The sequence below is a fragment of the Coregonus clupeaformis genome, chromosome 1 (assembly GCF_020615455.1).
Source record: "Coregonus clupeaformis isolate EN_2021a chromosome 1, ASM2061545v1, whole genome shotgun sequence".
Taxonomy (NCBI): domain Eukaryota; kingdom Metazoa; phylum Chordata; class Actinopteri; order Salmoniformes; family Salmonidae; genus Coregonus; species Coregonus clupeaformis.
In genome coordinates this window covers 74,918,178-74,987,683 of record NC_059192.1, presented here as the reverse complement: position 1 = coordinate 74,987,683, position 69,506 = coordinate 74,918,178, and the positions used below count along the sequence as shown (strand labels likewise).

The following is a 69,506-nucleotide window of genomic DNA, read 5'->3' as shown; positions in this document are numbered from 1 at the left end:
TCCCTCACTGTATGTGTGTATATACTGTATATATGTGTATATGTATGTATGTATGTATGTATGTATGTATGTATGTATGTATGTATGTATGTATGTATGTATGTATGTATGTATGTATGTGGTCCTCTGTAGCTCAATTGGTAGAGCATGGCGCTTGTAACGCCGGGGTAGTGGGTTCGATCCCTGGGACCACCCATACGTAAAAATGTATGCACACATGACTGTAAGTCGCTTTGGATAAAAGCATCTGCGAAATGGCATATTATTATTATTATTATATTATGTGTGTGTGTGTATATATATATATATATAGTGTGTGTGTGTGTGTGTGTGTGTGTGTGTGTGTGTGTGTATATACAGTGAGGGAAAAAAGTATTTGATCCCTTGCTGATTTTGAACGTTTGCCCACTGACAAAGAAATGATCAGTCTATCATTTTAATGGTAGGTTTATTTGAACAGTGAGAGACAGAATAACAACAAAACAATTCAGAAAAACGCATGTCAAAAATGTTATAAATTGATTTGCATTTTAATGAGGGAAATAAGTATTTGACCCCCTCTCAATCAGAAGGATTTCTGGCTCCCAGGTGTCTTTTATACAGGTAACGAGCTGAGATTAGGAGCACACTCTTAAAGGGAGTACTCCTAATCTCAGTTTGTTACCTGTATAAAAGACACCTGTCCACAGAAGCAATCAATCAATCAGATTCCAAACGCTCCACCATGGCCAAGACCAAAGAGCTCTCCAAGGATGTCAGGGACAAGATTGTAGACCTACACAAGGCTGGAATGGGCTACAAGACCATCGCCAAGCAGCTTGGTGAGAAGGTGACAACAGTTGGTGCGATTATTCGCAAATGGAAGAAACACAAAAGATCTGTCAATCTCCCTCGGCCTGGGGCTCCATGCAAGATCTCACCTCGTGGAGTTGCAATGATCATGAGAACGGTGAGGAATCAGCCCAGAACTACACGGGAGGATCTTGTCAATGATCTCAAGGCAGCTGGGACCATAGTCACCAAGAAAACAATTGGTAACACAATACGCCGTGAAGGACTGAAATCCTGCAGCGCCCGCAAGGTCCACCTGCTCAAGAAAGCACATACAGGGCCGTCTAAAGTTTGCCAATGAACATCTGAATGATTCAGAGGAGAACTTCACCCCATCAAAGGGACGATGGACGGGGCCATGTACCGTCAAATCTTGGGTGAGAACCTCCTTCCCTCAGCCAGGGCATTGAAAATGGGTTGTGGATGGGTATTCCAGCATGACAATGACCCAAAACACGCGGCCAAGGCAACAAAGGAGTGGCTCAAGAAGCAGCACATTAAGGTCCTGGAGTGGCCTAGCCAGTCTCCAGACCTTAATCCCATAGAAAATCTGTGGAGGGAGCAGAAGGTTCGAGTTGCCAAATGTCAGCCTCGAAACCTTAATGACTTGGAGAAGATCTGTAAAGAGGAGTGAGACAAAATCCCTCCTGAGATGTGTGTAAACCTGGTGGCCAACTACAAGAAACGTCTGACCTCTGTGATTGCCAACAAGGGTTTTGCCACCAAGTACTAAGTCATGTTTTGCAGAGGGGCCAAATACTTATTTCCCTCATTAAAATGCAAATCAATTTCTAACTTTTTCGACATGCATTTTTCTGGATTTTTTTGTTGTTATTCTGTCTCTCACTGTTCAAATAAACCTACCATTACAATTATAAACTGAGCATGTCTTTGTCAGTGGGCAAACGTACAAAATCAGCAGGGGATCAAATACTTTTTTCCCTCACTGTATATATGTGTGTGTGTATATATATATCTGTGTGTATATATATTGTGAAGTGGAAATGTCAAGGAGCAACAATGCATAGTGCCAACAGTAAGGTTTGGTGGAGGAGGAATAATGGTCTGGGGCTGTTTTTTATGGTTCGGGCTAGGCCCCTTAGTTCCAGTGAAGGGAATACTTAACGCTACAGCATACAATGACATTCTAGACTATTCTGTGCTTCTAACTTTGTGGCAACAGTTTGGGGAAAGCCCTTTCCTGTTTCAGCAGGACAATGCCCCCGTGCACAAAGCGAGGTCCATACATAAATGGTTTGTCGAGATCGGTGTGGAAGAACTTCACTGGCCTGCACAGAGCCCTGACGTCAACCCCATCGAACACCTTTGGGATGAATTGGAACGTTGACTGCGAGCCAGGCCTAATCGCCCCACATCAGTGCCCGACCTCACTAATGCTTTTGTGGCTTAATGGAAGCAAATCCTTGCAGCCAATGTTCCAGCATCTAGTGGAAAGCCTTCCCAGAAGAGTGGAGGCTGTTTTAGCAGCAAATGGGGGACCAAATCCATATTAATGCCCAAGATTTTGGAATGAGACGAGCAGGGGTCCACATACTTTTGGTCATGTAGTGTATGTCACTATAGAAAGCATTTTGAGTAGACAACCTTGTCAATGCCCTCCCATTTATCTTTGAGATAGTGATAAAGTGACCTTGATCAATAAACTTCTAACCTCTATTCGCCTTAGCCTATCCAATTTAGCAATTGAAGGTCCTTTGTTGAACTGATATGAACAGCCTCTGTCAGAATGAGGTCAAAGTGCTTATGGTTTATGGTCAGGCAATATCACCAGTGATTATACATTTCAAGACACTGTCATAAGTCATTCACTAGTATCCCAGACACTCAGTCAGACTCTTGAGGTCCAGTCAGACCAGACAGACACGATGGGAGTAGAGAATGTGGAGCTGGATGTGGGAGACTCGACTCTGATGAGTAGCACCAAGAAGCCTCCCAAGGTTCGGCCTCCCAACATGTTTGAGCGCATCATCCAGCCCTGCCTGGCAGAGGTGGTGGGCACCATGTTCTTCGTCTTCATCGGGTGTGTGTCGGTCATCGAGAACGTTGAGTCTGCAGGCAGGGTACAGCCGGCCCTAGTCCATGGCCTGGCAGTTGCCGTCATGGTGGCATGCATGGATCAGATCAGGTAGGACTCACCTGTACTGACCTGGTTGATCTTACCTCAAATGCCTTTTTCTTGCAACTTGAATCTCTGGTTGCAGCAAGCTAATGGTATGCTGTCTAGATCATTTTGGGTTCTCTCAAAATATAAATTGGAATATATTTTGGATAAAATATATGTATGAACATTGTTTTGTTATAGACAGAAATAATTTAATAACTAAATCATTGTCCAGGCATTTATTTTCATGCAACTTAATCCTTCTCTTCATGCAGTGGATCCCATTTCAATCCTCCCTTCACCATTGCCATCTACCTGTGTGGCGGCATGCAACTGTTCATGGTCATCCCATATCTTATCAGCCAGTTAATAGGAGGGGTGCTGGGAGCTGCCATGTCAAAGGTCAGTTGAGTTATTAATGTTCACCTGCGGTAACCTCTAATGAGCAGTTACAGTGGTACAAATGGAGAACAGATTATAATTCTATAGTGGAAAGGATAATCTCTTCCACCAGCCGGCTCTCTTTGAGCCAGGGTACAAGGTTAGGAAAAGGCATGCTTATAAAGTTAAGAAAATCAATCAATTAATCAATCAATTATTTGTATAGGCCCAGCACTTTTTATGAATAGATTTGTCACTAATGTGAAGTGATGTCCTGCTGTGCTTAGCACCTGCAATATGTAGTTCAGCAGTTGACTTAAGTATACTGTTCCTCAGATGATGACATCAAAGGAGAACTATGCCAATGCCACCGGTGCGGCGTTTACCATCCTCCAATCAGAGGACCAGCTGGTGGGGGCCATCTTTGGAGAGATCGCCATGACATGCCTGGTTTCCATGGTAGTGTTGCTAGGGGCGGTGAACGCAAAGAGCAAAAGTCCCATGGTGCCTTTCCTGGTAGGCTCTACTGTCATCATCAACATTCTGGCAGGGTGAGCTAAGAGAATATATTAATTGAATTTTACAATATTGAAGAATATAATATTACATTTTTAAGTCTGACCTATGAAATCTAGACTATTCCAATACCAACATGCTCAGAATTCACCAATAGTCAGTTTCATTTACATTGTCAAGTTTGTATCATGTGCCTGATAATGTCCCCTTTACCAAACAGCATCTCTGTGTACTCTGGGGTTGGGGATCACTGTTATCCTAGATATTTGTGTGTGTGCTACACTAAACCTGTCTGTGTGTTGGTGCAGAGGGGATGTGTCTGGGACCTGTCTGAACCCAGCCAGGGCTCTGGGGCCAGCAGTGATGGCCAACTACTGGACCTACCATTGGGTTTACTGGGCTGGTCCTATCGCAGGAGGTCTACTGGCAGCAGGACTAGTGAGGTGAGAGCGAGGCCATCACATAAAATATGTTAAACCTGTGATATGTTTTTATTTATTTATTCAAATTCCATTTTGAAGGATACAAGTTCAAATGTATTACAAACATCTATAGATCCTTCTACAGTGTGGTTAATATACTGTATACTGAAGACCGAATTTTGCAGTAGCAAGTTGACTTTGTAAAGGTAAATGAGGAGACGTTAAAGGTTTAATGCAGAGCTTTCTGGATACAGGTAGTCATGTAAAAATGCAAAGGGTAATGGCACCAGGGGCTAAAAGGCCAAGGCCAATAGCATGGTGGATAAAGAGCATGGCGAAAAGGCCAAGGCCAATAGCATGGTGGCTAAAGAGTATGGCTAAAAGGCCAAGGCCAATAGCATGGTGGCTAAAGAGCATGGCTAAAAGGCAAATGGCCAAAAAGGGCAATTATGCTTTTGGGTCTCAGTTGGTAGAGCATGGCGCTTGCAACGCCAGGGTTGTGGGTTTGATTCCCACGGGGGGCCAGTATGAAAAATGTATGCACTCACTAACTGTAAGTCGCTCTGGATAAGAGCGTCTGCTAAATGACTAAAATGTAAATGTAAAATGTATATAGTCATTCTGAATTATGTAAACATCATTACAGACGTTGGTAGATATGAAACTGATAGAACAATTACAAAAGTTAGACTTCTGCTACTTTGTCATGTTGTCCGGAACAGAGTGGCCTTCAGCATTTTAGCAAGTTCAAGGTTTAATTGTCAGTTCCTGAGGCCACAGCCACCAAGTCATAATTATGGCTAAACCCCACCTATTTCTACAGTTTATCTTCTTAAAATCAGAATTTAACCTTAACCACACAGCTAATCTTATGCCTTTTTTGTTTTCTAACTATACAGCCAATTTTGACTGAGCTGTGGTAACTAGTGACAACTTCTGGGTCAAAGGGATTTATGGAAAACGCTTTTATATATTAGACCGTTTGAAGTGACATGTAATCGATTAGGCAGGCTAATTATATTAGGCAGGCAGGCTAATTACATCGAACAAAAATATATACACAACATGTAAAGTGTTGGTGTCTTGTTTCATGAGCTGAAATACAAGATCCCAGAAATGTTCCAGACCACAAAAAGCTTATTTCTCTCACGTTCTGTGCACAAATTTGTTTACATCACTGTTAGTGAGCATGTATCCTTCGCCAAAATAATCCATCAACCTGACAGGTGTGGCATATCAAGAAGCTGATTAAACAGCACGATCATTACACAGTTGCACCTTCTGCTGGGGACAATAAAAGGCCACTCTAAAATGTGTAGTTTTGTCAGACAACACAATGCCACAGATGTCCCAAGTTTTGAGGGAGCGTGCAATTAGCATGCTGACTGCAGGAATGTCCACCAGAGCTGTTGCCAGAGTATTGAATGTTAATTTCTCTACTATAAGCCGCCTGCAATGTCATTTTAGAGAATTTTGCAGTACTTCCAACCGGCCTCACAACCGCAGACCACGTGTAACAACGCCAGCGCAGGACCTCCACATACGGCTTCTTCACCTGCGGGATCGTCTGAGACCAGCCACCCGGACAGCTGATAGAACTGTGGGTTTGCACAACCAAATAATTTCTGCACAAACTGTCAGAAACCGTCTCAGGGAAGCTCATCTGCGTGCTCATTGTCCTCCCCAGGGTGTTGACCTGACTGCAGTTCGGTGTTGTAACCAAGTTCAGTGGGCAAATGCTCACCTTCCATTGCCACTGGTACGCTGGAGAAGGGTGCTCTTCACAGATGAATCCCGGTTTTAACTGTACCGGGCAGATGGCAGAAAGCGTGTATGGCGTCATGTGGGCGAGCGGTTTGCTGATGTCAATGTTCAAAGTTCTGAGTGCCCCATGGTGGCGTTGGGGTTATGGTATGGGCAGGCATAAGATATGGATAATGAACACAATTGCAATTTATCTATGTCAATTTGAATGCCAATGCAACGCCGCCATCACCTCATGTTTCAAATCAAATGTATTTATAAAGCCCTTTTTACAAGAGAGAGAGAGAGAGAGAGAGAGAGAGAGAGAGAGAGAGAGAGAGAGAGAGAGAGAGAGAGAGAGAGAGAGAGAGAGAGAGAGAGAGAGAGAGAGAGAGAGAGAGAGAGAGAGAGAGAGAGAGAGAGAGAGAGAGAGAGAGAGAGAGAGAGAGAGAGAGAGAGAGAGAGAGAGAGAGAGAGAGAGAGAGAGAGAGAGTGAACATACCTCGGCCTAAACATCAGCGCCACAGGTAGCTTCCACAAAGCTGTGAACGATCTGAGAGACAAGGCAAGAAGGGCCTTCTATGCCATCAAAAGGAACATAAAATTTGACATACCAATTAGGATCTGGCTAGAATACTTGAATCAGTTATAGAACCCATTGCCCTTTATGGTTGTTAGGTCTGGGGTCCGCTCACCAACCAATAATTCACACAATGGGACAAACACCAAATTGAGACTCTGCATGCAGCATTCTGCAAAAATATCCTCTGTGTACAACGTAAAACACCAAATAATGCATGCAGAGCAGAATTAGGCCGATACCCGCTAATGATCAAAATCCAGAAAAGAGCCGTTAAATTCTACAACTACTTAAAGTGAAGCGATTCCCAAACCTTCCAGAACAAAGCCATCACCTACAGAAAGATGAACCTGGAGAAGAGTCCCCTAAGCAAGCTGGTCCTGGGGCTCTGTTCAAACAAACAGATCCCAGAGCCCCAGGATAGCAACACAATTAGACCCAACCAAATCATGAGAAAACAAAAAGATAATTACTTGACACATTGGAAAGAATTAACAACATAACAGCGCAAACTAGACTGAGGGATATCAACAGACCACCAACTTACTACCATGAGACAAGGCTGAGTATAGCCCACAAAGATCTCCTCCACTGCACAAGCCCGAGGGGGCGCAAAACCGGACAGGAAGATCACGTCAGTGATTCAACCCACTCAAGTGACACACCCTTCCCAGGGACGGCATGGAAGAGCACTAGTAAGCCAGTGACTCAGCCCCCGTAATAGGGTCAGAGACAGATAATCCCAGGGGAGAGAGGGGGAGCCGGCCAGGCAGAGACAGCAAGGGCGGTTCGTCACTCCAGTGCCTTGCCGTTCACCTTCGCACCCCTGGGCCAGACTACACTCAATCATAGGACCTACTGAAGAGATGAGTCTTCAGTAAAGACTTAAAGGTCGAGACCGAGTCTGCGTCCCTCACATAGGCAGACCATTCCATAAAAATTGAACTCTATAGGAGAAAGCCCTGCCTCCAGCTCTTTGCTTAGAAATTCTAGGGACAATAAGGAGGCCTGTGTCTTGTGACCGTAGCGTACCTGTAGGTATGCAATCCATGTAATGCGTTTCAGCATGATAATGCACGGCCCCATGTTGCAAGGATCTGTACACAATTCCTGGAAGCTGAACATGTCCAAGTTCTTCCATGGCCTGCATACTCACCAGACATGTCACCCATTGAGCATGTTTGGGACGCTCTGGATCAACGTGTACGACAGCGTGTTTCAGTTCCCACCAATATCCAGCAACTTCGCACAGCCATTGAAGAGGAGTGGGACAACATTCCACAGCCCACAATCAACAGCCTGATCAACTCTATGCTAAGGAGATGTGTCGCGAAACGGTGGTCACACCAGATACTGACTGGTTTTCCGATCCACACCCCTACCAATTTTCTTAAGGTATCTGTGACCAACAGATGCATATCTGTATTCCCAGTCATGTGAAATCCATAGATTCTGGCCTAATTTATTTATTTCAATTGTTATTGATTGATTTCCTTATATGAACTGTAACTCAGTAAACTATTTGAAATTGTTGCATGTTGCGTTTATATTTTTGTACATTAGGCAGGTATATTAGGCAGGCTTATCATATTAAGCAAAAATATGTGAGGATGTGGTCGTCCTCGATCTTGGTTGTAGTCTTGGCATCCTGGTTTGCCCCCACAATACCTTATGCTGCTAGTGTGATATCTCCTGGTTTGCCCACACAACACCTTATGCTGCTAGTGTGATATCTCCTGGTTGGCCCCCACAACACCTTATGCTGCTAGTGTGATATCTCCTGGTTGGCCCCCACAACACCTTATACTGCTAGTGTAATATCTCCTGGTTGGCCCCCACAACACCTTATGCTGCTAGTGTGATATCTCCTGGTTGGCCCCCACAACACCTTATACTGCTAGTGTAATATCTCCTGGTTGGCCCCCACAACACCTTATGCTGCTAGTGTGATATCTCCTGGTTGGCCCCCACAACACCTTATACTGCTAGTGTAATATCTCCTGGTTGGCCCCCACAACACCTTATGCTGCTAGTGTGATATCTCCTGGTTGGCCCCCACAACACCTTATACTGCTAGTGTGATATCTCCTGGTTGGCCCCCACAACACCTTATACTGCTAGTGTGATATCTTTATCCGTGTTGTTAATTTATGTTGTGACTAAAAGACCCCTTTCCTTTTCCAGACTTGTGCTTGGAGATGAGAAGACACGAATCATCATGAAGTGACATCCTGTCCATGTCCACCTCACTGTGAAAAACATTTAACCAACTGGGTCATTCCATCAATTCGATGCCTTTTGAGGAGTATAATTTTGTATTACTTTTTTTGAATAAATTGAACAGTGGTGGAAAAAGTACCCAATTGTCATACTTGAGTAAAAGTATGGATACCTTTTAATAGAAAGTTACTCAAGTAAAAGTGAAAGTCACCCAGTAAAATACTACTTGAGTAAGTCTAAAAGTATTTAGTTCTAAATATACTTAAGTATCAAAGGTAAATGTAATTGCTAAAATATACCTAAGTATCAAAAGTAAAAGTATAAATCATTTCAAATTCCTTATATTAAGCAAACCAGATGGCACCATTTTATTGTTTCGAAAATTTACGGATAGTCAGAGGCACACTCCAACACTCAGACATCATTTACAAACAATGCATTTTTGTTTAGTGAGTCCGCCAGATCAGAGGCAGTAGGGATGACCACGTGTTCTCTTGAATTGGACCATTTTCCTGTCCTGCTATGCATTCAAAATGTAACAAGAAAATATATGGAGTAAAAAGTACATTGTTCTCTTTAGGAATGTAGTGAAGTAAAAGTTGTCAAAAAATAAACGTAAAGTACAGATACCCAAAATATAAAATATAAATATAAATAACTACTAGATGTTTAGTTAATTTTATTCCGATCTCTTTTGCATTATTGTAGCCATTTCTGTAGCCTGTCAACTATGTGTCTGTCTATCCCTGTCAACTATGTGTCTGTCTATCCCTGTTCTCTCCACTCTGCACAGGCCATACAAACGCTTCACACCGAATGGCTGCTGCCACTCTAATCTGGTGGTCCCTGCGCGCACGACCCACGTGGAGTTCCAGGTCTCCGGCAGCCTCTGGAACTGCCGTTCTGTGGCCAACAAGGCAGAGTTAATCTCAGCCTATGCTACCCTCCAGTCCCTCCACTTCTTGGCGCTGACGGAAACATGGATTACCACAGAAAACACTGCTACTCCTACTGCTCTTTCCTCGTCTGATCATGTGTTCTCGCATACCCCGAGAGCATCTGGTCAGCGCGGCGGTGGCACAGGAATCCTCATCTCTCCCAAGTGGACATTCTCTCTTTTCCCCCTGACCCATCTGTCTATCTCCTCATTTGAATTCCATGCTGTCACAGTCACTAGCCCATTCAAGCTTAACATCCTTATCATTTATCGCCCTCCAGGTTCCCTTGGAGAGTTCATCAATGAGCTTGACGCCTTGATAAGTTCCTTTCCTGAGGATGGCTCACCCCTCACAGTTCTGGGTGACTTTAACCTCCCTATGTCTACCTTTGACTCATTTCTCTCTGCCTCCTTTCCACTCCTTTCCTCTTTTGACCTCACCCTCTCACCTTCCCCCCCTACTCACAAGGCAGGCAATACGCTTGACCTCATCTTTACTAGATGCTGTTCTTCTACTAATCTCACTGGAACTCCCCTCCAAGTCTCCGACCACTACTTTGTATCCTTTTCTCTCTCGCTCTCCTCCAACACTACTCACTCTGCTCCCACTCAAACACTTGAAGCCCTACCTCTTTATGGAATACCTGGAATAGTCTAACAATAATCCTTCTACACTCCCCCTCCCCCAGTGGTGGTTGTCCCACTGGCTATCCTAAGTTGAATGCACCAATTTGTAAGTCGCTCTGGATAAGAGCGTCTGCTAACTGACTTAAATGTAAATGTGAAAAAGTAGTACTTGAAAGTATTTTTACTTAAGTACTTTACACCACTGCAATTGAATGCAAGCTTCACAAAAAAAAGTACATTTCTAAAACATTTCTAGCCTGTCTATCTATGGGTAACAGGGTTGACGTGTTATGCTCGACCCATTCAGTTTTCCACCACAAAACACCAGAATATTGCCAAAAAGAATAGAACCAGCTTTTACACTATGATTTGACTATTACATATTTAAAAAGGAATAGTATCCCCATATTAAAATGAGAGTTCAGTTCACGTAACAGGGTTGACCTTAAAATGAAGGGCAGATGTAAATGAATCACTAATCACATGAAATAAATAATAACCTTCAGAAATGACTTTGTCAAAGCAACAAAATAACTAGGGCTTTACTATTATGGTGAAACTTGGAGACATTTTTGGATTGTGTTGAAATCTTCCTAGAAGTGACACGGGGTTGACAGAGGGACATGTTAAAATGCAGAATTTTAGCAAGCCTTTATTCATATTAAAAGTTTATTACATTCTCCATGTGGTCTATATTAAAGGGCACTTCATTTAATATAACAGGAATTTTAAATTATACATAAAATATCAAAGGGATGCAAAAGACACTCATTTCGTGGAATGATCCAACTACTAGTTCTTGTCATATTATAAACCTTTTTATAACAAACAGCATATGAATTTAGACTCAGAATGGCATTTCATTTTTTTTTTTGTATAGACAATGTATATATATTTTTTCATCACACAAATACAAATACATTGAGAGATTTTTTTCCTGATAAATTATATGCTATTTCATGGTCATGATTTACATTTACATTTTAGTCATTTAGCAGACGCTCTTATCCAGAGCGACTTACAGTTAGTGAATACATGTTTTTTTTTTATACTGGCCCCCCGTGGGAATCGAACCCGCAACCCTGGCGTTGCAAACGCCATGCTCTATCAACTGAGCTACATCCCTGCCGGCCATTCCCTCCCCTACCCTGGACGACGCTGGGCCAATTGTGCGCCGCCCATGAGTCTCCTGGTCGCGGCCGGCTGCGACAGAGCCTGGATTCGAACCAGGATCTCTAGTGACACAGTTAGCACTGCGATGCATTGCCTTAGACCACTGCGCCACTCAGGAGTGCAATTTTATGATATTATTTTATGTTACCATTAAGGAAACACAAGAATCGTTCCCCTATCTTTTTGGCGTCTCTATTTATTTTTCTCCTGCCTCTTTGCTAACATGATTTCATACAATGTTTTTAGCAACGTATTCATCCACTCCGTGAACACTGGCTCATTAAAGCTTTTCCAATGTTTCAGGACCAGCCTTAACACTGACACAATACCTCAACATCATATTTTAAATTCTGTCTGGTTAATCCCTCTTATTTCAGACATGTCTCTCGACCGACACAGTCTTGCTGATCTAGGTACACTACATCGAATCCAAGGTTGTGAAGACAAATCTACAACAGTGTTGCCTTTTGGCATAATGGCACCACCTAGTGTTGACACACAGCTTTTTATTAGCATATTCTGCATCGCCATTACATCATTATATTTTAACATTTAAGTCATTTAGCAGACGCTCTTATCCAGAGCGACTTACAATATCACACACTTAAGACTTTTCCCCCATTTCTTTAAATGAGTATAAACCCCTTCTCTTACCCATTTTCCCCAAATTATTGACTGCTTCCCCACACAAATACCAAGATTATACCATACAGAAGCATTTATTTGCCTATGTGGAGACCCTTTGGTCCTTTTATGTATTGACAGCCACACTGCCCTAGAAAGGAATAGAATTGGATTGATACCCTGAATATCTGTTTTATTGGCTCTTTTTGGGGATAAATACGTAACGTCCAAAAGGAGCCTTTACAATGTAACTCATCTCTCCTCAGCCTCCTCTCTCCTCCAGTGCTCTATATCTCTCCTCAGCCTCCTCTCTCCTCCAGTGCTCTATATCTCTCCTCAGCCTCCTCTCTCCTCCAGTGCTCTATATCTCTCCACAGCCTCCTCTCTCCTCCAGTGCTCTATATCTCTCCTCAGCCTCCTCTCTCCTCCAGTGCTATATATCTCTCCTCAGCCTCCTCTCTCCTCCAGTGCTCTATATCTCTCCTCAGCCTCCTCTCTCCTCCAGTGCTCTATATCTCTCCACAGCCTCCTCTCTCCTCCAGTGCTCTATATCTCTCCTCAGCCTCCTCTCTCCTCCAGTGCTCTATATCTCTCCTCAGCCTTCTCTCTCCTCCAGTGCTCTATATCTCTCCTCAGCCTCCTCTCTCCTCCAGTGCTCTATATCTCTCCTCAGCCTCCTCTCTCCTCCAGTCCTCTATATCTCTCCTCAGCCTCCTCTCTCCTCCAGTCCTCTATATCTCCCCTCAGCCTCCTCTCTCCTCCAGGGCTCTATCTCTTCTCAGCCTCCTCTCTCTTCCAGTGCTCCATATCTCTCCTCAGCCTCCTCTCTCCTTCAGTGCTCTATATCTCTCCTCAGCCTCCTCTCTCCTCCAGTGCTCTATATCTCTCCTCAGCCTCCTCTCTCCTCCAGTGCTCTATATCTCTCCTCAGCCTCCTCTCTCCTCCAGTGCTCTATATCTCTCCTCAGCCTCCTCTCTCCTCCAGTGCTCTATATCTCTCCTCAGCCTCCTCTCTCCTCCAGTGCTCTATATCTCTCCGCAGCCTCCTCTCTCCTCCAGGGCTCTATCTCTCCTCAGCCTCCTCTCTCTTCCAGTGCTCCATATCTCTCCTCAGCCTCCTCTCTCCTCCAGTGCTCTATATCTCTCCGCAGCCTCCTCTCTCCTCCAGGGCTCTATATCTCTCCTCAGCCTCCTCTCTCTTCCAGTGCTCCATATCTCTCATCAGCCTCCTCTCTCCTCCAGTGCTCTATATCTCTCCTCAGCCTCCTCTCTCCTCCAGTGCTCTATATCTTTCCTCAGCCTCCTCTCTCCTCCAGAGCTCTCCATCTCTCCTCAGCCTCCTCTCTCCTCCAGTGCTCTATATCTCTCCTCAGCCTCCTCTCTCCTCCAGTGCTCTATATCTCTCCTCAGCGTCCTCTCTCCTCCAGTGCTCTATATCTCTCCTCAGCCTCCTCTCTCCTCCAGTGCTCTATATCTCTCCTCAGCCTCCTCTCTCCTCCAGTGCTCTATATCTCTCCTCAGCCTCCTCTCTCCTCCAGTGCTCTATATCTCTCCTCAGCCTCCTCTCTCCTCCAGTGCTCTATATCTCTCCTCAGCGTCCTCTCTCTCTCTCTCTCTCTCCTCCAGTGCTTAGCCATTCTGGACAGCTCTAAAGCAACATTGTACAGTTCCACATCTGGGAATCCTAACCCTCCTCTTTCTTTAGGGGTATGCATTTTCTCCATACTGTTGCATGGTCTTTTCCCTTCCCATATAAAGTATTTAATAATACCATTATAATGCTTAAAAATGTATGATGGAATGCAAATCGGTAGCATCATTGAAATATAAATGAACTGAGGAACAACCATAATTTCTATTTAATACGTTTTTCCCCATAAACTAAGATTTAACAACTTCCACTTGTCCATGTTTTATTTTTGTGAGGACTGGAAGCATATTGTTATCCACTATCTTATCGAACTCTGACGTCAATAGAATCCCCAATACACGTCCCCCCCACATTCTGAAATTGCATTTTTGTTCCCCCCCAGTTATATCAATGGAATGTGATACAAAACGAGGCAACGGTGTGTTTAGGACCATACAGACGCCCCCGAGCAGTCGGGCAGGCTGTTTGGAGTGTTTATCTGACTGGATTAATATATATATATACAGTGGGGAGAACAAGTATTTGATACACTGCTGATTTTGCAGGTTTTCCTACTTACAAAGCATGTAGAGGTCTGTAATTTTTATCATAGGTACACTTCAACTGGGAGAGACGGAATCTAAAACAAAAATCCAGAAAATCACATTGTATAATTTTTAAGTAATTAATTTGCATTTTATTGCATGACATAAGTATTTGATCACCTACCAACCAGTAAGAATTCCGGCTCTCACAGACCTGTTAGTTTTTCTTTAAGAAGCCCTCCTGTTCTCCACTCATTACCTGTATTAACGGCACCTGTTTGAACTCGTTAACTGTATAAAAGACACCTGTCCACACACTCAATCAAACAGACTCCAACCTCTCCACAATGGCCAAGACCAGAGAGCTGTGTAAGGACATCAGGGATGAAATTGTAGACCTGCACAAGGCTGGGATGGGCTACAGGACAATAGGCAAGCAGCTTGGTGAGAAGGCAACAACTGTTGGCACAATTATTAGAAAATTGAAGAAGTTCAAGATGACGGTCAATCACCCTCGGTCTGGGGCTCCATGCAAGATCTCAACTCGTGGGGCATCAATGATCATGAGGAAGGTGATGGATCAGCCCAGAACTACACGGCAGGACCTGGTCAATGACCTGAAGAGAGCTGGGACCACAGTCTCAAAGAAAACCATTAGTAACACACTACGCCGTCATGGATTAAAATCCTGCAGCGCACGCAAGGTCCCCCTGCTCAAGCCAGCGCATGTCCAGGCCCGTCTGAAGTTTGCCAATGACCATCTGGATGATCCAGAGGAGGAATGGGAGAAGGTCATGTGGTCTGATGAGACAAAAATAGAGCTTTTTGGTCTAAACTCCACTCGCCGTGTTTGGAGGAAGAAGAAGGATTAGTACAACCCCAAGAACACCATCCCATCCGTGAAGCATGGAGGTGGAAACATCATTATTTGGGGATGCTTTTCTGCAAAGGGGACAGGACGACTGCACCGTATTGAGGGGAGGATGGATGGGGCCATGTATCGCGAGATCTTGGCCAACAACCTCCTTCCCTCAGTAAGAGCATTGAAGATGGGTCGTGGCTGGGTCTTCTCTGGCAAATGCCAAATGTCCTGCACGGTGTTGGGCTGTAAGCACAACCCCCACCTGTGGATGTCAGGCCCTCATACCACCCTCATGGAGTCTGTTTCTGACCGTTTGAGCAGACACATGCACATTTGTGGCCTGCTGGAGGTCATTTTGCAGGGCTCTGTCAGTGCTCCTCCTGCTCCTCCTTGCACAAAGGCGGAGGTAGCAGTCCTGCTGCTGGGTTGTTGCCCTCCTACGGCCTCCTCCACGTCTCCTGATGTACTGGCCTGTCTCCTGGTAGCGCCTCCATGCTCTGGACACTACGCTGACAGACACAGCAAACCTTCTTGCCACAGCTCGCATTGATGTGCCATCCTGGATGAGCTGCACTACCTGAGCCACTTGTGTGGGTTGTAGACTCCGTCTCATGCTACCACTAGAGTGAAAGCACCGCCAGCATTCAAAAGTGACCAAAACATCAGCCAGGAAGCATAGGAACTGAGAAGTGGTCTGTGGTCACTGCAAAACCAGTCCTTTATTGGGGGTGTCTTGCTAATTGCCTATAATTTCCACCTGTTGTCTATATCATTTGCACAACAGCATGTGACATTTATTGTCAATCAGTGTTGCTTCCTAAGTGGACAGTTTGATTTCACAGAAGTGTGATTGACTTGGAGTTACATTGTGTTGTTTAAGTGTTCCCTTTATTTTTTGGAGCAGTGTATATATATATATATATATATATACAGGACCAGTCAAAAGGGTTTTTCTTTATTTTTACTATTTTCTACATTGTAGACTAATAGTGAAGACATGAAAAACTATGAAATAACACATCTTCATGAGGTAGTCACCTGGAATGCATTTCAATTAACAGGTGTGCCTTGTTAAAAGTTAATTTGTGGAGTTTATTTCCTTCTTAATGCGTTTGAGCCAATCAGTTGTGTTGTGACAAGGTAGGGGTGGTATACAGAAGATAGCACTATTTGGTAAAAGACCAAGTCCATGTTATGGTAAGAACAGCTCAAATAAGCAAAGAGAAATGACAGTCCATCATTACTTTAAGACATGAAGGTCAGTCAATCTGAAAAATTTGAAGAACTTTGAAAGTTTCTTCAAGTGCAGTCGCAAACTGAGAGAGATATAGACTGCATTGTTGGTTAAGGGCTTTTAAGTAAGCATTTCACTGTAATGTCTACACCTGTTGTATTCGGCGCATGTGGCAAATAAAATCTGATTTGATTTGATTTGAAACACCATCAAGCGCTTTGATGAAACTGGCTCTCATGAGGACCGCCACAGGAAAGGAAGACCCAGAGTTACCTCTGCTGCAGAGGATAAGTTCATTAGAGTTACCAGCCTCAGAAATTGCAGCCCAAATAAATGCTTCACAGAGTTCAAGTAACAGACACATCTCAACATCAACTGTTCAGAGGGGACTGCGTGAATCAGGCCTTCATGGTCGAATTGCTGCAAAGAAACCACTAGTAAAGGACACCAATAAGAAGAAGAGACTTGCTTGGGCCAAGAAACACGAGCAATGGACATTAGATGGGTGGAAATCTGTCCTTTGGTCTGGAGTCCAAATTGAAGATTTTTGGTTCCAACCGCCGTGTCTTCGTGAGATGCAGGTGAAGCTGGTTGAGAGAATGCCTAGAGTGTGCAAAGCTGTAATCAAGGTAAATGGTGGCTATTTGAAGAATCTAAAAAATATATTTTATAGGTGGGTCTGTTCTATAAATACAGTATCTACTCTCTTTGTTTTAAGATAGGATAAGCATTTCCTTCTTTTCACAGGATTATGTGATCCGTGAATATTCAAAGAGATAATGTTCAGAACCTTATTAGACATCACTAAAAACTGTAAAATGAGGATCGCTCCATACATTCACTGTGATGTGACACAAGAAAGAAATAGGATGTAAAAACCAAAACAATTGAACAAACCATATTATTAGCTTTCTGCATCATTTTTGGACAAAAAGTTTCTGATTTATGCAATGTTACGAAGATGGAAAAATACTGTCCTTGAAATATTCTTGATATGTTCGTCAAAAGAGAGATCAGGGTCCAGAGTAACGCAGAGGTCCTTCACTGTTTTTTTTTTAGACGACTGCACAACCATCAAGATTAATTGTCAGATCCAACAGAAAATCTCTTTGTTTCTTGGGACCTAGAACTAGCATCTCTAAAAGTAAAAAATGTGCCGCCATCCACTTCCTTTATGTCTGAAACACATGCTTCCAGGGTAGGCAATTTTGGGGCTTCACCATGTTTCATCGAAATGTAGAGCTGTGTGTCGTCCGCCTAGCAATGAAAGTTAACATTGTGTTTCCAAATGACATCACCAAGAGGTAAAATATATAGTGAAAACAATGCTGGTCCTAAAACGGAACCTTGAGGAACACCGAAACGTACAATTGATTTGTCAGAGGACAAACCATCCACAGAGACAAATTGATATCTTTCCGACAGATAAGATCTAAACCAGGCAAGAACTTGTCCGTGTAGACCAATCTCTCCAAAATAATGTGGTGATTGATGGTGTCAAAAGAGCACTAAGGTCTAGGAGCACGAGGACAGATGCAGAGCCTTGGACTGACGCCATTAAAAGGTAATTTACCACCTTCACGAGTGCGGTCTCAGTGCTATGATGGGGTCTAAAACCAGACTGAAGCGTTTTGTATACATTTTCTGTCTTCAGGAAGGCAGTGAGTTGCTGCACAACAGCTTTTTCTAAAAATGTTGAGAGGAATGGGAGATTCGATATACATTTTTTGTTTAAAATAATATGCACTGTTGGTTAAGGGCTGTAAGTAAGCATTTCACTGTAATGTCTGCACCTGTTGTATTCGGCGCATGTGACCAATAAAATTTGATTTGATTTTGATTTGATTTGATATAGGCTGATAGTTTTTTACATTTTCTGGGTCATGGTTTGGCTTTTTCAAGAGAGGCTTTATTACTGCCACTTTTAGTGAGTTTGGTACACATCCAGTGGATAGGGAGCCATTTATTATGTTCAACATAGGAGGGCCAAGCACAGGAAATAGTTATTTCAGTAGTTTAGTTGGAATAGGGTCCAGTATGCAGCTTGAAGATTTAGAGGCCATGACTATTTTCATGAATGTGTCAAGAGATATAGGATTAAGAAACTTGAGTGTCTCCATTGATCCTAGGTCCTGGCAGTTTTGTGCAGACTCAGGACAGCTGAGCTTTGGAGAAATACACAGATTCAAAGAGAAGTCCGTAGTTTGCTTTCTAATGATCATGATCTTTTCGTTGAAGAAGTTCATTAATTAATCACTGCTGAAGTGAAAGGCATCCTCTCTTGGGGAATGTTGCTTTTTAGTTAGCTTTGCGACAGTATCAAATAGACATTTTGGATTGTTCTTATTCTCCTCTATTAGGTTGGAAAAATAGGATGATCGAGCAGCAGTGAGGGCTCTTCGATATTGCTCTGTACTTTCTTTCCAAGCTAGTAGGAAGACTTCCAGTTTGGTGGAGTGCCATTTCCATTCCAATTTTCTGGAGGCTTACTTCAGGGCTCTGGTATTTTCTGTATACCAGGGAGCTAATTTCTTGTGACAAATGTGTTTTGTTTTTAGGGGTGCGACTGCATCTAGGGTATTACGCAAGGTTAAATTTAGATCCTCAGTTAGGTCATTAACTGATTTTTGTACTCCGACGTCCTTGAGTAGGTGGAGGGAGTCTGGAAGGGCATCTAGGAATCTTTGGGTTGTCCAAGAATTTATAGCACAGCTTTTGATGGTCCTTGGTTGGGGTCTGAGCAGATTATTTGTTGCGATTGCAAACGTAATAAGATGGTGGTCCGATAGTCCAGGGATATGAGGAAATCATTTAGATCCACAATATTTATTCCACGGGACAAAACTAGATCCAAGGTATGACTGTGGCAATGAGTAGGTCCGGAGACATGTTGGACAAAACCCACTGAGTCGATGATGGCTCCGAAAACCTTTTGGAATGGGTCTGTAGACTTTTCAATGTGAATAATAAAGTCACCAAAAATTAGAATATTATCTGCCATGACTACAAGGCCCGATAGGAATTCAGGGAACTCAGTGAGGAACTCTGTATACGGCCCAGGAGGCCTGTAAACAGTAGCTATAAAAAGTGATTGAGTAGGCTGCATAGATTTCATGACTAGAAGCTCAAAAGATGAAAACGCAGTCATTTTTGGGGGGGTAAATGTTAGCAACACCTCCGCCTTTGCGGGATGCACGGGGGATATGGTCACTAGTGTAACCAGGAGGAGAGGCCTCATTTAACACAATAAATTAATCAGGCTTAAGCCATGTTTCAGTCAGGCCAATCACATCCAGATTATGATCAGTGATTAGTTCATTGACCATAACTGCCTTGTTAGTGAGGGATCTAACATTAAGTAGCCCTATTTTGAGAAGTGCGATATCACAATCTCTTTCAATAATGACAGGAATGGAGGTCTTTATTCCAGTGAGATTTCTAAGGCAAACACCACCATGTTTAGTTTTGCTCAACCTAAATCGAGGCACAGACACGTTCTCAATGGGGATAGCTGAGCTGACTAAACTGACTGTGCTAGTGGCAGAATCCACTAAACTGGCAGGCTGGCTAAAAGCCAGCCTCTACACTCCATTTCTCAATAAATCACTTTTAGACATTGTCAATTAAAATACAATTTTAAAAAGCTAGCGACTTACTCAATTTATTGATAAATTACAACATTTCTATAGCATTTCCAAAAACAAACAGACAAAAAATTACCTCAACTATTGTTGTCAGTGGGGGGCGCTCAACCCCACCCGCTCGAGTCGCCGGCCGGGCAAAGCCCCTGCCTCTGGCCCAAAGGGATTTGCCTAGGACAGGAAAGACCAGGCCCGGCTGGACGCCCAGCCTGTAGCCTACAGCGGACATGGGAGTATTTCTTAGACCCCTCCCTCAGAATGGCATTTCTGTTTAATTTGAAAGACTATGAATCTGGTTTGTATAGAAGCACCATGTAAGTCGTCTGTAACTTTCCACATCAGCAGATGCCAGCAGATAGCAGTTGTCATACTTAACTCTTATAGAACTCTTATTGTAGCCTACTCTCTGGTTTCTATTTCTGGATGTATTGGTCTCCGGCAACAACACAAAAGCAGCGCTGATATCTTTATGCAGTTCAGAACCATATGGCGCTGATATCTTTATGCAGTTCAGAACCATATGGCGCTGATATCTTTATGCAGTTCAGATCCATATGGCGCTGATATCTTTATGCAGTTCAGAACCATATGGCGCTGATATCTTTATGCAGTTCGGAACCTAATAGCGCTGATATCGTTATGCAGTTCAGAACCATATGGCGCTGATATCGTTATGCAGTTCAGAACCATATGGCGCTGATATCTTTATGCAGTTCAGAACTATATGGCGCTGATATCTTTATGCAATTCGGAACCAATGGCGCTGATATCTTTATGCAGTTCAGAACCATATGGCGCAGATATCTATATGATGTTCAGAACCATATGCTGCTGATATCTTTATGCAGTTCAGAACCATATGGTGCTGTAAGCTGTGTAGGTGCTAAAATAGCAGCATGGTATGACAAACTTGACCTGGCGTTTTGGGGCGCTGTTCCAGCTAATGACATTGATCTCTCTTTTAATGACGCGTTAGAGGCCTACAGTATGGGCCATTAATCACAACCAATGTACACCTAAATTAAAAAATCGAAATATGCTTTCATTTAAATTTTAGTCATTTAGCAGACGCTCTTATCCAGAGCGACTTAAAGTTAGTGAGTAAATAGATTACATTTTAATACTGGCCCCCCGTGGGAATCGAACCCACAACCCTGGCGTTGCAAACCTCATGCTCTACCAACTGAACTACCTCCCTGCCGGCCATTCCCTCCACTACCCTGGACGACGCTGGGCCAATTGTGCGCCGCCGCATGGGTCTCCCGGTCACGGCCGGCTACTACAGAGCCTGGAATCGAACCAGGATCTCTAGTGGCACAGCTAGCACTGCGATGCAGTGCCGTAGACCACTGCGCCACTCGGGAGATGTGATTTGCTTTATGGAAAATGTCACGATTTTTTCGTTATTTCTCTCATTTTATTTGCTTTAAAATAGGTCAACTAAGAGGCACACTTTTGAATAGAGGTCAATATCATAGTTGTATTTACAGATAAAGCTATTCATCATAAAACCATTTCGGCTCTTCATAAAGTATGTCAAAAGAAACCAACAAGTTATTTTCAACGTGCATGTCGTTTATTTTCTATGCTCTTGCGACTGGACAGCAAGATCTCTCCAGCCAGTCCCAGCCGAGAAAGGGAGGGAATGGGCTTTTAGTGGTACTGCCTGCCCAGAGCGGACACAACCACGGACAAGAACTTCCTTACACTCCGGAGTGAAGTCGTTGCCCATCTTCCCACCACGGTCAGAACATCAGCTAACAGCTAGAGGACAGACCAAATATATAGGAGAAAACAGATTAGATCTTTTACATTTTTGACTAAATGTCTGACTTCAAGCTAAAGGCCACTTGATCTATTGCCTATAGACTACATAAAATGAACGAAGGTTACAGGCATGACCCGTAGGCCTAGGTTTATGCTATGACAATTATACAAATGCTGCCTAAATCTATTTCTGAGCAGCCCAGACTTTGGAACAAATTACAAACAACTATTCATTGAATATTGGCTTTATGTTCAAAACCTACTTTGAAGTTGTCGGGATCAACGTGCAGTTTCTCGGAGTGCAGAACGCTCAGCTCAGTGTAGGTGTTCTTGATGTCGTCCATGTTCTTCAGAGCTCTGTCCAGACGGTGCAGCACAGTGATTCCGTGCTTAGCGATCAGAGCGTTGTTAATGATGGCGTCTGCGTTGTACAGGTTGCCGAAGGCCCGGAAGTACCTCTGGGTCCAGGGGTAAACGATCAGACACCTGTCATGTGGAAAATAAAGTCATAGGTCTGCTTTAAACTCTCTGAAACCTGCTCAAATCAAAGAATCGTGTTGTATTTGAACGATAATCCCAAAGACACCTGACGGAAAACCGAGACTATTCTTCGTGACTACTGCATTCCGGTAATATAAAACTCCTAAATAATTGTTTTATGGAATTAAACTGAATAGTTATTCTCTTGAGTGGCGCAGTGGTCTAAGGCACTGCATCGCAGTGCTAACTGTGCCACTAGAGATCCTGGATCGAATCCAGGCTCTGTCGCAGCCGGCCGCGACCTGGAGACTCATGGGCGGCGCACAATTGGCCCAGCGTCGTCCAGGGTAGGGGAGGGAATGGCCGGCAGGGATGTAGCTCAGTTGATAGAGCATGGCGTTTGCAACGCCAGGGTTGTGGGTTCGATTCCCACGGGGGGCCAGTATATAAAAAAAAATGTATTCACTAACTGTAAGTCGTTCTGGATAAGAGCGTCTGCTAAATGACTAAAATGTAAACTTGCAGGAGGATGGGATAGCAAAGCATTTACCTTTCCAGGGATTCGGCGCCCACTCGATCGTAGTCGAGGTTAGAGAAGATATCAGTGATGGCAGCGCGCTCTTCATTTGTTCACTCCACCATTTTGACTGTTTGCTCGGTTTCTTGAGTTGCACAGAAAACGATCTGAGCCTAACTGCATCTCCAACGGTTTATAAACAGAATACACTACAGCCAGATGTAGGGAGACGCGTCTGATTGAATGACTGTGGAGGTGTACGTGCCTGTCACGGAACAGATGTGGATTTGCACTTGGATTTGCACTTGGATCTCTGCTTAGTTTAGATAAAAGTTAGGGCGTTTTATGTGTTTTCAAACTCATTTCATGTTTCTTTTTATAGCCCTCGTAAATATTTTCAACAATTCTGTAGCCTACATAAGGAACTAAAATGTCAATAGCCCATGTTCTATGGACATGCTGTTCCGAGGTTGCTGCATATTCGTTTTAATTTATTTGGAAAAGCACATAGAAACATAAACATTTAATTAATTAATTTCCATTCAATTACCAAATAATTTAGTCTCTTTTTCATACAGTTTATACAAAAAAAAAAAAATTCTCAGTGTTTATCTGTAACTTATAGTACGCTATTACCTCCTCTCAAAGTTAGCCTTTCTTTCATTCTTAATACATTGTGGATTCATTATATTAATAATTCATTTAATAATCATATGTAATAAATAAATAAAGTATGTTATTTAAAGAATTGTTGTAAATAGTTTAATACAATGTATTAATCCTTGTGTTATGTTCAAAAAGGCTATATGGTTTATGTTCTGGGTCGATATGACCCATACAAAGAGCCAAAGTACAATAAGTACAGTAAGTACAGTAAATAGGCTACAGTAAATAGACTACAGTAAACAATAAGTACAACATTTTGCTATAGGAATACATCAAAAGCAGACAAGCTTTTATTTAATTCGTTGCCTTCTATTGTAAGGCAGCCAATGTGATAAATCGAAAATATTACATACAAAAAACATGTTAGGATCATAGGCCTAATATTCAAAGAAAATATTTTTTTGCTTGAAATTGTTATGTATTATTTGTATTTAAATAATTGTTTTATTATTTGAATCATGTGTAATAAAACAAAATATGAATCTAAAAGTTTCCTGTCATGTGAAATACATCAGCCTAGGGTAAATAGATCTTAATATTTCAGAAATACACTTTATTGCGATAATTTTCATTATTTTTCATTAATTTATCTTAGTGTATTTGTTCGTTTCTTAATTGTTGAATTGACTCCATTACATTTTCATATGAGTTTAATTCGTTTCGTTTGCTTGGAATTAAGGCCTAGTGGATGAGGTATAAATGTTCCTTATAAATTATAATGTAAAACGCTTTGAGCATTGGAAAAGCATCCAACCCCATGCACTAATAATATAATTTTCGTTATTATTAATATTGATTAAAAGTAATTTATTATATTAAAAGTAATATTGTAATTTAGTAGTCATCATCACCTTTTTGATATTTTGTTTGTTTATTTTTAATGACAGTAGTTGTCTTTGCTTTAGAGTTTTTAATCAAATGTGTTTCATCTCTAACGGTCGACTAGCTCAGACTCTTATTACCGCTATCTACCTCACAAGCAGTCCTTATTTTTGACGAGAGTACCAAGAAACACTATAGAAACTATAGATTTAATTGATTGCACTTTTTATTTCTCAATGAAGAAGACCATTTATTTCCACACTGAGGACCACAGCATGTGTGAGTGCTGGCGTGTTGGTGCTTATTGGTCCTTTAGCGGTACTTCTCGGGCAGAGCCAGGGCCAGGAGGGCCAAGAACTTGTCCACGGCAACATGAATCTGAGGGGTGAACTCCTCGGCGAACAGCATGGACAAGACCACCAGGATGCAGTGGGACAGGATCTGACGAGGGACAAACAGAGCAAAGTGTCAGTACTTTCATTATTCTGAGTAAAGCTCAATGGCGCCTTATGCAAACGATTAGAATAGGTATAGGTTAATACTACATTGCCCATACGCCTATAGCGCATTATGGGTGCATTGGATATAGTTCGTGATAATTACCTTGAAGTTGACGGGGTCAACGGTTTCAACCTGGGGGACAATAATAGTAAGAATTCAGAGAATAATAATATGCCATTTAGCAGACGCTTTTATCCAAAGCGACTTACAGTCATGCGTGCATACATTTTTGTGTATGGGTGGTCCCGGAGATCGAACCCACTACCTTGGCGTTACAAGCGCCGTGCTCTACCAGCAGTTTTGCTGTGAACCCCTAATAACAAATTCTAGGTTTTTCGTTTTAATAAACTGTTATTTAATAGGGAATCATATTACTGCAAAACATTTGTTTTTATAAATTGTACAAAAATAATGGGGGTAGCAATTCATCGGGGCATGGATTCTACAAGGTGTCGGAAGCGTTCCAAACGGACGCTGGCCCATTTTGACTCCAATGCTTCCCACAGTTGTGTCAAGTTGGCTGGATGTCCTTTGGGTGGTGGCCCATTCTTGATTCACATAGAAAACTGTTGAGCATGAAAAACCCAGCAGTGTTGTAGTTCTTGACACAAACCGGTGAGCCTGGGGCCTGTTACCTACTACCATACCCGTTCAAAGGCACTTAAATATTTTGTCTTGCCCATTCACCCTCTGAATGGCACACATAAACAATCCACGTCTCAATTGTCTCAAGGCTTAAAAATCCTTCTTTAACCTGTCTCCTCCCCTTCATCTATACTGATTTAAGTGGATTTAACAGGTGACATCAATAAGGGATCAAATCTTTCACCTGGATTCACCTGGTCAGTCTATGTCATGGAAAGAGCAGGTGTTCTTAATGTTTTGTGCACTCAGTGTATGTACTGAATAGATAAACAAAAATGATTACAAAATATTTGTAATAACTTAAAAGCTCAATTTCTTGTCATTGGTGTTTTCACTTCAAAGAAATTGCAGTTTTGAAAACATACAACCTTGTGAAGTACGTCCTGTGGCAAATGGCTCATTGGAGGAGCTGGATTAATGGAAGAACATGATGAGTCTGCACACTCTTTTAATATATTACTAATTTAAATATATTTTGGGTAATTTCATGTGTCTAAGTCCAATGTCATTGGTGTTCGTCATTCTTACGCAAAGGAAAATATAATTATGAACAAAACAATTAATGAAATCACACAATTCAAAGAAGTTTGTATGGTTGATGAACTCTGGTTTGAGTGACTGTGGCCTTTTTCTGTTCAGATTTTAAGCTGGTGTTACTGCTCCACACTTGTATTACTGCTCTAGCTAGTAACACCAGTGACAATCAGTAACAGCACTTTCCTTTTTTGTCTACGTAAGTTATTATCAAAGTTCCTATAAATATGCTATCAACACAAATAAGCATGAAGTATTGTTACAGTATCTTAACCAAATCCTTTTGTGTTACTTTTGTCAGGTGTGGCCAACTTAAGTGCAGCAGAGAAGCAGAAGCTATACAACAACCCTTTTTTATTTCAGTTGAGTGCTGGGAGAGAAAGTGTAACATATTAATTGGTTGAAGTTGCTTTGAATAATAATGTGTCAAGTCATTGTTGTTACATTATGTGCGGTGTAACAGCACAGGTTATTGGTGTTTTCTATGTTATGTTTTTTTTTTACCAACCTTATTACAACATTGAAAGTAAACATATTAAGGAGAGAATTATTACATTTTGATGTAACTTTTTATTTCTCAATGAAGAAGACAATTTATTTCCACACTGAGGACCACAGCATGTGTGAGTGCTGGCGTGTTGGTGCTGATTGGTACTTTAGCGGTACTTCTCGGACAGAGCCAGGGCCAGGAGGGCCAAGAACTTGTCCACGGCAACATGAATCTGAGGGGTGAACTCCTCGGCGAACAGCATGGACAAGACCACCAGGATGCAGTGGGACAGGATCTGACGAGGGACAAACAGAGCTAAGAGTCAGTACTTTGATTATCCTGAAAAAGTGCAATGGCGCCTTCTGCAAACGCTTAGTATAGGCATAGGCTACTACTACATTGCCCATACGCCTATAGCGCATTATGGGAACATTGGCTATAGTTGTGGTGATAATTACTTTGAAGTTGACGGGGTCAACTCTAAGCATGAAGGCGTGCAGCTCGCTCAGGGTCAGGAGACCACCGGCTAGGTCATCGATCTTGCTCACGGCCTCGTACACGCCACCCATGACGGTGATGACATATGAATGTGTGTCACGTGTTTTACAGCCAGCAACAGTATACAATTCAGCCGGGTCAACTCTGTAGGCTTTTAGACAATGTGCATCCATTCACCAACTTGTTCATGTTGGCTAATGTATTATTTATAATGTGTAGATCTAACATCTATATATGAAATAACCATTGAAACCTTTAAAGTTGTCTTATTATATTAGCCATGCTTAAAGTGCAATTCGTCTAGGCATATATATATACGCACGCAATTACGCACGCATAAAATAAACAAACATAATCAACAAACAGATGCTTCTATACTTCTTTTATTTTTTTCATTGAGGAGTGAAACACGTCTCCTCTGTCAGGTATGGAGGACTGACTCTAGTGGTACTGCTTGCCCAGAGCAGAAACCACCACAGACAAGAACTTCTGGAAGGATGCCTGATACTCGGGGGTGAAGGTGGTGCCCATCTTAGCGGCGATGACGATGGTCAGACAGTCAGACAGCAGCTGTAAAAGTGAACAAACCAAAACAGAAGTGAGACGTTTAGAATGTCTTTGGGGGTAGCTTGATCGAGTGGTGTAATTACAAAGTATTGTATACCTTGCACGCACAAAATAAAGTACACTTCAATGTTCTTTTGTATTTTACCTTGAAGTTGTCGGGATCCACGTGCAGTTTCTCGGAGTGCAGAACGCTCAGCTCCGCGTAGGTGTTCTTTATGTCGTCCATGTTATTCAGAGCTCTCTCCAGACCGCGCAGCACCGTGGTACCGTGCTTAGCGATCAGAGGGTTGTTCATGATGGCCTCTGCGTTGTACAGGTTGCCGAAGGCCCCGAAGTACCTCTGGGTCCAGGGGTACACGATCAGACACCTGAGGGGAGCGGAGAGAACAGTGTGAGGCTGAACAACAAGATAAAATGATGAAGATGATGAAGATTAAGGGGACTAACACTCCAAATTAAATTAAAGCTAAGCTTATTGTCTTACCTTGACAGGCACTTTTGGCCAACTTCGTCATAGTCTAGCTTGGAGAAGATGTCGGAGATGGCTGCGCGCTCTTCATCTGTCCACTCAACCATGTTTGCTCTTGATGATTTAGCTAAGGTTCTAGTGAGAATCGGAATCATGAACACATTTGTAAAACATCTTTCTTTTTATGGTATTTGTGCACTCCGCCCCCAAGACGAGAAAGTGCATTATGATTGGTTGGAGATAACCCAAGACGAAAAAGTTAATGTGATTGGTTGGATATAGGTCATGTTTTAGATCATAAAGATCTTTGAATGTACTTCTACTTACTATATGTGGTTTTCCGTGAAACAGCAGAAACCGTTGACCACAAATAGATTCTGAAGTGTCCATAAGGAGTAGCCTATTTAGTAACATACACTGCACTACATATGTATTTGGACAGTGAAGCTAGACATTTTAATGTGGCTCTACATTCCAGCATTTTGGATTTAAGATATCATGTTTCATATGAGGCAACAGTAGAATGACACCTTTCATTTGAGGGTATTTTCATACATATATGTTTAACCGAAATGAAGGCATATAGTCCCCCAACCCCCCCCCAAATTCACTTAAAGAGCATAGTCAAACTTTTTGTATTTTGTCCCATATTCCTTGCACGCAACGATTACATCAAACGTTAGACACTACAAACTCGTTGGATGCATTTGCAGTTTGTTTTGGTTGTGTTTTGGATTATGTTTTGCCCAATAGAAACTGAATGGTGAAAGATGACTGGAGTAATTGTATTTCGAAGTGAGTACATGAGATGTTTCTGAACACTTCTAAATTAATACTGATAATGAAATTATTAGGAAAAATCATGAATGAATCATGAATAATGACGAGTGAGATGCCATGCAGAGGCTGCAACAAGACATGCTAACCTCTCACTATTACCAATAACAGGGGAGGTTAGTATTTTTAGCGGGTATGAGATTTTTGCCCCTTTAACCCTCTCACTCATCATTATTCATGATTAATTCATGATTATCCATAATATTGGTAGCATCCACATGAATGTAGAATTGTTCAGAAACATCTATTTTTACTTACAATAAAAGGCACTTCAAAATGACACAATACATTATTCACCATTCAGGTCCAATTGGGCAAAACAAAATCCAAAACACAACCAAAACAAACTGCAAATGTATCCAACAAGGTTGTAGTCACGTTACGTGCTAGGAATATGGGACCAAATACTAAACTTTTATCTACTTTAATAATACGAATCTCCAATCTAAAATGTATGGCATTGGCATTGCATTAGTTTAATTCCAACACTGCCTCCTGAGGGTGCACTTGTGCCATAGTTGATGGGCTGTAATTTCAGATCAATTTGATGCCATAGTTTAAGATTTCATTAGGCCTAATTAAGCGTTTGAAATATACTTTTAGTTACAATCATAGAAATCGGGACCATGCTTTCCCACCCTCTGACGTGTTATCTGCAACAAACACGCATCTGTGTAATCTCCTACAACAAGACTCTCCACCCATTAGTGACTCTAAATGAAGCGCATTTGTATTAGGACACTTCTCGAATGTCATTCGTGCCGTGATATACATGCGTGCGTGTTCATTTTTTAAATTGATAGGACATTCATTTATTCAATCTGTCAATAATCAAAATGTAAATAAGCGTGAATAGAATACAATAAAATAAAAGGAAACACGAAAGGATATTAGGGTTATTTATACTTTGTAGCCTGTATTACATGCCTGGCCCAAATATATATATATAAATATATATCTTTAGATTTTTCACTTCGAGGTAAAACAAAAAATGTCCTGGACCAGATTATTCAGAATTTGGTTGGAGGCAGGGGATTCTCGTTTACTGTGTAATTTGGGTCATGTGGGTAATTATTTAATTGTGGTGGAAATGCTGTCCATGGACTTTGGCAAATTACAAAAAAATATAGCTGCTAGAAGCAATGAACGGGTTCACAGGATGACAGAAAGAACAGAAGATCAGTTAGATAACAAAGCAAGTGTTCTATCATGAAGGAACTACACTATATATATAAAAGTATGTGGACACCCCTTCAAATGAGTGAATTCGGATATTTCAGCGACACCCGTTGCTGACAGGTGTATAGAGTGTATGGCAGTAGAATGGCCTTACTGAAGAGCTCAGCGACTTTTAACGTGGCAACATAAGACGCCACCTTTCCAAGAAGTAAATTCGTCAAATTGCTGCCCTGCTAGAGCTGCCCCGGTCGACTGTAAATGCTGTTATGGTGAAGTGGAAACGTCTAGGAGCAACAATGGCTCAGCCGAGAAGTCGTAGGCCACACAAGCTCACAGAACTGGACCGCCAAGTGCTGAAGCATGTAGTGTGTAAAAATCGTCTGTCCTCGGTTGCAACACTCACTACCAAGTTCCAAACTGCCTCTGGAAGCAATGTCAGCACAATAACTGTTTGTCGGGAGCTTCATGAAATAGGTTTCCATGGCTGAGCAGCCGCACACAAGCCTAAGAAGTGGAAACGCGTTCTCTGTAGTGATGAATCATGCTTCACCATCTGGTAGTCTGACAGACACATCTGGGTTTGGCAGATGCCAGGAGAATGCTACCTGCCCCAATGCATAGTGCCAACTGTAAAGTTTGGTGGAGGAGGAATATTGGTCTGGTGTTGTTTTTCATGGTTCGGGCTAGGCCCCTTAGTTCCAGTGAAGGGAAATCTTAACGCTACAGCATACAATAATATTCTAGACGATTCTTTGTTTCCAACTTTGTGGCAACAGTTTTTGGGAAGGCCCTTTCCTGTTTAATGCTCTTGTGGCTGAATGGAAGCACGTCCCCACAGCAATGTTCCAACGTCTAGTGGAAAGCCTTCCCAGAAGAGTGGAGGCTGTTATAGCAGCAAAGGGGGGACCAACTCCATATTAATGCTCATGATTTTGGAATGAGATGTTCGACAAGCAGGTGTCCACATATACTTCTGGTCATGTAGTGTATCTTCCTTGATGTGCAATCAATGAAAGCATTACTATGTTTATCTCTCAATACCTCAAGTATGATGCAACTGAAGTTTAGTCTAGTGCTGTAAGTTGGTTTTATTTTAATGCAACAGGTAATCATTCTTAAAGTCATTAATTAATATATTGAGTTTATATACCAATTCTGGGGTCAATTCGACTAATGGTTTATTTTAAGATTTGTGAAATATTTTCAGTGTTAGTGTATTGGTATATTGCAGTCATCTTTGAATCTGGGCCTTTATTTTGTGGAAATCTGTTTGTGTAAATTATTTAAATCTCAGTTAGTGCACTCCAGTGTTCCAAAATACTTCAATACACTCTCACAGCTGTAATACACTGACTGCCCAAGCAGCAGGACTTACGGTTTCACATTTTCCAGAATAAAATATCCACTTTTCACTACATTCAGACAACATAAGGGCAACAATATGTGATTATACAGCTATACTAAGCACGATATTTAACTTTGTTCGTCTGCATAATTTAAATCTAACATTAATTTGCATGAGACAAAGTCCACTTGATCAATAGTTATTGCTCTAGTATCCTATGGTGACACTGGTGCCAATGACATTTATAGTGCCATCAACTGGTCTGGTGCAGCCATCTAAGTTTGCAGTGACTTTATATTCACACATCTTCTAAGGACACATATATAAGGTTTACATACCAGATTTCATGGCTCCATGTCCATCGGTTCAGTTCTTATGCCCTATTGTGATATGGTGCCTTCTTGTGGTGTGGCGTGGCTGACTTTAAATGCAGCAACTAATCATTCTCAAATTCATTAGAAGCTAATTAATTGAGTCTATATACCAAATCTGGAGTCAATCTGATTAATGGTTCATGAGAAGAAGATTTTTGAAGTATCTTTATCATTAGCATATGTGCTAACTTGCATCTATAGGTACAGTGCGGCCATATTTGAATGCAGCAACTATTCTTGCTCAAAACCATTAAAGATGGATTTCAAGATTCTAAATACAACATCTGGAGTGAATCGGACTTATGGTTTATGAGGAGAAGATGATTGCAGATGATTTTTAGCATTGGTGTTAAACATGCAAAGAATGAGTTGTTAATAGTTTCCTTGTTTTTTTAAGATATCAATACCAACTTAAGTGTGGTTCTTCTTAGGGACGTCCATGAACGCAATTACAATTTTCACGTTGACCGGCCACTGTGGAGTGGATTTACAGTGGTTTGAATTGAGACTTAAAATCATATTTTTTATTTGTTAATAACTCAGCCATCTTTTGACCAATACCTTAGCTTTTCTAAAAACTATGTTAAGACATATATCATGGGCCTACATTCCACATGATGTCATTTGGTCCTATTGTTCAGGAGAATAAGACTTTTGATGTATTTCTAGCATATTTGAGCATACTAGCATATGTGGGAAAAACATACAAACATAAAATCAAAGACCCATCAACTCAGATAAAAAGAAGAAAAAAAAGAATCTCTGATGTGCTAATATGCATCTACTGGTGGCCATCTTTGAATGCATCAACATAATCTTCCAAATTTGGAGTGAATCTGACTTTTAGTCCATGAGATGATTTGTTATGATTATTTTAAGCATTAGCATTACATAGTCAAAAAAGTTAATTGTTAATCATTTCCTTGTTTTTTAAGATATCAATGCCAAATGTATGGTCATGTCTTTGATGACTGTAAAAAGTTTCAGGTTGATAAGCCATGGTGGAGTGGATTCACAACAGATTTAAATAGACACCTAAAATCAGATTTCCTGATGTATCAATAACTCAGCCATCTCTTAACAAATCCCTTAGCTTTTCTCAAACTAAGTTAAGAGATATACCATTGGCCTACATACCGAATTGGTGTCATTTGGACTCATGGTTCATGAGAATACGTTTTTCAAATGTTTAGCAACATTTCCAAGATGGAGGAAAGTCTATGCTGACAGACGTTATGGGTCCATCTGGCAAATTTGTTCAGCATGAGGAAAGACCACTTGCATACAAAGTTTCAATTCTCTAGGTCAAACCGGGCGATGGCTATGAGGGTTTAAGTGAGACTGCTTATAACAGTGCCACCTATAGGCTAATCAGTGTTAATTAACTTGGGCCAATCAGTGTAATTTTGTATATGCCGGATCTCTATGGTAAGACGCATCATACACCCAAGTTTGGTTAATATCGGGCCAGTGCTGTCTGAGATATTGGGTGTGGCTAACTAATGAACGAACGCACTAACGTGCTAATGGACGGAGACAGATCCACAGTCCCGTTCCCGGTTTCAACCTGGGGGACAATAATAGTAAGAATTCAGAGAATAACAATTTAACAGTTTTGCTGTGAACCCCTAATAACAAATTATAGGTTTTTCGTTTTAATAAACTGTTATTTAATAGGGAATCATATTACTGCAAAACATTTGTTTTCATAAATTGTACAAAAATACTGGGGGTAGCAATTCATCGGGCATGGATTCTACAAGGTGTCGGAAGCGTTCCAAAGGGACGCTGGCCCATTTTGACTCCAATGCTTCCCACAGTTGTGTCAAGTTGGCTGGATGTCCTTTGGGTGGTGGCCCATTCTTGATTCACATAGAAAACTGTTGAGCATGAAAAACCCAGCAGTGTTGTAGTTCTTGACACAAACCGGTGAGCCTGGGGCCTGTTACCTACTACCATACCCGTTCAAAGGCACTTAAATATTTTGTCTTGCCCATTCACCCTCTGAATGGCACACATAAACAATCCACGTCTCAATTGTCTCAAGGCTTAAAAATCCTTCTTTAACCTGTCTCCTCCCCTTCATCTATACTGATTTAAGTGGATTTAACAGGTGACATCAATAAGGGATCAAATCTTTCACCTGGATTCACCTGGTCAGTCTATGTCATGGAAAGAGCAGGTGTTCTTAATGTTTTGTGCACTCAGTGTATGTACTGAATAGATAAGCAAAAATGATTACAAAATATTTTTAATAACTTAAAAGCTCAATTTCTTGTCATTGGTGTTTTCACTTCAAAGAAATTGCAGTTTTGAAAACATACAACATTGTGAATTACGTCCTGTGGCAAATGGCTCATTGGAGGAGCAGCATTAATGGAAGAACATGATGAGTCTGCACACTCTTTTAATATATTACTAATTTAAATATATTTTGGGTAATTTCATATGTCTAAGTCCAATGTCATTGGTGTTCGTCATTCTTACGCAAAGGAAAATATAATTATGAACAAAACAATTAATGAAATCACACAATTCAAAGAAGTTTGTATGGTTGATGAACTCTGGTTTGAGTGACTGTGGCCTTTTTCTGTTCAGATTTTAAGATGGTGTTACTGCTCCACACTTGTATTACTGCTATAGCTAGTAACACCAGTGACAATCAGTAACAGCACTTTCCTTTTTTGTCTATGTAAGTTATTATCAATGTTCCTATAAATATGCTATCAACAAAAATAAGCATGAAGTATTGTTACAGTATCTTAACCAAATCCTTTTGTGTTACTTTTGTCAGGTGTGGCCAACTTAAGTGCAGCAGAGAAGCAGAAGCTATACAACAACCCTTTTTTTATTTCAGTTGAGTGCTGGGAGAGAAAGTGTAACATATTCATTGGTTGAAGTTGCTTTGAATAATAATGTGTTAAGTCATTGTTGTTACATTATGTGCGGTGTAACAGCACAGGTTATTGGTGTTTTCCATGTTATGTTTTTTTATTTTACCAACCTTATTACAACATTATTGAAAAGTAAACATATTAAGGAGAGAATTATTACATTTTGATGTAACTTTTTATTTCTCAATGAAGAAGACAATTTATTTCCACACTGAGGACCACAGCAGGTGTGAGTGCTGGCATGTTGGTGCTGATTGGTCCTTTAGCGGTACTTCTCGGACAGAGCCAGGGCCAGGAGGGCCAAGAACTTGTCCACGGCAACATGAATCTGAGGGGTGAACTCCTCGGCGAACAGCATGGACAAGACCACCAGGATGCAGTGGGACAGGATCTGACGAGGGACAAACAGAGCTAAGAGTCAGTACTTTGATTATCCTGAAAAAGTGCAATGGCGCCTTCTGCAAACGCTTAGTATAGGCATAGGCTACTACTACATTGCCCATACGCCTATAGCGCATTATGGGAACATTGGCTATAGTTGTGGTGATAATTACTTTGAAGTTGACGGGGTCAACTCTAAGCATGAAGGCGTGCAGCTCGCTCAGGGTCAGGAGACCACCAGCTAGGTCATCGATCTTGCTCACGGCCTCGTACACGCCACCCATGACGGTGATGCCGTGCTTCCTAACGGGAGCGCCTTTGGGGCTCAGGTCCTTCCAGTGGGCGAAGTAGGACTTGGTCTGGGGGTACACCACGATCAGCCTGAATGGAGGAACGAGAGAAATGATTGGTTAGTGGTAATTGCTCTGTCGAGCATATAAATTACTCAGTATCAATAACATTTTGTATCTAATAAGTGATGCATTTCATCCTCAATTATGCAGTACAGCCTAACTGATGATAAAGTCTCTTGCATCTTTACCTAGCGAGAGCCTCGGCGCCGATCTCTTCGGACCTGTTGGAGACCTTCTCAAAGAAGTCCTTGACGATGACTTTTTCCTTAGCTGACAGGCTCATTTTGACTAAAGGCTCTGTTGTACCACACAAGCTATTCAGAGGGTAAATTAAGCTTTAGAAGTGTCTGAATTTAGACGGACCCTGACACCTCTTTTTTATGGTTCAAGACATGTCACCAAACCCCACCTCTACTTGTTTTCTATTGGCTATGAGGAGATAATTGAGTAAAATGATCAGTGAGATAGAGCATCAGTTCTGTGAATTTTAGGGTGTTGTCTTGTGTTATCTCTTTCGGCTATATATGGTAGCACAGCAAATCTATATGCGTTTGCATAGACTTCTAAGAGCAACCATTGCTAGGCATGGCCGCCATATCTATTAGAGATAAATATAGCCTAGAAACACTTCTCTAAAAACGTCCTTATATTGAAAAGAGGGACTAATATCTTACTATGAAACAGGTATGATCTGTTATGGATATATAATGCAATTATATATTTTACACAATGATGATGAAGACTTATTGCTTGCTATTTGACAATGAGTTAAATATGACAACTGGGCTGTTCTTATTCAAATAAATCCTACTTTGCACCAATTTCTACTTATAAAAATAGTGCACAATGACTTGTTGTGACTTGATATTAGCAGATGGGGGAAAAGACAGAATGACAACCAACATTCGATAGGTTCTCAACGAATACAATGATTTCTAGAATGAAGAACCTGATATCGCGATACCGAGGAAATGGTATGTCACTTTCTTCATGAAGGTGTTATGTATGTGGCAGCAAATATATGGCTTCTCCTACAGCATCCTGGGGGATGATGAGGAATCATCTAATAGGGAAGAGTATAGACACACTGGAGAGACCTATGGTTATACATGCTATTAGGATGCTTTCATTAAATAAATGTAAAGGCATAGATATGCCTTTTACTCATAGATTTTCTCAGATAATGTGTGGGCCTACTGTATGTGCTTAAAGATAACACTAGGTGTTGCCATTTTTATATTCTAAAACCCCATGTAGGATCGTAGCTGGAGAGGCCAGCTTCTGCAGGGGCATGCATGGACTAGGTTGCTGTGGTTCATGTCATATAGGCTACTGTAATGATATAGCTCATGTAGGGTTCTGGTGTAGGAAACTTGAATCTCATCCCCTTATAATACGAAAAATGGGACCACTATGTCAACAACAACAAATTATGAATATGGGGCAGTTTCCTGCACCAAACAAACTAGCTTTTTCTAAATGTACAAGTGGAGGTCAATTGCATCAAACAAAACGGAAAACAATCTTAGCAGGGGATTCCACATTTCTGGAATTATGTTTTACATTTGGATATCAATAGCACAACAGCTACAGTAATCTCGTGTCAATATAAGGTCAATACTTTTGATAAATGCATATTAACTGTTAAAGACTCAAACGACAATAATGATTTTTTTTTTTTTTAAATGAATTAGCGCATTCCATCCATGATGCTTTGATGTTCGTTTTATGACCCACTTTTTCTTATTAGTCAATAAATACAGTGGTCACTTCATAGTTTTGTTTTTGTACCTTTTATGTATTAATAGTCATATGAATGTGTGTCACGTGTTTTACAGCCAGCAACAGTATACAATTCAGCCGGGTCAACTCTGTAGGCTTTTAGACAATGTGCATCCATTCACCAACTTGTTCATGTTGGCTAATGTATTATTTATAATGTGTAGATCTAACATCTATATATGAAATAACCATTGAAACCTTTAAAGTTGTCTTATTATATTAGCCATGCTTAAAGTGCAATTCGTCTAGGCCTATATATATATATATATATATATATATATGGACACAATTAGGCACGCATAAAATAAACAAACATAATTAACAAACAGATGCTTCTATACTTCTTTTATTTTTTCATTGAGGAGTGAAACACGTCTCCTCTGTCAGGTATGGAGGACTGACTCTAGTGGTACTGCTTGCCCAGAGCAGAAACCACCACAGACAAGAACTTCTGGAAGGATGCCTGATACTCGGGGGTGAAGGTGGTGCCCATCTTAGCGGCGATGACGATGGTCAGACAGTCAGACAGCAGCTGTAAAAGTGAACAAACCAAAACAGAAGTGAGACGTTTAGAATGTCTTTGGGGGTAGCTTGATCGAGTGGTGTAATTACAAAGTATTGTATACCTTGCACACACAAAAAAAAGTACACTTCAATGTTCTTTTGTATTTTACCTTGAAGTTGTCGGGATCCACGTGCAGTTTCTCGGAGTGCAGAACGCTCAGCTCCGCGTAGGTGTTCTTTATGTCGTCCATGTTATTCAGAGCTCTCTCCAGACCGCGCAGCACCGTGGTACCGTGCTTAGCGATCAGAGGGTTGTTCATGATGGCCTCTGCGTTGTACAGGTTGCCGAAGGCCCCGAAGTACCTCTGGGTCCAGGGGTACACGATCAGACACCTGAGGGGAGCGGAGAGAACAGTGTGAGGCTGAACAACAAGATAAAATGATGAAGATGATGAAGATTAAGGGGACTAACACTCCAAATTAAATTAAAGCTATGCTTATTGTCTTACCTTGACAGGCACTTTTGGCCAACTTCGTCATAGTCTAGCTTGGAGAAGATGTCGGAGATGGCTGCGCGCTCTTCATCTGTCCACTCAACCATGTTTGCTCGTGATGATTTAGCTAAGGTTCTAGTGAGAATCGGAATCATGAACACATTTGTAAAACATCTTTCTTTTTATGGTATTTGTGCACTCCGCCCCCAAGATGAGAAAGTGCATTATGATTGGTTGGAGATAACCCAAGACGAAACAGTTAATGTGATTGGTTGGATATAGGTCATGTTTTAGATCATAAAGATCTTTGAATGGGTCCTCCTGTAGTTCTACTTACTATATGTGGTTTTCCGTGAAACAGCAGAAACCGTTGACCACAAATAGATTCTGAAGTGTCCATAAGGAGTAGGCTATTTAGTAACATACACTGCACTACATATGTATTTGGACAGTGAAGCTAGACATTTTAATGTGGCTCTACATTCCAGCATTTTGGATTCAAGATATCATGCTTCATATGAGGCAACAGTAGAATGACACCTTTCATTTGAGGGTATTTTCATACATATATGTTTAACCGAAATGAAGGCATATAGTCGTCGTCCCCCCCCCCCCCAAATTCACTTAAAGTGCATAGTCAAACTTTTTGTATTTTGTTCCATATTCCTTGCACGCAACGATTACATCAAACGTGTGACACTACAAACTCGTTGGATGCATTTGCAGTTTGTTTTGTTTGTTTTTTGGATTATGTTTTGCCCAATAGAAACTGAATGGTGAAAGATGACTGGAGTAATTGTATTTCGAAGTGAGTACATGAGATGTTTCTGAACACTTCTAAATTAATACTGATAATGAAATTATTAGGAAAAATCATGAATGAATCATGAATAATGACGAGTGAGATGCCATGCAGAGGCTGCAACAAGACATGCTAACCTCTCACTATTACCAATAACAGGGGAGGTTAGTATTTTTAGTGGGTATGAGATTTTTGCCCCTTTAACCCTCTCACTCATCATTATTCATGATTAATTCATGAATGTAGAATTGTTCAGAAACATCTATTTTTACTTACAATAAAAGGCACTTCAAAATGACACAATACATTATTCACCATTCAGGTCCAATTGGGCAAAACAAAATCCAAAACACAACCAAAACAAACTGAAAATGTATCCAACAAGTTTGTAGTCACGTTACGTGCTAGGAATATGGGACCAAATACTAAACTTTTAACTACTTTAATAATACGAATCTCCAATCTAAAATGTATGGCATTGGCATTGCATTAGTTTAATTCCAACACTGCCTCCTGAGGGTGCACTTGTGCCATAGTTGATGGGCTGTAATTTCAGATCAATTTGATGCCATAGTTTAAGATTTCATTAGGCCTAATTAAGCGTTTGAAATATACTTTTAGTTACAATCATAGAAATCGGGACCATGCTTTCCACCCTCTGACGTGTTATCTGCAACAAACACGCATCTGTGTAATCTCCTACAACAAGACTCTCCACCCATTAGTGACTCTAAATGAAGCGCATTTGTATTAGGACACTTCTCGAATGTCATTCGTGCCGTGATATACATGCGTGCGTGTTCATTTTTTAAATTGATAGGACATTCATTTATTCAATCTGTCAATAATCAAAATGTAAATAAGCGTGAATAGAATACAATAAAATAAAAGGAAACACGAAAGGATATTAGGGTTATTTATACTTTGTAGCCTGTATTACATGCCTGGCCCAAATATATATATATATATAAATATATATCTTTAGATTTTTCACTTCGAGGTAAAAAAAAAAAGAAATGTCCTGGACCAGATTATTCAGAATTTGGTTGGAGGCAGGGGATTCTCGTTTACTGTGTAATTTGGGTCATGTGGGTAATTATTTAATTGTGGTGGAAATGCTGTCCATGGACTTTGGCACCATGTAAAACACGTTCAAATTACAAAAAAATATAGCTGCTAGAAGCAATGAAGGGGTTCACAGGATGACAGAAAGAACAGAAGATCAGTTAGATAACAAAGCAAGTGTTCTATCATGAAGGAACTACACTATATATATAAAAGTATGTGGACACCCCTTCAAATGAGTGAATTCGGCTATTTCAGCGACACCCGTTGCTGACAGGTGTATAGAGTGTATGGCAGTAGAATGGCCTTACTGAAGAGCTCAGCGACTTTTAACGTGGCAACATAGGACGCCACCTTTCCAAGAAGTAAGTTCGTCAAATTGCTGCCCTGCTAGAGCTGCCCCGGTCGACTGTAAATGCTGTTATGGTGAAGTGGAAACGTCTAGGAGCAACAATGGCTCAGCCGAGAAGTCGTAGGCCACACAAGCTCACAGAACTGGACCGCCAAGTGCTGAAGCATGTAGTGTGTAAAAATAGTCTGTCCTTGGTTGCAACACTCACTACCAAGTTCCAAACTGCCTCTGGAAGCAATGTCAGCACAATAACTGTTTGTCGGGAGCTTCATGTAATAGGTTTCCATGGCTGAGCAGCCGCACACAAGCCTAAGAAGTGGGAAAGCGTTCTCTGTAGTGATGAATCATGCTTCACCATCTGGTAGTCTGACAGACACATCTGGGTTTGGCAGATGCCAGGAGAATGCTACCTGCCCCAATGCATAGTGCCAACTGTAAAGTTTATATACCAATTCTGGGGTCAATTCGACTAATGGTTTATTTTAAGATTTGTGAAATATTTTCAGTGTTAGTGTATTGGTATATTGCAGTCATCTTTGAATCTGGGCCTTTATTTTGTGGAAATCTGTTTGTGTAAATGATTTAAATCTCAGTTAGTGCACTCCAGTGTTCCAAAATACTTCAATACACTCTCACAGCTGTAATACACTGACTGCCCAAGCAGCAGGACTTACGGTTTCACATTTTCCAGAATAAAATATCCACTTTTCACTACATTCAGACAACATAAGGGCAACAATATGTGATTATACAGCTATACTAAGCACGATATTTAACTTTGTTCGTCTGCATAATTTAAATCTAACATTAATTTGCATGAGACAAAGTCCACTTGATCAATAGTTATTGCTCTAGTATCCTATGGTGACACTGGTGCCAATGACATTTATAGTGCCATCAACTGGTCTGGTGCAGCCATCTAAGTTTGCAGTGACTTTATATTCACACATCTTCTAAGGACACATATATAAGGTTTACATACCAGATTTCATGGCTCCATGTCCATCGGTTCAGTTCTTATGCCCTATTGTGATATGGTGCCTTCTTGTGGTGTGGCGTGGCTGACTTTAAATGCAGCAACTAATCATTCTCAAATTCATTAGAAGCTAATTAATTGAGTCTATATACCAAATCTGGAGTCAATCTGATTAATGGTTCATGAGAAGAAGATTTTTGAAGTATCTTTATCATTAGCATATGTGCTAACTTGCATCTATAGGTACAGTGCGGCCATATTTGAATGCAGCAACTATTCTTGCTCAAAACCATTAAAGATGGATTTCAAGATTCTAAATACAACATCTGGAGTGAATCGGACTTATGGTTTATGAGGAGAAGATGATTGCAGATGATTTTTAGCATTGGTGTTAAACATGCAAAGAATGAGTTGTTAATAGTTTCCTTGTTTTTTAAGATATCAATACCAACTTAAGTGTGGTTCTTCTTAGGGACGTCCATGAACGCAATTACAATTTTCACGTTGACCGGCCACTGTGGAGTGGATTTACAGTGGTTTGAATTGAGACTTAAAATCATATTTTTTATTTGTTAATAACTCAGCCATCTTTTGACCAATACCTTAGCTTTTCTAAAAACTATGTTAAGACATATATCATGGGCCTACATTCCACATGATGTCATTTGGTCCTATTGTTCAGGAGAATAAGACTTTTGATGTATTTCTAGCATATTTGAGCATACTAGCATATGTGGGAAAAACATACAAACATAAAATCAAAGACCCATCAACTCAGATAAAAAGAAGAAAAAAAAGAATCTCTGATGTGCTAATATGCATCTACTGGTGGCCATCTTTGAATGCATCAACATAATCTTCCAAATTTGGAGTGAATCTGACTTTTAGTCCATGAGATGATTTGTTATGATTATTTTAAGCATTAGCATTACATAGTCAAAAAAGTTCATTGTTAATCATTTCCTTGTTTTTTAAGATATCAATGCCAAATGTATGGTCATGTCTTTGATGACTGTAAAAAGTTTCAGGTTGATAAGCCATGGTGGAGTGGATTCACAACAGATTTAAATAGACACCTAAAATCAGATTTCCTGATGTATCAATAACTCAGCCATCTCTTAACAAATCCCTTAGCTTTTCTCAAACTAAGTTAAGAGATATACCATTGGCCTACATACCGAATTGGTGTCATTTGGACTCATGGTTCATGAGAATACGTTTTTCAAATGTTTAGCAACATTTCCAAGATAGAGGAAAGTCTATGCTGACAGACGTTATGGGTCCATCTGGCAAATTTGTTCAGCATGAGGAAAGACCACTTGCATACAAAGTTTCAATTCTCTAGGTCAAACCGGGCGATGGCTATGAGGGTTTAAGTGAGACTGCTTATAACAGTGCCACCTATAGGCTAATCAGTGTTAATTAACTTGGGCCAATCAGTGTAATTTTGTATATGCCGGATCTCTATGGTAAGACGCATCATACACCCAAGTTTGGTTAATATCGGGCCAGTGCTGTCTGAGATATTGGGTGTGGCTAACTAATGAACGAACGCACTAACGTGCTAATGGACGGAGACAGATCCACAGTCCCGTTCCCGGTTTCAACCTGGGGGACAATAATAGTAAGAATTCAGAGAATAACAATTTAACAGTTTTGCTGTGAACCCCTAATAACAAATTATAGGTTTTTCGTTTTAATAAACTGTTATTTAATAGGGAATCATATTACTGCAAAACATTTGTTTTCATAAATTGTACAAAAATACTGGGGGTAGCAATTCATCGGGCATGGATTCTACAAGGTGTCGGAAGCGTTCCAAAGGGACGCTGGCCCATTTTGACTCCAATGCTTCCCACAGTTGTGTCAAGTTGGCTGGATGTCCTTTGGGTGGTGGCCCATTCTTGATTCACATAGAAAACTGTTGAGCATGAAAAACCCAGCAGTGTTGTAGTTCTTGACACAAACCGGTGAGCCTGGGGCCTGTTACCTACTACCATACCCGTTCAAAGGCACTTAAATATTTTGTCTTGCCCATTCACCCTCTGAATGGCACACATAAACAATCCACGTCTCAATTGTCTCAAGGCTTAAAAATCCTTCTTTAACCTGTCTCCTCCCCTTCATCTATACTGATTTAAGTGGATTTAACAGGTGACATCAATAAGGGATCAAATCTTTCACCTGGATTCACCTGGTCAGTCTATGTCATGGAAAGAGCAGGTGTTCTTAATGTTTTGTGCACTCAGTGTATGTACTGAATAGATAAGCAAAAATGATTACAAAATATTTTTAATAACTTAAAAGCTCAATTTCTTGTCATTGGTGTTTTCACTTCAAAGAAATTGCAGTTTTGAAAACATACAACATTGTGAATTACGTCCTGTGGCAAATGGCTCATTGGAGGAGCAGCATTAATGGAAGAACATGATGAGTCTGCACACTCTTTTAATATATTACTAATTTAAATATATTTTGGGTAATTTCATGTGTCTAAGTCCAATGTCATTGGTGTTCGTCATTCTTACGCAAAGGAAAATATAATTATGAACAAAACAATTAATGAAATCACACAATTCAAAGAAGTTTGTATGGTTGATGAACTCTGGTTTGAGTGACTGTGGCCTTTTTCTGTTCAGATTTTAAGATGGTGTTACTGCTCCACACTTGTATTACTGCTATAGCTAGTAACACCAGTGACAATCAGTAACAGCACTTTCCTTTTTTGTCTATGTAAGTTATTATCAATGTTCCTATAAATATGCTATCAACAAAAATAAGCATGAAGTATTGTTACAGTATCTTAACCAAATCCTTTTGTGTTACTTTTGTCAGGTGTGGCCAACTTAAGTGCAGCAGAGAAGCAGAAGCTATACAACAACCCTTTTTTTATTTCAGTTGAGTGCTGGGAGAGAAAGTGTAACATATTCATTGGTTGAAGTTGCTTTGAATAATAATGTGTTAAGTCATTGTTGTTACATTATGTGCGGTGTAACAGCACAGGTTATTAGTGTGTTTTCCATGTTGTGTTTTTTTATTTTACCAACCTTATTACAACATTATTGAAAAGTAAACATATTAAGGAGAGAATTATTACATTTTGATGTAACTTTTTATTTCTCAATGAAGAAGACAATTTATTTCCACACTGAGGACCACAGCAGGTGTGAGTGCTGGCATGTTGGTGCTGATTGGTCCTTTAGCGGTACTTCTCGGACAGAGCCAGGGCCAGGAGGGCCAAGAACTTGTCCACGGCAACATGAATCTGAGGGGTGAACTCCTCGGCGAACAGCATGGACAAGACCACCAGGATGCAGTGGGACAGGATCTGACGAGGGACAAACAGAGCTAAGAGTCAGTACTTTGATTATCCTGAAAAAAGTGCAATGGCGCCTTCTGCAAACGCTTAGTATAGGCATAGGCTACTACTACATTGCCCATACGCCTATAGCGCATTATGGGAACATTGGCTATAGTTGTGGTGATAATTACTTTGAAGTTGACGGGGTCAACTCTAAGCATGAAGGCGTGCAGCTCGCTCAGGGTCAGGAGACCACCAGCTAGGTCATCGATCTTGCTCACGGCCTCGTACACGCCACCCATGACGGTGATGCCGTGCTTCCTAACCGGAGCGCCGTTGGGGCTCAGGTCCTTCCAGTGGGCGAAGTAGGACTTGGTCTGGGGGTACACCACGATCAGCCTGAATGGAGGAACGAGATAAATGATTGGTTAGTGGTAATTGCTCTGTCGAGCATATAAATTACTCAGTATCAATAACATTTTGTATCTAATAAGTGATGCATTTCATCCTCAATTATGCAGTACAGCCTAACTGATGATAAAGTCTCTTGCATCTTTACCTAGCGAGAGCCTCGGCGCCGATCTCTTCGGACCTGTTGGAGACCTTCTCAAAGAAGTCCTTGACGATGACTTTTTCCTTAGCTGACAGGCTCATTTTGACTAAAGGCTCTGTTGTACCACACAAGCTATTCAGAGGGTAAATTAAGCTTTAGAAGTGTCTGAATTTAGACGGACCCTGACACCTCTTTTATGGTTCAAGACATGTCACCAAACCCCACCTCTACTTGTTTTCTATTGGCTATGAGGAGATAATTGAGTAAAATGATCAGTGAGATAGAGCATCAGTTCTGTGAATTTTAGGGTGTTGTCTTGTGTTATCTCTTTCGGCTATATATGGTAGCACAGCAAATCTATATGCGTTTGCATAGACTTCTAAGAGCAACCATTGCTAGGCATGGCCGCCATATCTATTAGAGATAAATATAGCCTAGAAACACTTCTCTAAAAACGTCCTTATATTGAAAAGAGGGACTAATATCTTACTATGAAACAGGTATGATCTGTTATGGATATATAATGCAATTATATATTTTACACAATGATGATGAAGACTTATTGCTTGCTATTTGACAATGAGTTAAATATGACAACTGGGCTGTTCTTATTCAAATAAATCCTACTTTGCACCAATTTCTACTTATAAAAATAGTGCACAATGACTTGTTGTGACTTGATATTAGCAGATGGGGGAAAGACAGAATGACAACCAACATTCGATAGGTTCTCAACGAATACAATGATTTCTAGAATGAAGAACCTGATATCGCGATACCGAGGAAATGGTATGTCACTTTCTTCATGAAGGTGTTATGTATGTGGCAGCAAATATATGGCTTCTCCTACAGCATCCTGGGGGATGATGAGGAATCATCTAATAGGGAAGAGTATAGACACACTGGAGAGACCTATGGTTATACATGCTATTAGGATGCTTTCATTAAATAAATGTAAAGGCATAGATATGCCTTTTACTCATAGATTTTCTCAGATAATGTGTGGGCCTACTGTATGTGCTTAAAGATAACACTAGGTGTTGCCATTTTTATATTCTAAAACCCCATGTAGGATCGTAGCTGGAGAGGCCAGCTTCTGCAGGGGCATGCATGGACTAGGTTGCTGTGGTTCATGTCATATAGGCTACTGTAATGATATAGCTCATGTAGGGTTCTGGTGTAGGAAACTTGAATCTCATCCCCTTATAATAAAAACAATGGGACCACTATGTCAACAACAACAAATTATGAATATGGTGCAGTTTCCTGCACCAAACAAACTAGCTTTTGCTAAATGTACAAGTGGAGGTCAATTGCATCAAACAAAACGGAAAACAATCTGAACAGTGGATTCAACATTTCTGGAATTATGTTTTACATTTGGATATCAATAGGACAACAGCTACAGTAAACTCGTGTCAATATAAGGTCAATACTTTTGACAAATGCATATTAACTGTTAAAGACTCAAACGACAATAATTATATTTATTTTATTTTTAAAAAATGAAATTGCGCATTCCATCCATGATGCTTTGATGTTTGTTTTATGACCCACTTTTTCTTATTAGTCAAAAAAGACAGTTGTCACTTCATAGTTTTGTTTTTGTACCTTTTATGTGTTAATAGTCATATGAATGTGTGTCACGTGTTTTACACCAGCAACAGTATACAATTCAGTCGGGCCAACTCTGTAGGCTTTTAGACAATGTGCATCCATTCACCAACTTGTTCATGTTGGCTAATGTATTATTTATAATGTGTAGATCTAACATCTATATATGAAATAACCATTGAAACCTTTAAAGTTGTCTTATTATATTAGCCATGCTTAAAGTGCAATTCGTCTAGGCCTATATATAAATGGATACAATTACGCACGCATAAAATAAACAAACATAATCAACAAACAGATGCTTCTATACTTCTTTTATTTTTTCATTGAGGAGTGAAACACGTCTCCTCTGTCAGGTATGGAGGACTGACTCTAGTGGTATTGCCTGCCCAGAGCAGAAACCACCACAGACAAGAACTTCTGTAAGGATGCCTGATACTCGGGGGTGAAGGCGGTGCCCATCTTTGCGGCGATGACGATGGTCAGACAGTCAGACAGCAGCTGTAAAAGTGAACAAACCAAAACAGAAGTGAGACGTTTAGAATGCCTTTGGGGGTAGCTTGATCGAGTGGTGTAATTACATAATATGTTATACTTTTCACGCATTAAAGAAGTGCACTTCAATGTTCATTTGTATCTTACCCTGAAGTTGCCGGGATCTACGCGAAGTTTCTCGGAGTGCAGAACGCTCAGCTCGGCGTAGGTGTTCCTGATGTCATCCATGTTCTTCAGAGCTCGTTCCAGACTTTGCATCACCGTGGTGCCGTGCTTAGCGATCATAGGGTTGTTCATGATGGCCTCTGCGTTGTACAGGTTGCCGAAGGCCCCGAAGTACCTCTGGGTCCAGGGGTAAACGATCAGACACCTGAGGGGAACGGAGAAAACAGTGTGAGGCTGAACAACAAGATAACATGACGAAGAAGATAGGAGATTAAGGGGACTAACACTCCAAATTAAATTAAAGCTAAGCTTATTGTCTTACCTTGACAGGCACTTTTGGCCAACGTCGTCATAGTCTAGCTTGGAGAAAATGTCGGAGATGGCTGCGCGCTCTTTATCTGTCCACACAACCATGTTTGCTCGTGATGATTTAGCTTAGGTTCTAGTGAGAATCAGAATTATGAACAAATTCGGAAAAATCTTTATTTTTATTGTATTTTTGCACTCCGCCCACAAGACGAAAAAGTGAATGTGATTGGTTGGAGATAACCCATATTTTAGATAAGACATTGTTGAACATTGTTGAACATTGTTGATTGAATGGGCCCTCCTTTAGGACTATAGGCCTACTATCAATTGGTTTACCGTGAAACCATTTCGGAAACCATAAATAGATCCTGACGGTAAACTGCGACATATCGGAGGTATACATATGCAGTAGCCTATTTAGTAATACAGTTCTACTCTCCATTAGTCTAATTTCACCATAATTTTGGTATTTTTAATAATTGTCATTGCATTTGAATGAGTTCGCATTGCTAATCATTAATAAGTCACGATGTCTCTTATGATCGCAAAAGAAAAGTATATATGGCACTGGCATGGCAATCCTACCTCCTGATGGTGCACTTGTTCCATAGTTGAAATAACTTGTAAAGTTCTAGAGACTTGGAAAGGAATTCACCTTTCAGCAGGACAATAATAATTTTCGTTATTTCATTTCTATTAATCATTTTTTATATATGGTATTTTCTTACACTTTGATATTATTTTGTGTAGATTGTTGACAAAAAAATACAATTAAATGAAGTTTGAAATAAGGGCATGGGCTGTAATTTCAGATCAATTTGATGCCATCGTTTGAGATTTCAAAGAGTATTTTAAATAATCCCACAGCACCCTCCTCGCACCACTTTCCTGAACTAACACTCTCACTTGAACACCCCCCCCTTTAGCACTAACCCTGCTGATATTACTGAGGAAAATGTACTTAATATGACTGTGATATGTGGCTGACCCACCTAGCTATCTTAAGATGAATGCACAAACTGTAAATCGCTCTGGATAAAAGCGTCTGCTAAATGACTAAAATGTAAAATTGTCAATTAAATGAAAAGCGTTACAAATAAAATGTTAGTTACAATCCCGAAAATCGGGACCAATCTTCTGACGCGTTATCTGCAACAAACATGCATCTGTGTAATGCATCATTAGTGACTCCACATTCAGCTCCTTTAGGGGGGAGTGGGGTAAATTGATCCATTTCTTTAAAAAAAAAAAGTGGTTTCTTGGCACAACTTACCCCGAGCATGGGACAGGTTAAATTAAGCCCCCTACACATTTCTGTACTGAATGAAATATTACCAATACCTTTCTAAAACCATATCTATCTTTATTTCCCAATTAAAATCATGAGCTGGCGCACACCCAGATAACATTATTTAGTGTAGAGATGCTGACTAATGGGGAATAAACTTGAAGTTATAAAAACAAAGAGAGTCGCACACTCCAGATGTATAACCTCCCATTTATTTATTGGGTAAAAAACAGTGATGCAGAAACGTTGGTGTTTTTGTACCCAATAAATTACTGGGAGGTTATACTTCTGGAGTGTGTGACTCTTTGTTTTTATAGCTCAGTTGGTAGAGCATGACGCTTGCAACGCCAGGGTTGTGGGTTCGATTCCCACGGGGGGCCAGTATGAAACAAATTTATGCACTCACTAACTGTAAACGTAAAAAAACCCACAATCAAAATCGCTTTTTTGTCTTTGAATCATTTTAAGCATATTTTAACACAGGCTTAACACCTAACAAACACTTTGTACTTTTTAAAAACACTTTTAACATAGACCAGTTCCTGTTGTTACCTCATAATGTATTGCATTATGCCTGGGAAGAAAACACTTAAATATACTTAGTTTGCGTTGGCTCAAACTTTGCCTCAATTTACCCATTGGCCATTGGCTCAACTTACTCCAAGGCAAAAATTTTGTCTATATGCGGTCCCCTGTGGCTCAGTTGGTAGAGCACGGCGCTTGCAACGCCAGAGTTGTGGGTCCGTTTCCCACGGGGTGTTCAGTACGGGAAAAAATTATGGAAATGTATGCATTCACTACTGTAACTCGCATTGGATAACAGTGCCTACTAAACTGTATAGGACCCCACACAGCTACAAGGATGCACTTTCATGCTAGGTTTAGGACCCCATTTTGAAGCTCATAGAGACGCCAACTGATGTACAGATCAATCTTAAAATGATCTACCTTGGTTTAGATACAAGCATCATAAAACCTCTAACACAATAAATGAAATTCACTTGTTTTTTGCCATAAATTAGTTTCTGCCATAAATTACTTACCACTTTTTCCATGTGGTTTGTTCCTTCACAGACTCCATGAAATTATGATCTCTTCATAAATACACTGTAAGTGGTTAAATTATTAACAATTGTCATTCCTGCCATGATAAACATGCGTGCGTGTTCATTTCCCCCCTAAATTGTTAAGACATTCAATCAATTAATGTCGTATCAAAATGTAAATCAAACTTTAAATCATTGGTGAATCAAAACATTTGCTGGAGCCACAAAATTATATAACAAGGTTATAATTATTTATTATTTATTTATGTAAACAAGGAAGAGTCGCCTTCCCTTGGTAGTAGTAGCAACATGGCAGCTTGGCTTTACCCTGGCTTAAAACATAGCAAGCTAGCTAGCCAGCCTTTTTAGCTTCCCACATCTCCATGTGAAATAATCAGATTTATAATTTAAAAAATATGCCGGCAAATATTATTCTACTTGCCGGTGTAACCTAAAACATTATCCCAGTTTGATATGCTGCCTATGTATTCATTTCCATATCAGCTAAAAATAGAACGTCATGGAGAAAGAAAGCACATGGCTAGCTAGTTGGCTACAGCAGGTTCTACCATTTCACAATAGCCTGTAATCACTACATTTCAGTCATTTAGCAGACGCTCTTATCCAGAGCGACTTACAGTTAGTGAGTGCATACATACATTTTTTATTTTTCATACTGGCCCCCACAACCCTGGCGTTGCAAACACCATGCCAACTGAGCTACATCCCTGCCGGCCATTCCCTCCCCTACCCTGGACGACTTGTGCGCCGCCCCATGGGTCTCCCGGTTGCGGCCGGCTACAACAGAGCCTGGATTCGAACCAGGATTACTAGTACTACGGAAGGGATGATACAGCGCGTTACAATTTTCATGCGACACTGGAAAAGTCGAATGTCGGAGCGCACTACAACGAGCAGCCCCTTTTGTGACGAAAAACGACATTGAGACACTGCGCTATACGCTCTGTCGGCTCCGTTTGCGTATTCTTTGTAGATCCCTTTATCTGCAAAAAAAAACAAGCATCTGTGCTATCTCCTACAGCAATACCTTCACCCATTAGCGACTCCAAATGAAGCTCATAAAGGAGAACTCTCGAACTTCATTCGTGCCATGATAAACATGCCTGCGTGTTCATTTAAAAAAAGAATAATGATTGGACATTCATTTATTAAACGTGCCAATAATCACAATTTAAATCAGTGATGAATAAAACATTTGCCAAAAGGAGACACAAATGATAACAAGGTCATTTATAGTTTCAGATGGTATATGTTTACATACGTGATGGGCCTCACATTGGCCCGATGCGCCTCAGATAGGCCTCGTTGCGCTATAATATATTGGCACCCTTGCACGATTCATTATTTCCTAAATAAGTTGACGTTGAAAAAAACGTTTGGTGTTCACGCATGTATTTGTTTGATTTACAACAGCACAGGACAACAATAAAAAACACTGGGATTGAGATTTTCACTTCAAGTAAAAAAAAATTGCCTGGATTAGGTGATTCTCCTTTACTGTGTAATGTATCAACTGTGGTAAATTGCAGGGGCATATAGGGTAAAAATAGCCATTCAACCAGAACATTCTGGTCCATTGCACTACATTGTAAAGTGCAAGGGTGCCAATATATTACCAGCAGGATAATCAAAACATCACTTTACGAAATGATAGCCCACTTTGAAACGTGTCCTTTACGCACGGTGCCATTTGGCTTTCTACCTGGGGCATGGAGTGCCCATGCGCCACAATGATGTCAATAATGATTTGTTCAGTAAAAACCTAATTAAAATACATTTTTAATACACTTTATACTTAATTGGGGCTCCAACAAATGATATTCTTCTGTTGTCAATTAGAAATGTATGGTCCACAGCAGATGGTTTAGTTTATATCAGTACAGTTGGCAACTCTGTCACTACTGACCGACAGAACTTAATACAGCTGAACAAGTAACGCTTTCCTCCACATTATAGTGTTAATGACACAAGAGAAATCATAATGGTTTTTGTCATGTTTTATTACAAAATAAAAGCACACGAATAAAATACTATATGTATAATAAGTTAATGGAACAGCAACATTTGGTTTCTATGATTATCCTTATCGGTATTTCTCTGCCAGGACGGCTGCGAAGGCCGAGAGGTACTTGTCCATGGCTGCGTGCGCAACAGGTGTGAACTCATCAGGCATGTGAGCCGCCAAAGTCACGAGGATACAGTGAGAAAGAAGCTGTGAGAGAAATAAACAGAACACCAAGGTATGATGTAGGCCTGTGATTGAGCTATAAGAAGGAGGAGGAGCTATGGGCTGCATATTAACATTTTAGCTCAATATGTGAAAACAGTAATTTTCACTTTTTTTGTAAGGGAAGTACTGAAATGTGTATGTATGTTGGTTTTAAGGTAAGTGGTATGCTGTTCAGCTAAAAATAGTGTACAAATATTTCATCAATGACAATATGATTACATTTGACATGATCACTTAGTACTAACGTTTTCAATATGACCCCTACTGGGATTTGAACTCACAAACTCTGGATTTGCGGTACGCTGATCTTTCTGCTGCGCCATAAAGTCCGTAGCGTTCTCAGAAGTCCCCTAAACATTCATTACCTATAATACATCTCTGCACTTAGCAACAGAGTACCATCTGACTGTTATTTTAGTTATCAGTTAATCTGACTATTCTCTCATCATTGATTTCATTGACTTATTTCAGCAATTTGAGGGTTTTCTGTATAGTTGTCTAATGTTGGTGGGGCATATTATTCTGTTTTAATGTTACTCCTGAATCACTATGATAAATATAATAGTATTTCATGAGTTTATTTTTAACAAAGCTGAGATTCCTTTTGAAGTCTAAAGAGTAGGAATACTGGTTAAATCAGATATTAACACAGGCGTGGTGGTATGGCAGAAATATCGGAATGCATGAACCAAGAATTTGTGAGTTCAAATACCAGGTGAGGACATGTTGAATAATAATTACTGTAGAAATGAACATACACATTGTAATCATGGGTGTCAAATATGTAAGTTGAAAACACTTTGGCTATTTCATGACGTTCTGGGGACATCCTAACGACTCATTTTTGTTTGCATGGCATCATGTGAACATTTGAATCCACATATGAAAGTTTATGTGATCGCATGTGAAAATCCACATGTAAAACTTCATGTGAAATATCATCACATGGGAAGTGTTCCAAAACCACATGGTTTAACACAATTTCACACGTGAAATCATGGGATTTTCCACATGTGAAATCATGTGTTTTTTTCCTTAAGGGAGGGCAAATATCTGTTGGAACAGTTCATCAAAAGAAATAGGGGAGGCACCTTGAAGTTGCAAGGGTCTATTCTCAGTTGGTAGGCATGCAGTGTTTGGAGCGGTGCCAGGGTGACCATTATCGAACTGATGTCTTTGGAACACTCTGCTATCGCAAGAACGATCTTCTTCCCATGTGACAGCAGGTGTGGGGACCGGGGTCTGATGTCCAGGTGGGCGAAGTATGTCTTTGTCCCGGGAAAAGTCGTCATCATTCTGTAATACTGTGGTAAAGTAAAGGTCTGGAATTGGGCATAATATCATACAAGGCTGCATGCACGATATGGGCAAATAATCCATTTGTGATTTAAAATAAAAAAATGTTTTACAAATAATTGCTATTGCGATTTTACTTGCGAATTAGATCAAAACCCTTGGGTGAGTTGTTGGAATCATAGAAATAACATTATTATTCTAATTCTATGGTTGGTGTTGTTTGGCATGACAACTAATGAAAGGTACAGTAGAAGTTTCACAGGGGACCCTTATTACATTTGAACGTTACATTTGGCGTTAAAAAAATTGAAGCCTCTTGAGCTATAGCCTATGGATATATTTCACATGTCAGTACTGCAATTTCGATAAAAAATCGATGAATTGTGCAGCCCTACTGACAACAGGTCCAAGAGAGACCTCTGATGTCAGCTCCATTCCCACCAAGTTTGAGTAAATAGACCATGAACCCAATTGAATTGCAAAATTATTGGAACAGGTTAACCATATAATAGGCCTATTATAATAAGTGAATACATATATTAAGTGAAGTTCAGATGTTTGTTATTTATTTTATGTTATTTACAATTATCATATGCGTATCTTAAAAGGGATTCAGATCCGATGTCGCATGCCACGGGAATCATTTTGTCCCAGATTTGAGCGATCAGCTCCTTTTCGTGTTTTGTGAGCATATGGTAGGCTAACCTGTTGCACGACTCTTGAGACCAAATAGATAAATGTATGGAAGGATGCAGGGCACAGGTCTGCGTAAAGATGTTAGTCAACCATTTTTGCGCCACTATAACCCGTCTAAATCCAAGAAAATTAAAATGTCTGGCAATATTTACAATAATTGTCTATATGAGATTTTAATTGTTTTTAATTTGCGGTGGTTGTAGGCAGTAGGCTTACTCCTTGCTTCACGTTGTTTTCCTTCTGAATGCCGCGGAGAGATAACCACGTGAGGGTGGGCAAGTTGCGCAGAAGACAGGGTTTGACCGAACATCTTCTGATCTACGTCATGTAGTCCAGTGGGGCCTCTTTTGGCACTACCACTGTTAATTTGACAATAAAAAAATATCAAAATAAATCTACCAAAATATATTGTGTGTGGTTGCTCATCATGGAATGGAATGAAATAAAATGTACTTAAGCCTAATGTATTGTAATACAATTTACATAAAATGCACAGAATACAGTGGTTTGGGTAAATGTGTGAAGTTGCAGTTGGTGTGTCACGAAGTAGCCCTTGATCATGACTCTCAGTTCCATTACATTACACATAAAAGTTATTGATAAAGGCGTCTTCTGTAGGTAGGCTACGCGGGAGTTTTGTTAAGAGCTAGGTCTGAACATTAACACACATCACTTGCGGTACGGTTTTGGAAGCATAAGGACCTTATCTTTCTTATCAGTAAATTATTGATACACACCTTTATAGGGTTAGTGTTCCCACACTGACCATATCTCCATGTTACAGCATGTTTAGGAAAACTGACGGAAAAAAGTCAACTACCTGTGCTAATTAGATATCTGCATCTCTTAACACCTGTGTGTAAAAGCGTCTGCTAAATGGCATATTATTATTATTATTATTATTATTATTATAAAAAGAAGACAGATGACACAAACATGTTGTCAGTGAAAAATACTATCAGCTGCAACTCTCTTAAAACCTGTTAAAACAGTGTACAGTAAGTATGTATTTTGCATTTGTGAAATTATTTTGATGTGATATGAAAGTAGAGGGATTTATGTTTCTAGAACCATACCACAATTGAGACTCGATTCACGTTTAGATTGAGTTTTTGGCTGTTTTGTCTTCCAGAGCCAATTCGCCTTTAAACACAACATGTAAGGTCCTTGGACTAAGGAGTAATGTTAGGCTCCTTGACCCATTATTGGGCTAGTCACGAAGTTACCCTAAACTACCCTGTAGAAATTCTGTGCTGTGGTGGTTTACTGATTTTGACCTCACCTCCCCTTCCCTTATCGTAATCTACATATTACACTACGTTGCCAAAAGTATGTGGACACCCCTTCAAATTAGTGGATTCGGCTATTTCAGCCACACCCGTTGCTGACAACAAATGCCACCTTTCCAACAAGTCATTCCATAAAATGTATGCCCTGCTAGAGCTGCCTCAACTGTAAATGCTGTTATTGTGAAGTGGAAACGTCTAGGAGCAACAATGGCTCAGCCACGAAGTGGTAGGCCACACAAGCTCACAGAACGGGACCGCCAAGTGCTGAAGCATGTAGCACGTAAAAATCATCTGTCCTAGGTTGCAACACTCACTACCGAGTTCCAAACTTCCTCTGGAAGCAACTTCAGCACAATAACTGTTCGGCGGGAGCTTCATCAAATGGGTTTCCAAGGCCAAGCAGCCACACACAAGCCTAAGATCACCATACGCAATGCCAAGCGTTGACTGGAGTGGTGTAAAGCTCGCCGCTATTGGACTCTGGAGCAGTGGAAACGCATTCTCTTGAGTGATGAATCCGCTGGACAAATCTGGGTTTGGTGGATGCCAGGAGAACTCTACCTGCCCCAATGCATAGTGCCAACTGTAAAGATTGGTGGAGGAGGAATAATGGTCTGGGGCTGTTTTTCATGGTTCGGGCCAGGCCCCTTAGTTCCAGTGAAGGGAAATCTTAACGCTACAGCATACAATAATATTCTAGACGTTTCTGTGCCTCCAACTTTGTGGCAACAGTTTGGGGAAGGCCCTTTCCTGTTTCAGCATGACAATGCTCCTGTGCACAAAGCGAGGTCCATACAGAAATGGTTTGTCAAGATCGGTGTGGAAGAACTTGACTGGCCTGCACAGAGCCCTGACCTCAACCCCATCGAACACCTTTGGTATGAGTTGGAACGCCGACTGCAAGCCAGGCCTGATCGCCCAATATCAGTGCCCGACCTCTCTAATGCTCTTGTGGCTGAATGGAAGCAAGTCCCCGCAGCAATGTTCCAACGTCTAGTGGAATACCTTCCCAGAAGAGTGGAGGCTATTAAAGCAGCAAAGGGGGGAACAACTCCATATTAATGCCCATGATTTTGGAATGAGATGTAGTCTCCCGAGTGGCGCAGAGAGATGTAGTCTCCTTAGAGTGGTCTAAGGCACTGCATCGCAGTGCTAGCTGTGCCACTAGAGATCCTGGTTCGAATCCAGGCTCTGTCGTAGCCGGCCGCGACCGGGAGACCCATGGGGCGGCGCGCAATTGGCCCAGGGTAGGGGAGGGAATGGCTGTCAGGGATGTAGCTCAGTTGATAGAGCATGGCGTTTGCAACGCCAGGGTTGTGGGTTCGATTCCCACAGGGGGTATGACATTTTTTTATGTATGCACTAACTGTAAGTCACTCTGGATAAGAGCGTCTGCTAAATGACTAAAATTAAAAAATATGAACAGGTGTCCACATACTTTTGGCCAGGTAGTGCACCACCCAGGGCCACTGACTTGGCCATGAGCCCATATTGGAAAGGTATTCATGTGAGTTATTCTACAGAAATTGTGTAAATTCCTGTCCCACCCTAAAAAACTATTTAAAAAACTGTTACGTCTCCAAACTTAGGACATTTATTTACACCATAATATGTTCTAATTTATTCCAAGGCAATAACAAACATATTGCTAAATTAATATAGTACAAAGTTAATGTTTATACACCTACAGTTGAAGGCAGAAGTTTACATACACTTAGGTTGGAGTCATTAAAACTTGTTTTTCAACCACTCCACAAATTTCTTGTTAACAAACTATAGTTTTGGCAAGTCGGTTAGGACATCTAATTTGTTCATGATACAAGTAATTTTTCCAACAATTGTTTACAGACAGATTATTTCACTTATAATTCACTGTATCACAATTCCAGTGGGTCAGAAGTTTACATACACTAAGTTGACTGTGCCTTTAAACAGCTTGGAAAATTCCAGAAAATGATGTCATGGCTTTAGAAGCTTCTGCTAGGCTAATTGACATAATTTGAGTCAATTGGAGGTGTACCTGTGGATGTATTTCAAGGCCTACCTTCAAACTTAGTGCCTCTTTGCTTGACAAATTGTAGACCTCCACAAGTCTGGTTCATTCTTGGGAGCAATTTCCAAACGCCTGAAGGTACCACGTTCATCTGTACAAACAATAATACGCAAGTATAAACACCATGGGACCACGCAGCCGTCATACCGCTCAGGAAGGAGACGCATTCTGTCTCCTAGAGATGAACGTACTTTGGTGCGAAAAGTGCAAATCAATCCCAGAACAACAGCAAAGGACCTTGTGAAGATGCTGGAGGAAACTGGTACAAAAGTATCTATATCCACAGTAAAACAAGTCCTATATCGACATAACCTGAAAGGCCGCTTATCAAGGAAGAAGCCACTGCTCTAAAACCGCCATAAAAAAAGCCAGATTACGGTTTGCAACTGCTCATGGGGACAAAGATCGTACTTTTTTGAGAAATTTCCTTTGGTCTGATGAAACAAAAATATAACTGTTTGGCCATAATGCCCATCGTTATGTTTGGAGGAAAAAGGGGGTGCTTGCAAGCCGAAGAACACCATCCCAACCGTGAAGCATGGGGGTGGCAGTATCATGCTGTGGGGGTGCTTTACTGCAGGAGGGACTGGTGCACTTCACAAAATAGATGGCATCATGAGGAAGGAAAATTTTGTGGATATATTGAAGCAACATCTCAAGACATGAGTCAGGAAGTTAAAGCTTCGTCGCAAATGGGTCTTCCTAATGGACAATGACCCCAAGCATACTTCCAAAGTTGTTGCAAAATGGCTTAAGGACAACAAAGTCAAGATATTGGAGTGGCCATCACAAAGCCCTGACCTCAATCCTATAGACAATTTGTGGGCAGAACTGAAAAAGCGTGTGCAAGCAAGGAGGCTTACAAACCTGACTCAGTTACACCAGCTCTGTATGGAGGAATGGGCCAAAATTCACCCAACATATTGTGGGAAGCTTGTGGAAGGCTACCCAACTTTTGACCCAAGTTAAACAATTTAAAGGCAATGCTACCAAATACTAATTGAGTGTATGTAAACTTCTGACCCACTGGGAATGTGATGAAAGAAATAAAAGCTTAAATAAATAATTCTCTACTATTATTCTGACATTTCACATTCTTAAAATAAAGTGGTGATCCTAACTGACCTAAGACAGGACATTTTTACTAGGATTAAATGTCAGAAAAACTGAGTTTAAAATGTATTTGGCTAAGGTGTATGTAAACTTCCGACTTTAACTGTATTTCAATTGAGAGGTGGCTGTCCCAATCCCTGAGTCCTAAACTTCATGTTTGAAAATAAAGCAACCCTAATGTTTCAACAGAACATCTTGAGTTGTTCTATTATTACATTAAACGATACTGATCTAATTATTAGTTTAGTTTATTTTTCAACATTTCTCTGATAAATGCTGTCCCAAATTGTTATGTCACTACCAAACACACACATTAAAAGACTGTAGAATGAATGTGCTTTAAGCCACACGCCTACAAATATCACCCCTCTCCAGCATAGCTACCTGTCTATCTGCAAACATTTTGGAGAAGATGAGTGAGCAAGTTGGTAAATGTTCATGTATTTTTAAGAAGTGTTACTACCAAACATCTAATATTTCAAGAAATATGTGAAGAATGGTTTTGGGACTAAAATATATGTTTGCTGGGATGTACAGTGAGGGAAAAAAGTATTTGATCCCCTGCTGATTTTGTACATTTGCCCACAGACAAAGAAATGATCAGTCTATAATTTTAATGGTAGGTTTATTTCAACAGTGAGAGACAGAATAACAACAAAAAAATCCAGAAAAACGCATGTCAAAAATGTTATAAATTGATTTGCATTTTAATGAGGGAAATAAGTATTTGAACCCTCTGCAAAACACGACTTAGTACTTGGTGGCAAAACCCTTGTTGGCAATCACAGAGGTCAGATGTTTCTTGTAGTTGGCCACCAGTTTTGCACACATCTCAGGAGGGATTTTGTCCCACTCCTCTTTGCAGATCTTCTCCAAGTCATTAAGGTTTCGAGGCTGACGTTTGGCAACTCGAACCTTCAGCTCCCTCCACAGATTTTCTATGGGATTATGGTCTGGAGACTGGCTAGGCCACTCCAGGACCTTAATGTGCTTCTTCTTGAGCCACTCCTTTGTTGCCTTGGCCGTGTGTTTTGGGTCATTGTCATGCTGGAATACCCATCCACAACCCATTTTCAATGCCCTGGCTGAGGGAAGGAGGTTCTCACCCAAGATTTGACGGTACATGGCCCGTCCATCGTCCCTTTGATGCGGTGAAGTTGTCCTGTCCCCTTAGCAGAAAAACACCCCCAAAGCATAATGTTTCCACCTCCATGTTTGACGGTGGGGATGGTGTTCTTGGGGTCATAGGCAGCATTCCTCCTCCTCCAAACACGGCGAGTTGAGTTGATGCCAAAGAGCTCGATTTTGGTCTCATCTGACCACAACACTTTCACCCAGTTCTCCTCTGAATCATTCAGATGTTCATTGGCAAACTTCAGATGGGCATGCATACAGTGGGGAAAAAAAGTATTTAGTCAGCCACCAATTGTGCAAGTTCTCCCACTTAAAAAGATGAGAGAGGCCTGTAATTTTCATCATAGGTACACGTCAAAAGTGACCAAAACATCAGCCAGGAAGCATAGGAACTGAGAAGTGGTCTGTGGTCACCACCTGCAAAACCAGTCCTTTATTGGGGGTGTCTTGCTAATTGCCTATAATTTCCACCTGTTGTCTATTCCATTTGCACAACAGCATGTGAGGTGTCGTGTTTTTCTCTAGCTGGAGGTAAGCAGGAGGTAAGCTTCTCATATGGTGTTGAGTAAAGCTTAACCATGTATTAGATCGTAGGTAGGTAGTTAGCTGTAGTTAGGTATTGTATTTATTATAGGTTAGTATTGTTGTTATTGTAGGTTTCCGTAGGTAATTGTAGGTTAGTATCGAAGCACGAGGCTAGCTAGCTAGCGGGTAGCTACTGGTAACGATTAGCAACGCTAGAGAGCTGGTTCCAATGTTAATGTAGTGCTAGCCAACGTTTAATTTTTGCTTAACCATGTATTAGATCGTAGGTAGGTAGTTAGCCGTAGTTAGGTATTGTATTTATTATAGGTTAGTATTGTTGTTATTGTAGGTTTCCGTAGGTAATTGTAGGTTAGTATCAAAGCACGAGGCTAGCTAGCTAGCGGGTAGCTACTGGTAACGATTAGCAACGCTGGAGAGCTGGCTCCAATGTTAATGTAGTGCTAGCCAACGTTTAATTTTTTGCTGCGTTATGCGTTATGAAAGGAACTAGACATGGACTTGAATTATCTGTTTAGTGTGCTAACACACTCTTGGCAGTTTGTTGTAACCAAGTATTGATGCTAAATTGTGTGTTAATGGATGCTAGCTTGCAAGTTAGCTACGGCGTCATAGCTAGGCATCGTGGGTTGTTGTGTGTAGTTACTGTGTCTTGGCAGTGCCGGCTGTAGCACGAAGCGAGCTACCTAGCCGTTTTTTTTCGAACAGAGTCAGAGTCAACACAATAGCCATTGTGTGCCGGGTGTAGCACGAAGCTAGCTAGCTAGCCGTTCTTCAAACAAAGTCAACACAGTGGCCATTGCTAGCTACCCAACACGACTAGCTAACTGTACGGTAGTAGCTAAATACAATATACTTGTCCTAGGTAGCCAACGTCTAATCATTGCTGCGTCATGAAAGGAACTTGACACAGACACGAATGATCTGTTTAGTGTGTTATCACACTATTGGTGGTTTGTTGTGACCAAGTGTTGGTGCTAAACGGTGTGTTATTGTTATTGGATGCTAGCTTGCTAGTTAGCTATGGTGTCATAGTTGGCTAGCTGAATAAAGTGGGTTGAGTCTATTCCTTTAAACATTGAACCGCTGTGGTTCACAACAATTCTGATTTCTAAAGGCGGAAGTTGGGAGAGTTTTTGTTCGGGTGGTTCAGTGAAACAATTTTAGTTTCTGAGGTAGACGTTTTTGGTGAGGGAGGCCCTGCTCTCTCCGCTCCCAGATGCTTAGCTCATTTCATTCCGATCTCCTCTGCATTTTTGTAGCCATTTGCTACAGCCTGTCAACTATGCCTCTGCCTATCCCTGTTCTCTCCCTCTCTGCACAGGCTACACAAACGCACCACACCGCGTGGCTGCTGCCTCTCTAACCTGGTGGTCCCTGCACGCACCACCCACGTGGAGTTCCAGGTCGCAGGCAGCCTCTGGAACTGCCGTTCTGCTGCCAACAAAGCTGACTTCATCCCAGCCTATGCCAACCTCCAGTCCCTCGACTTCCTGGCGCTGACGGAAACATGGATCACCACTGAAAACACTGCTACTCCTACTGCTCTCTCCTCGTCTGACCATGTGTTCTCGCATACCCCGAGAGCATCTGGTCAGAGGGGTGGTGGTACAGGAATCCTCATCTCTCCCAAGTGGACATTCTCAATTTTTCCCCTAACCCATCTGTCTATCTCCTCATTTGAATTCCATGCTGTCACAGTCACTAGCCCATTTAAGCTTAATATCCTTGTCATCTATCGCCCTCCAGGTTCCCTTGGAGAGTTCATCAATGAGCTTGACGCCTTGATAAGTTCCTTCCCTGAGGATGGCTCACCCCTCACAGTTTTGGGGGATTTCAACCTCCCTATGTCCACACATTTGACTCATTTCTCTCTGCCTCCTTCTTTCCACTCCTCTCCTCTTTTGACCTCACCCTCTCACCGTCCCCCCTACTCACAAGGCAGGCAATACGCTTGACCTCATCTTCACTAGATGCTGCTCCTCTACTAATCTCACTGCAACTCCCCTCCATGTCTCCGACCACTACTTTGTTTCCTTTTCTCTCTCGCTCTCCTCCCACACTACTCACTCTGCCCCTACACAGATGGTAATGCGCCGCCGCAACCTTCGCTCTCTCTCTCCCACTACTCTCTCCTCTTCCATCCTATCATCTCTTCCCTCTGCTCAATCCTTCTCCCTCCAATCTCCTGATTCTGCCTCCTCAACCCTCCTCTCCTCCCTTTCTGCATCCTTTGACTCTCTGTGTCCCCTATCCTCCCGGCCGGCTCGGTCCTCCCCTCCCAGCTCCGTGGCTTGATGACTCATTGCGAGCTCACAGAACAGAGCTCCGGGCAGCGGAGCGGAAATGGAAGAAAACTAAACTCCCTGCCGACCTGGCATCTTTTCACTCCCTCCTCTCTACATTTTCTTCATCTGTTTCTGCTGCTAAGGCCACCTTCTACCACTCTAAATTCCAAGCATCTGCCTCTAACCCTAGGAAGCTCTTTGCCACATTTTCCTCCCTCCTGAATCCTCCCCCCCTCCTCTCTCTCTGTGGATGACTTCCGTCAACCACTTTGAAAAGAAGGTTGACGACATCCGATCCTCGTTTGTTAAGTCTAATGACACTGCTGGTCCTGCTCACACTGCCCTACCCTATGCTTTGACTTCTTTCTCCCCTCTCTCTCCAGATAAAATCCTGCGACTTGTGACTGCAGGCCGCCCAACAACCTGCCCGCTTGACCCCATCCCCTCCTCCCTTCTCCAGACCATCTCCGGTGACCTTCTCCCCTACCTCACCTCGCTGATCAACTCATCCTTGACCGCTGGCCATGTCCCTTCCGTCTTCAAGAGAGCGAGAGTTGCTCCCCTTCTCAAAAAACCAACACTCGACCCCACTGATGTCAACAACTACAGACCAGTATCCCTTCTTTCTTTTCTTTCCAAAACTATTGAGCGTGCCGTCTTTAGCCAACTCTCTTGCTATCTCTCTCAGAATGACCTTCTTGATCCAAACCAATCAGGTTTCAGGACTGGTCATTCAACTGAGACTGCCCTTCTCTGTGTCACGGAGACTCTCCGCACTGCTAAAGCTAACTCTCTCTCTTCCTCTGCTCTTGTCCTTCTAGACCTGTCTGCTGCCTTTGATACTGTGAACCATCAGATCCTCCTCTCCACCCTCTCCGAGCTGGGCATCTCCGGCGCGGCTCACTCCTGGATTGCGTCCTACCTGACCGGTCGCTCCTACCAAGTGGCGTGGCGAGAAGCTGTCTCCGCACCACGTGCTCTCACCACTGGTGTCCCCAGGGCTCAGTTCTAGGCCCTCTCCTTTTCTCCCTATACACCAAGTCACTTGGCTCTGTCATATCCTCACATGGCCTTTCCTATCATTGCTATGCTGACGATACACAACTAATCTTCTCCTTTCCCCCTTCTGATAACCAGGTGGCGAATCGCATCTCTGCATGTCTGGCAGACATATCAGTATGGATGACGGATCACCACCTCAAGCTGAACCCTGGCAAGACGGAGCTGCTCTTCCTCCCGGGAAGGACTGCCCGTTCCATGATCTCGCCATCACGGTTGACAACTCCACTGTGTCCTCCTCCCAGAGTGCGAAGAGCCTAGGCGTGACCCTGGACAACACCCTGTCGTTCTCCGCCAACATCAAGGCGGTGACCCGCTCCTGCAGGTTCATGCTCTACAACATTCGGAGAGTACGACCCTGCCTTACACAGGAAGCGGCACAGGTCCTAATCCAGGCACTTGTCATCTCCCGTCTGGACTACTGCAACTCGCTGTTGGCTGGCCTCCCTGCCTGTGCCATTAAACCCCTACAACTCATCCAGAATGCCGCAGCCCGTCTGGTGTTCAACCTTCCCAAGTTCTCTCACGTCACCCCCCTCCTCCGCACACTCCACTGGCTTCCAGTTGAAGCTCGCATCCGCTACAAGACCATGGTGCTTGCCTATGGAGCAGTGAGGGGAACGGCACCTCTGTACCTTCAGGCTCTGATCAGTCCCTACACCCAAACGAGGGCATTGCGTTCATCCACCTCTGGCCTGCTGGCTCCCTTCCTCTGCGGAAGCATAGCTCCCGCTCAGCCCAGTCAAAACTGTTCGCTGCTCTGGCACCCCAATGGTGGAACAAGCTCCCTCACGACGCCAGGACAGCGGAGTCACTCACCACCTTCCGGAGACATTTGAAACCCCACCTCTTTAAGGAATACCTGGGATAGGATAAAGTGTTCCTTCTAACCCCCCCAAATTGTAAAGTGGTTATCCCACTGGCTATAGGGTGAACGCACCAATTTGTGAGTCGCTCTGGCTAAGAGCGTCTGCTAAATGACGTTAATGTGCCCTTGAGCAAGGCACTTAACCCTAATTGCTCCTGTAAGTCGCTCTGGATAAGAGCGTCTGCTAAATGACTAAAATGTAAAAAATGTAATGTCAACAATGACAGACAAATTGAGGAAAAAAAATCCCGAAAATCACATTGTAGGATATTTAATGAATTTATTTGCAAATTATGGTGGAAAATAAGTATTTGGTCACCTACAAACAAGCAAGATTTCTGGCTCTCACAGACCTGTAACTTCTTCTTTAAGAGGCTCCTCTGTCCTCCACTCGTTACCTGTATTAATGGCACCTGTTTGAACTTGTTATCAGCATAAAAGACACCTGTCCACAACCTCAAACAGTCACACTCCAAACTCCACTATGGCCAAGACCAAAGAGCTGTCAAAGGACACCAGAAACAAAATTGTAGACCTGCACCAGGCTGGGAAGACTGAATCTGCAATAGGTAAGCAGTTTGGTTTGAAGAAATCAACTGTGGGAGCAATTATTAGGAAATGGAAGACATACAAGACCACTGATAATCTCCCTCGATCTGGGGCTCCACGCAAGATCTCACCCCGTGGGGTCAAAATGATCACAACAACGGTGAGCAAAAATCACAGAACCACACGGGGGGACTTAGTGAATGACCTGCAGAGAGCTGGGACCAAAGTAACAAAGCCTACCATCAGTAACACACTACGCTGCCAGGGAATCAAATCCTGCAGTGCCAGACGTGTCCCCCTGCTTAAGCCAGTACATGTCCAGGCCCGTCTGAAGTTTGCTAGAGTGCATTTGGATGATCCAGAAGAGGATTGGGAGAATGTCATATGGTCAGATGAAACCAAAATAGAACCTTTTGGTAAAAACTCAACTCGTCGTGTTTGGAGGACAAAGAATGCTGAGTTGCATCCGAAGAACACCATACCTACTGTGAAGCATGTGGGTGGAAACATCATGCTTTGGGGCTGTTTTTCTGCAAAGGGACCAGGACGACTGATCCGTGTAAAGGAAAGAATGAATGGGGCCATGTATCGTGAGATTTTGAGTGAAAACCTCCTTCCATCAGCAAGGGCATTGGAAGATGAAACGTGGCTGGGTCTTTCAGCATGACAATGATCCCAAACACACCGCCCGGGCAACGAAGGAGTGGCTTCGTAAGAAGCATTTCAAGGTCCTGGAGTAGCCTAGCCAGTCTCCAGATCTCAACCCCATAGAAAATCTTTGGAGGGAGTTGAAAGTCTGTGTTGCCCAGCGACAGCCCCAAAACATCACTGCTCTAGAGGAGATCTGCATGGAGGAATGGGCCAAAATACCAGCAACAGTGTGTGAAAACCTTGTGAAGACTTACAGAAAACGTTTGACCTGTGTCATTGCCAACAAAGGGTATATAACAAAGTATTGAGAAACTTTTGTTATTGACCAAATACTTATTTTCCACCATATTTTGCAAATAAATTCATTAAAAATCCTACAATGTGATTTTCTGGATTTTTTTTCCTCAATTTGTCTGTCATTGTTGACGTGTACCTATGATGAAAATTACAGGCCTCTCTCATCTTTTTAAGGGGGGAGAACTTGCACAATTGGTGGCTGACTAAATACTTTTTTCCCCACTGTATGTGCTTTCTTGAGCAGGGGGACCTTGCGGGCGCTGCAGGATTACAGTCCTTCACGGCGTAGTGTGTTACCAATTGTTTTCTTGTTGACTATGGTCCCAGCTGCCTTGAGATCATTGACAAGATCCTCTCGTGTAGTTCTGGGCTGATTCCTCACCGTTCTCATGATCATTGCAACTCCACGAGGTGAGATATTGCATGGAGCCCCAGGCCGAGGGAGATTTACAGTCTTTTGTGTTTCTTCCATTTGCGAATAATCACACCAACTGTTGTCACCTTCTCACCAAGCTGCTTGGCGATGGTCTTGTAGCCCATTCCAGCCTTGTGTAGGTCTACAGTCTTGTCCCTAACATCCTTGGAGAGCTCTTTGGTCTTGGCCATGGTGGAGAGTTTGGAATCTGATTGATTGATTGCTTCTGTGGACAGGTGTCTTTTATACAGGTAACAAGCTGAGATTATAGTGTGCTCCTAATCTCAGCTCATTACCTGTATAAAAGACACCTGGGAGCCAGAAATCTTTCTGATTGAGAGGGGGTCAAATACTTATTTCCCTCATTAAAATGCAAATCAATTTATAACATTTTTGACATGTGTTTTTCTGGATTTTTGTTGTTGTTATTCTGTCTCTCACTGTTCAAATAAACCTTCCATAAAAATTAGATACTGATAATTTCTTTGTCATTGGGCAAACGTACAAAATCAGCAGGGGATCAAATACTTTTTTTCCCTCACTGTACATCTGTCCAAATGAAAGCTAGTGAGTCATATGCTAGCTATAAGGATACATTAAAGTCTAAAACAGTCACAACAGAAAAAATGTACACCATAGAGATATATAGAGGTCTCGTCTTTGTATCTGTGCCATTATGGTGCCTGTGATGGCACGGAGCTATCTCCATTTTAAAGTTGTAAGCGCCATGCTCTACCAACTGAGCTACAGAGGACCACCATGTGGGTAGTTGAGAAGTGCACACTTCAGGAAAAAGTGTAAAGTATTGAGATTTATAACCAGCAGGGGGCTCCAACCCTCTAAGAGCCCAAACATACTGTACTGTACTGCACCCTACTCTACTGTACTTTACTGTACTGTGCTGAATTATACTCTACTCAACTTGACTGTACTGTACTGTACTGAATTATAATCCTTAACCAATAGAAATCCCCACCCAGTTGACTACTTTAAAATGGTGGAATCCCTCAATTGCAATGTCCATAGTAAAACGGGTTATATCCATCTATCTCTATGATTGACACAATTATTAATCCACTGCAGAGGATGAAGTCTGACCCTGTGAGTACAGAGAGAGGGTGAAGTCTGACCCTGTGAGTACAGAGAGAGGATGAAGTCTGACCCTGTGAGTACAGAGAGAGGATGAAGTCTGACCCTGTGAGTACAGAGAGGATGAAGTCTGACCCTGTGAGTACAGAGAGAGGATGAAGTCTGACCCTGTGAGTACAGAGAGGATGAAGTCTGACCCTGTGAGTACAGAGAGAGGATGAAGTCTGATCCTGTGAGTACAGAGAGAGGATGAAGTCTGACCCTGTGAGTACAGAGAGGATGAAGTCTGACGCTGTGCGATATCAAGAATATTTGAAAAAGGAAAGGTAAATATGTAAATGCTAAAAGAAAGGAAGAGGGTAAGGTCAAATTAGTACAAATATTTATCTGAGAGGGAGAAGATGTACACAAGATGGAGGCCAAGTCAAAGACAACACAGGGCAGCAGTTAAAGTCAGAAAGACACAGATAGAAAGACTTGTGTATTTTATTGATTGTGATAAATATGTCAATGCGGTCCTCTGTAGCTCAGCTGGTAGAGCACGGCGCTTGTAACGCCAAGGTAGTGGGATCGATCCCCGGGACCACCCATACACAAAAATAAAAATAAATGTATGCACGCAAGACTGTAAGTCGCTTTGGATAAAAGCGTCTGCTAAATGGCATATTATTATATTATAATCACATGTGCCCCATTAGATATGGTAGCAATTAAGTAAGCAATTAAGTTCACAATGTATACGCCAGGTCACATCCAAAATAATGACGTCACTACCGAAACAACTGATATTATGCCACAATAAACATAGGAAATGTGACAATTTAGCATATAACAACATAATTAATTAAATGCATAAGTACTTAAATCAATCTATACGTTTCATATTCATGAAATCAACATTTAACATTTTACAGAAAAAAATAGAGATTACATTTCTCTAAATTCAATTTAAAGGTTTAAAAAATTTGGTTTCTACTATTTTGTAAAAGTTGCATGCAAATATTTTTTTGTAAAATGTATATTTTATTTTATTGATTTTATTTCACCTTTATTTAACCAGGTAAGCCAGTTGAGAACCTGGCCAAGATAAAGCAAAGCAGTACGATAAAAACAACAACAACACAGAGTTACATATGGAATAAACAAAACGTACAGTCAATAACACAATAGAAAATCTATATACAGTGTGTGCAAATGTAGTAAGTTATGGAGGTAAGGCAATAAATAGGCCATAGTGCAAAATAATTACAATTTAGTATTAACACTGGAGTGATAGATGTGCAGAAGATGATGAGGTAGTTGGGTGGGCTAATTACAGATGGGCTGTGTACAGGTGCGGTGATCGGTAAGCTGCTCTGACAACAGATGCTTAAAGTTAGTGATTTAGATAAGAGTCTCCAGCTTCAGAGATTTTTGCAGTTCGTTCCAGTTATTGGAAGCAGAGAACTGGAAGGAATGGCGGCCAAAGGAGGTGTTGGCTTTGGGGATGACCAGTGAGATATACCTGCTGGAGCGCATACTACTGGTGGGTGTTGCTATGGTGACCAATGAGCTAAGATAAGGCTGGGATTTGCCTAGCAGTGATTTATAGATGAGCTGGAGCCAGTGGGTTTGACGACGAATATGTAGTGAGGGCCAGCCAACGAGAGCATACAGGTCACAATGGTGGGTAGTATATGGGGCTTTGGTGAGAAAACGGATGGCACTGTGATAGACTACATCCAATTTGCTGAGTAGAGTGTTGGAGGCTATTTTGTAAATGA

The 69,506-nt window shown here is 41.4% G+C and overlaps 8 protein-coding genes and 1 pseudogene across 8 annotated transcripts; 1 reads left to right on the top strand and 8 right to left on the bottom strand.

The window, feature by feature from the left end:
* Positions 1–2,603: 2,603 nt before the first annotated feature.
* Positions 2,604–8,953, top strand: LOC121584495 (aquaporin-8-like). The gene is made up of 5 exons (XM_041900398.2): positions 2,604–2,977; positions 3,229–3,355; positions 3,671–3,885; positions 4,159–4,293; positions 8,780–8,953. Exons 1-5 carry the CDS (start codon positions 2,718–2,720, stop codon positions 8,820–8,822), a joined length of 780 nt encoding a protein of 259 aa, XP_041756332.1. The 5' UTR covers positions 2,604–2,717; the 3' UTR covers positions 8,823–8,953.
* A 12,714-nt stretch (positions 8,954–21,667) lies between these two features.
* LOC121576950 lies at positions 21,668–22,976 on the bottom strand (annotated as a pseudogene).
* A 3,593-nt stretch (positions 22,977–26,569) lies between these two features.
* Positions 26,570–27,085, bottom strand: LOC121584489 (hemoglobin subunit alpha-2-like). Its single transcript, XM_041900384.2, has 2 exons — positions 26,968–27,085; positions 26,570–26,804 (listed from the first exon to the last, which is right to left on the bottom strand). Exons 1-2 carry the CDS (start codon positions 27,076–27,078, stop codon positions 26,676–26,678), a joined length of 240 nt encoding a protein of 79 aa, XP_041756318.2. The 5' UTR covers positions 27,079–27,085; the 3' UTR covers positions 26,570–26,675.
* A 289-nt stretch (positions 27,086–27,374) lies between these two features.
* LOC121584479 (hemoglobin subunit beta-2-like) lies at positions 27,375–28,197 on the bottom strand. The gene is made up of 3 exons (XM_045222714.1): positions 28,059–28,197; positions 27,720–27,942; positions 27,375–27,577 (listed from the first exon to the last, which is right to left on the bottom strand). Exons 1-3 carry the CDS (start codon positions 28,148–28,150, stop codon positions 27,449–27,451), a joined length of 444 nt encoding a protein of 147 aa, XP_045078649.1. The 5' UTR covers positions 28,151–28,197; the 3' UTR covers positions 27,375–27,448.
* Positions 28,198–34,828: 6,631 nt separating this feature from the next.
* Positions 34,829–35,767, bottom strand: LOC121584472 (hemoglobin subunit alpha-2-like). The gene is made up of 3 exons (XM_041900364.2): positions 35,595–35,767; positions 35,227–35,434; positions 34,829–35,063 (listed from the first exon to the last, which is right to left on the bottom strand). The coding sequence occupies exons 1-3, from the start codon at positions 35,687–35,689 to the stop codon at positions 34,935–34,937; spliced, it is 432 nt and encodes a 143-aa protein (XP_041756298.1). The 5' UTR covers positions 35,690–35,767; the 3' UTR covers positions 34,829–34,934.
* Positions 35,768–37,518: 1,751 nt separating this feature from the next.
* Positions 37,519–38,349, bottom strand: LOC121576918 (hemoglobin subunit beta-2-like). Its single transcript, XM_041890511.2, has 3 exons — positions 38,202–38,349; positions 37,863–38,085; positions 37,519–37,720 (listed from the first exon to the last, which is right to left on the bottom strand). Exons 1-3 carry the CDS (start codon positions 38,339–38,341, stop codon positions 37,592–37,594), a joined length of 492 nt encoding a protein of 163 aa, XP_041746445.1. The 5' UTR covers positions 38,342–38,349; the 3' UTR covers positions 37,519–37,591.
* A 6,125-nt stretch (positions 38,350–44,474) lies between these two features.
* Positions 44,475–45,415, bottom strand: LOC121576929 (hemoglobin subunit alpha-2-like). Its single transcript, XM_041890537.1, has 3 exons — positions 45,242–45,415; positions 44,874–45,081; positions 44,475–44,709 (listed from the first exon to the last, which is right to left on the bottom strand). The coding sequence occupies exons 1-3, from the start codon at positions 45,334–45,336 to the stop codon at positions 44,581–44,583; spliced, it is 432 nt and encodes a 143-aa protein (XP_041746471.1). The 5' UTR covers positions 45,337–45,415; the 3' UTR covers positions 44,475–44,580.
* A 1,733-nt stretch (positions 45,416–47,148) lies between these two features.
* LOC121576924 (hemoglobin subunit beta-2-like) lies at positions 47,149–47,965 on the bottom strand. Its single transcript, XM_045222716.1, has 3 exons — positions 47,832–47,965; positions 47,492–47,714; positions 47,149–47,350 (listed from the first exon to the last, which is right to left on the bottom strand). Exons 1-3 carry the CDS (start codon positions 47,921–47,923, stop codon positions 47,222–47,224), a joined length of 444 nt encoding a protein of 147 aa, XP_045078651.1. The 5' UTR covers positions 47,924–47,965; the 3' UTR covers positions 47,149–47,221.
* Positions 47,966–52,256: 4,291 nt separating this feature from the next.
* LOC121584463 (hemoglobin subunit alpha-D-like) lies at positions 52,257–54,487 on the bottom strand. The gene is made up of 3 exons (XM_041900352.1): positions 54,296–54,487; positions 53,495–53,707; positions 52,257–52,385 (listed from the first exon to the last, which is right to left on the bottom strand). The coding sequence occupies exons 1-3, from the start codon at positions 54,389–54,391 to the stop codon at positions 52,257–52,259; spliced, it is 438 nt and encodes a 145-aa protein (XP_041756286.1). The 5' UTR covers positions 54,392–54,487.
* Positions 54,488–69,506: the final 15,019 nt, after the last annotated feature.

What these genes read in the sequence shown, in the direction of transcription:
- LOC121584463 (XM_041900352.1), bottom strand. Translation starts at nt 54,391, where the DNA reads ATGCTCACAAAACACGAAAAGGAGCTGATCGCTCAAATCTGGGACAAA. An exon ending in CTGAATCCCTTTTAAGATAC is followed by an intron (nt 53,708 to 54,295) that starts GCATATGATAAT and finishes ACTTTACCACAG; the next exon opens with TATTACAGAATGATGACGAC. An exon ending in TAGACCCTTGCAACTTCAAG is followed by an intron (nt 52,386 to 53,494) that starts GTGCCTCCCCTA and finishes TTTCTCTCACAG; the next exon opens with CTTCTTTCTCACTGTATCCT.
- LOC121584495 (XM_041900398.2), top strand. Translation starts at nt 2,718, where the DNA reads ATGGGAGTAGAGAATGTGGAGCTGGATGTGGGAGACTCGACTCTGATG. An exon ending in GCATGCATGGATCAGATCAG is followed by an intron (nt 2,978 to 3,228) that starts GTAGGACTCACC and finishes CTCTTCATGCAG; the next exon opens with TGGATCCCATTTCAATCCTC. An exon ending in ATCATCAACATTCTGGCAGG is followed by an intron (nt 3,886 to 4,158) that starts GTGAGCTAAGAG and finishes GTGTTGGTGCAG; the next exon opens with AGGGGATGTGTCTGGGACCT.
- LOC121584472 (XM_041900364.2), bottom strand. Translation starts at nt 35,689, where the DNA reads ATGAGCCTGTCAGCTAAGGAAAAAGTCATCGTCAAGGACTTCTTTGAG. An exon ending in GGCGCCGAGGCTCTCGCTAG is followed by an intron (nt 35,435 to 35,594) that starts GTAAAGATGCAA and finishes TCCTCCATTCAG; the next exon opens with GCTGATCGTGGTGTACCCCC. An exon ending in TTGACCCCGTCAACTTCAAA is followed by an intron (nt 35,064 to 35,226) that starts GTAATTATCACC and finishes GTCCCTCGTCAG; the next exon opens with ATCCTGTCCCACTGCATCCT.
- LOC121584479 (XM_045222714.1), bottom strand. Translation starts at nt 28,150, where the DNA reads ATGGTTGAGTGGACAGATGAAGAGCGCGCAGCCATCTCCGACATCTTC. An exon ending in GGCCAAAAGTGCCTGTCAAG is followed by an intron (nt 27,943 to 28,058) that starts GTAAGACAATAA and finishes CGCTCCCCTCAG; the next exon opens with GTGTCTGATCGTGTACCCCT. An exon ending in TGGATCCCGACAACTTCAAG is followed by an intron (nt 27,578 to 27,719) that starts GTAAAATACAAA and finishes TCACTTTTACAG; the next exon opens with CTGCTGTCTGACTGTCTGAC.
- LOC121576929 (XM_041890537.1), bottom strand. Translation starts at nt 45,336, where the DNA reads ATGAGCCTGTCAGCTAAGGAAAAAGTCATCGTCAAGGACTTCTTTGAG. An exon ending in GGCGCCGAGGCTCTCGCTAG is followed by an intron (nt 45,082 to 45,241) that starts GTAAAGATGCAA and finishes TCCTCCATTCAG; the next exon opens with GCTGATCGTGGTGTACCCCC. An exon ending in TTGACCCCGTCAACTTCAAA is followed by an intron (nt 44,710 to 44,873) that starts GTAATTATCACC and finishes GTCCCTCGTCAG; the next exon opens with ATCCTGTCCCACTGCATCCT.
- LOC121576918 (XM_041890511.2), bottom strand. Translation starts at nt 38,341, where the DNA reads ATGATTCCGATTCTCACTAGAACCTTAGCTAAATCATCACGAGCAAAC. An exon ending in GGCCAAAAGTGCCTGTCAAG is followed by an intron (nt 38,086 to 38,201) that starts GTAAGACAATAA and finishes CGCTCCCCTCAG; the next exon opens with GTGTCTGATCGTGTACCCCT. An exon ending in TGGATCCCGACAACTTCAAG is followed by an intron (nt 37,721 to 37,862) that starts GTAAAATACAAA and finishes TCACTTTTACAG; the next exon opens with CTGCTGTCTGACTGTCTGAC.
- LOC121576924 (XM_045222716.1), bottom strand. Translation starts at nt 47,923, where the DNA reads ATGGTTGTGTGGACAGATAAAGAGCGCGCAGCCATCTCCGACATTTTC. An exon ending in GGCCAAAAGTGCCTGTCAAG is followed by an intron (nt 47,715 to 47,831) that starts GTAAGACAATAA and finishes CGTTCCCCTCAG; the next exon opens with GTGTCTGATCGTTTACCCCT. An exon ending in TAGATCCCGGCAACTTCAGG is followed by an intron (nt 47,351 to 47,491) that starts GTAAGATACAAA and finishes TCACTTTTACAG; the next exon opens with CTGCTGTCTGACTGTCTGAC.
- LOC121584489 (XM_041900384.2), bottom strand. Translation starts at nt 27,078, where the DNA reads ATGGGTGGCGTGTACGAGGCCGTGAGCAAGATCGATGACCTAGCCGGT. An exon ending in TTGACCCCGTCAACTTCAAA is followed by an intron (nt 26,805 to 26,967) that starts GTAATTATCACC and finishes GTCCCTCGTCAG; the next exon opens with ATCCTGTCCCACTGCATCCT.